Source organism: Myxocyprinus asiaticus, chromosome 8, assembly GCF_019703515.2.
Source record: "Myxocyprinus asiaticus isolate MX2 ecotype Aquarium Trade chromosome 8, UBuf_Myxa_2, whole genome shotgun sequence".
In the NCBI taxonomy this organism is placed as follows: Eukaryota; Metazoa; Chordata; class Actinopteri; order Cypriniformes; family Catostomidae; genus Myxocyprinus; species Myxocyprinus asiaticus.
Window position 1 is genome coordinate 27,444,501 of NC_059351.1, and position 72,089 is coordinate 27,516,589.

The 72,089-nt window shown below is 41.2% G+C and overlaps 1 pseudogene; it reads right to left on the minus strand.

The window, feature by feature from the left end:
• Positions 1–27,161: 27,161 nt before the first annotated feature.
• Positions 27,162–50,902, minus strand: LOC127444742 (probable ribonuclease ZC3H12C; annotated as a pseudogene).
• Between the last annotated feature and the right edge of the window lie 21,187 nt (positions 50,903–72,089).

Here is a 72,089-nt window from a genome sequence, read left to right on the forward strand (position 1 = left end):
CCCAGTGGTCCAAAGTCCTCTTTTCAGATGAGAGCAAGTTTTGTATTTCATTTGGAAACCAAGGTCCTAGAGTCTGGAGAAAGGGTGGAGAAGCTCATAGCCCAAGTTGCTTGAAGACCAGTGTTAAGTTTCCACAGTCTGTGATGATTTGGGGTGCAATGTCATCTGCTGGTGTTGGTCCATGAAAACCAAAAGTCACTGCACCCGTTTACCAAGAAATTTTGGAGCACTTCATGCTTCCTTCTGCTGACCAGCTTTTTAAAGATGCTGATTTCATTTTCCAGCAGGATTTGGCACCTACCCACACTGCCAAAAGCACCAAAAGTTGGTTAAATGACCATGGTGTTGGTGTGCTTGACTGGCCAGCAAACTCACCAGACCTGAACCCCATAGAGAATCTATGGGGTATTGTCAAGAGGAAAATGAGAAACAAGAGACCAAAAAATGCAGATGAGCTGAAGGCCACTGTCAAAGAAACCTGGGCTTCCATACCACCTCAGCAGTGCCACAAACTGATCACCTCCATGCCACGCCGAATTGAGGCAGTAATTAAAGCAAAAGGAGCCCCTACCAAGTGTTGAGTACATATACAGTAAATGAACATACTTTCCAGAAGGCCAACAATTCACTAAAAATGTTTTTTTTTATTGGTCTTATGATGTATTCTAATTTGTTGAGATAGTGAATTGGTGGGTTTTTGTTAAATGTGAGCCAAAATATCACAATTAAAAGAACCAAAGACTTAAACTACTTCAGTCTGTGTGCATTGAATTTATTTAATACATGAGTTTCACAATTTGAGTTGAATTACTGAAATAAATGAACTTTTCCATGACATTCTAATTTATTGAGATGCACCTGTATATCAGTGGTCACTGCTTTGCTAAACATGGATCATGCCGTTTAGGTGAGCATTTTATAGCATCTTTTTCAATCAAATGTATTTATATAAAACTGCTTAGTTGTGTGGCGTGCGGTCAAATCTACAGATGTAAAAATTGATAACGGCAATTGTGTCAGAAATGTTGTCAGCACATACACTATATTGCCAAAAGTATTCGCTCACCTGCCTTTAGACGCATATGAACTTAAGTGACATCCCATTCTTAATCCATAGGGTTTAATATGACGTCGGCCCACCCTTTGCAGCTATAACAGCTTCAACTCTTCTGGGAAGGCTTTCCACAAGGTTTAGGAGTGTGTTTATGGGAATTTTTGACCACTCTTCCAGAAGCGCATTTGTGAGGTCAGACACTGATGTTGGACGAGAAGGCCTGGCTCGCAGTCTTCGCTCTAATTCATCCCAAAGGTGCTCTATCGGGTTGAGGTCAGGACTCTGTGCAGGCCAGTCAAGTTCTTCCACACCAAACTCGCTCATTCATGTCTTTATGGACCTTGCTTTGTGCACTGGTGCACAGTCATGTTGGAACAGGAAGGGGACATCCCCAAACTGTTCCAACAAAGTTGGGAGCATGGAATTGTCCAAAATCTCTTGGTATGCTGAAGCATTCAGAGTTCCTTTCACTGGAACTAAGGGGCCAAGCCCAGCTCCTGAAAAACAACCCTACACCATAATCCCCCCTCCACCAAACTTCACAGTTGGCACAATGCAGTCAGACAAGTACTGTTCTCCTGGCAACCGCCAAACCCAGACTCGTCCATCAGATTGCCAGATGGAGAAGCGTGATTCGTCACTCCAGAGAACGTGTCTCCACTGCTCTAGAGTCCAGTGGCGGCGTGCTTTACACCACTGATTCCGACTCTTTGCATTGCACTTGGTGATGTATGGCTTGGATGCAGCTGCTCGGCCATGGAAACCCATTCCATGAAGCTCTCTATGCACTGTTCTAGAGCTAATCTGAAGGCCACATGAACTTTGGAGGTCTGTAGCGATTGACCCTGCAGAAAGTTGGCGACCTCTGCGCACTATGCGCCTCAGCATCCGCTGTCATTTTACGAGTTGCTGTCATTCCCAATCGCTTCCACTTTGTTGTAATACCACTGACAGTTGACTGTGGAATATTTAGTAGCGAGGAAATTTCAAGACTGGACTTGTTGCACAGGTGGCATCCTATCACAGTACCACGCTGGAATTCACTGAGCTCCTGAGAGCGGCCCATTCTTTCACAAATGTTTGTAGAAGCAGTCTGCATGCCTAGGTGCTTCATTTTATACACCTGTGGCCATGGAAGTGATTGGAACACCTGAATTCAATTATTTGGATGGGTGAGCGAATACTTTTGGCAATATAGTGTATGCTCTTTAGGCAACAAATGCAATCAATTATGAAAACTGAACGTTCAAAGAAAATGCACTGAAAAATTTGCTTTTAATCACTATTCTCTAAGTGTCAAACGATCATTTCTCGTCTGTTCAGGGTCTGTAGGGCTTGGAAAAATGTTTTCATGTGAAAGTGAATCTAATTATATTTGGTTCTGTACAGTTGTGAATCAGCCCTCTCAATCACGAACAGCATCAACTCAGCTTGTTCTTCTTTTGCCATTGATTACCTACACAAAATCTGGCTCCTCCACTGGCTATTGTGTGCAAATTCACAATATTTGCAGGACAATTTTTTTCTCACTGAATAGGATGATACTTTATATAGAAAATGGAAGAATAGACCTTTTAACGTTTTTTCCCAAAAAGAAAATGAAATTTAAACACATTCTTAAGTAAACATGAAATTTTTATATGACCATTGTTTTCATATGCAGGGCTCCAGACTGTGACTAAAATGGTCGCAAATGTGACCAAAAATAATTGATTGCGACAATAATTTAAAATCTAGTCACCACTGGCGACAGTCTGGTTGTATGCATTCATATGCGGTTTCATCAGATATCATCTTGTGAGTTATTGAATATAATTTTAGAGTGTGCACAACCAGTGTCTTGTGCCGCTTTTCACCCATTCTGTTTCTGATGAGCTCCCTGCACGGCAGGCAACAACAAACCCAGCGTGAGAGAGTCGTGAACAACTCTTTTGAACCGGATCTTTTTCATGAATCACCTGAAAAGAACTGAGGGTTTGAACTCAGGAGCTCAGGTTAGGAGTTTGAATCAGATTCACGTTCTCAGCGAATCAGCCGTCAGTGAGCTCACAACTGGGAGTGCAGAAATTTCAAAATAAGAGTCCCATGTGTATTTCAGGCTTCTTTATAATTAAAAGTCCCATATTGTGTACCACTTTTTTTCTTCTGGAAATTATTGATAGGGATTGGAGTAGCACAATAAACTGCATCTGAGATTTCATTAAATTTTCACTCTTGTACTCTCTGTGTCTGGAGCCGGTAACAGTAAAGAAAGACTAAGGCAATATTTTAAAACAATTAAAATTATATATATATATATATATATATATATATATATATATATATATATATATATATATATATATATATATATAATCAAGATTTTGACACTTGCACACAACTATTACACAAGGTGCAAACATTAATTGATGCTTAAGAAGACAACACACTACTATATGCATACTATACTTTATGTAAATATCTGTAATGTAGATTCTGAAGAGCAGTACAAAATAAAAACTTTTATCTCTTATATTTGTATAAATTATGAAAGGGGTGTGAACATTTATGAGACAAAACGCAATGCAAACTTATCTTCTCAACTATATATACTGTTTATTAAACCTTCGATTAATGGCGGTCATGTGACGCCATGCAAGAAGCAGACATTTGTAATTATTTTCATGTTAAATTCTGGTGAAATTTGATACACCCATTTGCACGTTTGCTCTTTGAAGCAAAACATGGCAAAGAAGTCAAAATCCTCGGGCTCTGGAGACATTAAAAGACACTTTCGTGTTCAGGATGAAAGCTCCGACAGGCCTACAGACCGGGGTCTCGTTTTGGATGGCACGGCGGGAGAGGAGATCCAGCGTCAGTTGTCCAACATGTCGGTGATGTTGACGAAGGTTCTTTCTGACTTGGAGGATCTCGCTGTAATACGTCGAACGATTATGGCAATGGAAATAAAATTCTCTGAGATAGTTACAAGAGTGTCAGATGTTGAGAGACAAATCGATTTTATGGAATCTTCGGAGAGGGAATTAACCGCTAATCCGCCCGCGACCAAAGTTGATTTGGAACATCTCCTTGAAAAGCTTGAAGATCTTGAGAATAGAAGCCTCAGGAATAACGTCAGAATTGTTGGAATTCCTGAGCATGAGGAGGGCAGAGATATGGTGAAATTCCTAGACGAGATTCTCCCGAGTCTGCTCGACATAACAGGCCACAAGCTGGAAATCGAGTGAGCTCAAAGAGTCCCAGCTCACAGATCTGCTGAGGGAGACAGGCCCCGACCGATTCTGGACAGATTTCTAAGATCATCCGATAAAGATTTGGTGTTGCACCAGACGAGAAGCAAAGGGAAGCTTTCTTGGAAGAACCATAATATTTTCATGTTCCTGGACTTTGCGAGTTCGACAAGAGAGAAACGCGATCGGTTCAAGGAATGTAAGAAACTCTTGCATTGGCGAAAGATCTCATTTGCTCTAATGTTTCCGGCCAAACTGAGAATAGAAATGAAGGTCGGTCACAATGTATTTACATGTCCCAATCAGGCAATGTCTTTTATTGAATCAATGAGCGAGTAAACTGCGTTGGCTCCGCTGAGCGGCTGGAGCTTGTTTTGTGAATAACACTTTTCCTTAAAGAAACTTTTGCATTGACGGAAGATTACTTTTTGCATTGAAGTTCCCGGCCAGTTTGAGAGTGGACACTATGGATGACCGCAAAATATCTACATGTTCACACAAAGGATGTCTTTTATAAAGTTGGCGGACTGTGTAAATCATGGGATATACTTTTATGCGGCCTCCGAGTGAATTGACTCGACCATCCGGGGAACCGGGATGCCGGTTTTGTTTCTTTTTGTATTGTTCCGCCTAGCGGCTGGAGCTTGTTCTATTGAATAACACTCCTTTGGAACAGCTGTGGATTAATCTGTTCATTCTTCGTGCTTATTCCTTCTGCTGGCTGGAGTTTGTTTTGTTGAGTGTTTTTACGGGACACTGGAATGATTACGTCATCTGCTGAACTCATAACAGCTGGCTCATAACAGATCATTAGTTTGTCTATCCGAGGAATCTGAACGGTTTTATATCAGCTGGAATTTGTTTTGTGGTGGAACACACCTTTGAGACAGTTCTGTGAATGAATCTACACGTCCTTTGTGTTTATTCTTCCTATTTGTTGGGGTTTATTTTACGAAGTATTTTCTGTTATGTAATTTTGCCTCACAAATTTTTGAGGCAAAATTGAGCAATCCGATGGCAAAGTTGTCGTGTGGGCTCGACCTTTTGAGTTTAAAGGGACTGTCGCTGGTTGGCGCTCTCGTGCGCGGGGTTAATGTGCACCTTTTTCTTTTTTCTGTTTGTCTTGTTTGGGGGGAAGTTCGGGGTTTGATTGTTTCACTAATGGGGAATATGGTCTGTATAATTTTGTTTTTGACACACAATTAATTTTTTTCTACTATATCAAAATGTCACGTTAATATGAGTGTACTATCTCTCTCCACATGGAATGTAAATGGTTTTGGGCACCCCATAAAAAGAAGGAAGGTTATTACTTTTCTTAAACGTAAGAAATATGATATAGTGTTTCTTCAAGAAACACATCTCTCCCCGCAGGAAGCTGAAAAATTTGGGAAGATATGGGGTGGACATGTTTTTTTTAGTGCTGGCTCAAGTAAGAGCAAGGGAGTCATTATAATGGTAAATAAACATTTACAATTCAAATGTCTCAAACAGGTTAAAGATAAATTAGGAAGAGTCATTATTGTTTTAGCTGAAATTCAAGGGCAAAGGTTGATTTTGGCTAATATTTACGCACCTAACGCTGATGATCATGGCTTTTTTATAGATCTTGAAGGGATGCTGCAAACCGCTGGCACCCCTCATGATATAATATTGGGCGGAGACTTTAATCTTTTGATGGACTCAGTCCTTGATCACAGTGAAGCAAAAGTGTGTAAACCCCCTCGAGCAACACTGACACTTCACAGGATGTGTAAAAATCTTGGTCTTACGGATATTTGGAGACTTTTGAACCCATCTGGTAGGGACTATAAATTTTTTTCATCAGTCCATAAGATTTATTCTAGAATAGATTTTTTTTTGATATCCAAATCCCTCATTTCATCTGTTGTTGATTGCTCAATTGGAAATATCTTAGTCTCAGATCATGCCCTGGTGAGTTTAGAGGTGTTGCCATATACAGAGAAAAAGAATCATACAGTTGGCGCCTTAATGTGTCCCTTTTGCAAAAACCTGATTTCCAACAAATGCTAAAGACTGAAATCAATGTTTATATGGAGACCAACTGGTCCTCAGTATCCACTGTGGGCATGGCTTGGGAGGCACTTAAGGCGGTTCTTAGGGGTCGGATAATACAGTATGCCTCATTCATTAAAAAATCCAAAGCATGAGAACTCGTGGAGTTGGAAGAGAATATTAAAAGTGCAGAGGCAGAGCTGAAGCGCCGTATGTCAGCTGATGGCCTCAGAGAATTGACCCGATTGAAATATAGATATAATACTATTTTGTCACGGAAAGTGGAGATTTGGTTATTCAGGGCAAGACAGTCATACTTTGAGTCGGGTGACAAGGTAGATATATAAAGCAGAGAGAGTCTTTTTCTACCATTCCCTCAGTGAAATCTGCTGGTGGTGAAATTTGTACCTCGGCCATTGATATTAATAATGCTTTTAAAGAATTCTACCTTGATCTCTATAGTTCCTCGTCTTCGTCTACTGATGAAGATATTAGAAACTTTGTGGAACCATTAGATCTTCCTAAACTGACGATTGAGCAAAAAAACTCTCTTGATTCTGAGATAAACTTGGAGGAGCTTGACGAGGTAATTAAGTCCCTACCTACTGGCAAGTCTCCAGGGCCAGATGGTTTTGCCGCAGAATTTTTTAGATCCTATGCTACAGAACTGGCTCCACTTTTGTTAGATGTCTATACTGAATCATTAAAGAATGGAAAGCTTCCTCCAACCATGACACAAGCCCAGATCAGTCTGATTCTTAAAAAGGACAAAGATCCAAGCGAGTGTAAAAGTTACGTCCAATCTCTCTGATCCAATTAGATGTAAAATATTGTCAAAAATTCTGGCTAATCGATTAAGTAAGGTTATGACATCTCTTATACATATAGATCAGGTGGGGTTTATTCGGGGCTGTAGCTCTTCTGATAACATCAGGCGTCTCATCAATATCATATCGTCAGTAGTGAATGATCAGTCTCCGGTGAGTGCCATCTCACTTGACACCGAAAAGGCATTTGATATGGTAGAATGGGATTATCTTTTCAAGATTTTGGAAATGTATGGGTTCAGGAGTACATTTATTGGTTGGATTAAGTTACTTTATAAACACCCTGTAGCAGCGGTACAAACAAATGGATTAATTTCAGATTATTTTACTCTGAATAGGGGCACTCGGCAGGGTTGCCCTCTTTCCCCATTATTGTTCTGTCTTGCCCTGGAACCATTAGCAGCCGCGATAAGAAAGGAGGATGATTTTCCAGTGGTGATGGCGGGAGGTGTGGCGAATGAACTTCTGCTTTACGCAGATGATATTTTATTATTCGTCTCTGACCCCACTAGATCTATGCCTTGCCTCCACAGAATTATTCATTCCTTTTCTAAGTTCTCAGGATACAAAGTCAATTGGTCTAAAACCGAAGCTTTGGCTTTGACAGCTTACTGTCCAGTAACGGCCTTCCAGCCGGGCGCCTTCCAGTGGCCCAAACAGGGCATTAAGTATTTGGGAATTTTATTCCCAGCAAATTTGTCTGATTTATTCAGAGTTAATTTTGATCCCTTAATAAAAAGGTTTTTGAATGATGTGGACAGGTGGGCTTCATTACACTTATCGATGATTGGGAAGGTTAATGTAATTAAAATGAATTGTATTCCAAAATTCAACTACCTGTTACAATCTCTCTCTGTAGATGTCCCCCTCTCTTATTTCAAGCAATTTGATAGCATAGCGAAGTCCTTCATTTGGAATGGTAAACGTGCCAGGTTAAATTTTAATAAGTTACATAGGCCGATTGACAAAGGTGGGTTAGGCCTACCCAAGATTTTGTTTTATTATTATGTATTTGGTCTTTGACATTTGGCTCATTGGTCGCTTCCACCTGAGAGAGCCCCTCCCTGGTTTTGTATCGAAAAGGAAGCTCTTGCCCCTATCTCATCTCTGCATAAACTTTTGATCAAATTAATCAGAGAAGTTGTCACATCCCGTTATTTTGCATTTACACTCGATATGGACAAGTGTCCAGAGTGTTTAATTCGGATATTTATTCAAACGTGGCCTCGAGCATATGGCAGAACCCTAAACTATGCATTAATAAGTCTCCTTTCTGTTGGTCAGATTGGATTGTGAGGGGGGTTAATACACTCGGTGACCTATATGAGAGTGGATGACCTTTTGAAAATTTGGATAAAAATTTTGGGATTCCCAGATCTCAATTTTATAAGTATTTACAGCTGCGGCGCCTACTCTGCACTGTTTTTGGGAGTGGCACGCACCACCCTAGTGCGGCAGATACTCTGGGAGTGGTGATTACTGCTTTTGGAAAAGGTCATGAGGCATCAGTGTATTACTCTCTGCTAATTCAGAGTCTGGGGGACGGAGCTTTAAATTCCCTCAAAAGATTATAGGAGGAAGATTTAAATTTGCTTTTGGAGGAGGGAGTGTGGGCTAGGATTCTTAAAAACATCAAGTCTGCATCTAGAAATGCAAGGGTGCGCCTTATGCAATTTAAGATTCTACATAGATTTAATTGGACCCCTTCTAAATTGTATAGGCTTGGTCTTAAGGACACACCCACCTGCTGGCAATGCCATTTAGAAGATGGAGACACCGCCCATGTTTTTTGGGGGTGTCGTAAGATACAGTAGTTCTGGTTGAGGGTCCAGAATTTTATGGCAGACGTATTGGGTACTTGGATCTCCTTTTGCCCCAGGCTCTGTATTTTGGGTGATGGGGCGGTCATTGATGTAGGAGATAAGTACATGAAGAATTGGATCCTGGCCAGTGTTATGGTGGGCAGACAGGTTATCCATAGAGGAAGGAAGTCAGCTGGAGCCCCCTCTTTTCATGAGTGGTGCGAGGAGATGGGCAGGGTGGCAGCTTGGGAAGAGTTGCCATATGCCTTCTGGCTAGGCAACATGGATATGTTCATAAGGAGGTGGGGCAGCTATATGGCCTTTTTGGAGGGCTCTCTGGGAGGGACAGTGGAGGGAGATGTGTTGTTTTAAATGTGTATGTTGTAGCCTTTTTGTTTTTGCACATATACTTTTTTGAAATGTATTTCTAAATATTTTCTTCTATTTTATTGTTTGTTTGTGTCTTTGTCAATTGTATTTGACCACTGGGGTATCTGTTTGTGTTGGGTGGTGGGGTGGGGTGGTTAATGTTCAGGAGGAAGGGTTGTAAATAATATAATATGATTCAAAATATTCTGTATTATATATATATATATATATATATATATATATATATATATATATATATATATATATATATATTAATATGTTATATGGAATCAATAAAAAATTTTAATAAAAAAAAAAAAAAAACCTTCGATTAATGGGTTATCAGCTGACTTCACAGCAATCTAAAACTTAAAACAGCTATTTGGCTCCTTAGTGTTTCAGTTTAGGCGCCAATGGCTCCTAAGTAATTTTTTTAGTCTGGAGCCCTGATATGTGGGTTGATATTTTGAGAGGGCTTTAGCAGGTCTTAATGTTTCTCCTCATTTGTAATAATTTGTAAACAATAGCCCTAAAATGTAAAAATGTTTTTTTTTTTTTTTCAAAGTAAAGTTGATCAAATATGATTTATTAGTTAAGAGTATGTCATGTTTGTTCTTCAGCCAGATCTAATGAAGGAATTTATGGCCAGACCTTAAAAAATTATTATTCAATATACAGTATAGTCTGTGACTATTTTAATATAAATAAATGCACTGTATTAAGGTTTTTTTTATTTTTTAAAGTAACATGTTACTTGCGATGAAAGTGTTAAAATAAATACGGAAAAGGTTTTTGCCCCCGCCAAGTTTTCATCTGGATAATCGTAAACCGGACTTCAAATTCCTCAATGCTGACCCACTGTTTACAAACACACAAGCGGAGCCCTTTGTCTGGGCAGTCCGGACGCGGAAACGCAGGAGGAAAAGGGGAAACAGAGCCGGTGTTCTCATCAGAGTAAGATGCCGCGCAAATCTTCCCCCGCTACCCAGTATTCTACTGGCAAATGTTCAGTCTCTGGATAACAATCTCTGCGAGCTGAAAGCGCGGATCTCTTTCCAATGAGAGACGAGGGACTGCTGCATTATCTGCCTTATGGAAACTTGGATGTCTGCGGAGATTCCAGACTCAGCTATTGAACCCGCAGGGTTCTCTGTGCACCGAGCGGACAGAGCGAAAGACCTCTCAGGTAAAAGCAGAGGTGGTGGTGTATGTTTTACGATCAACAAATCCTGGTGTGATCAGAGGAACGTACATTCTATCAAGTCTTTCTGCTCTCCTGATCTGGAATATCTCGTGCTTCTGTGTCGACCATTCTGGCTACCGAGGGAATTCACAGCGGTCATTATCACTGCTGTGTACATCCCGCCACAAGCCGACACAGACCGGGCACTCAAGGAACTGTATGGGAGTATAAGTGAGCAGGAAACCGCGCACCCTGAGGCCGCGTTCATTGTGACCGGGGACTTTAATAAAGCCAGTTTCAAATCAGTTGCACCAAAATACCCCCAGCACATTAGTTTCAACACCCGAGGGGACCGGGTTTTGGACCATTGCTACTCTCCCTTCCGGGATGGCTACAAATCCCTCCCCCGCCCACCATTTGGCAAATCGGACCACTCTTCCATTCTGCTTCTGCCCGCTTACAGGCAGAAACTGAAACAGGAAGCACCCACCCTCAGAACTATCCAGTGCTGGTCGGACCAATCAGACTCTACGCTACAGGACTGTTTTGATCACACGGACTGGGAGATGTTCCGGTCCGCCTCTGATGACGACATCAAGCTTTACGCTGATAGCATAATGTGTTTCATCAGAAAGTGCGTGGAGGACGTCGTTCCGACCAGAACAACACGGATCTATCTGAACCAGAAGCCATGGATAAATAGCGATGTTCGCGCGGCACTTAATGTGCGGACCTCCACTTTCAATTCCGGGAATGCGGAGGAGCATAACAAGCCAGTTATGCCCTCCGATAAACTATCAGAACAGCAAAACACCAGTACAGGAACAAGATTGAAGAACAGTTTAACACCACCAACTCTAGAAGCATGTGGCAGGGAATTAACATCATCACGGACTTTAAAGGGAATAAAAACTCTGCCATGAACACCGCTTCCTCTCTCCTGGATGAGCTAAATACTTTTTATGCTCGTTTTGAGGGAGAGAGCTCTCAGTGGCCGAAGCTACAGAGGTTAGTTCACTCTCCGTCTCTGTACCGGATGTAACCCGATCCTTCCGACGGGTGAATATCCGCAAAGCCCGGGCCGCGTCATCATAGCCTGCGCGAACCAGCTGGCTGGTGTTTTTACGGACATTTTCAACCTTTCCCTCTCTTTGTCTGTAGTCCCCACATGTTTTAAAACATCCGCCATTGTGCCTGTTCCAATGCAATCAAAAATAACTTGCTTAAATGACTGGCGTCCTGTTGCTCTGACCCCCATCATAAGCAAATGCTTTGAGAGACTAATCAGAGATTACATCTGCTCTGTGCTGCCTCTCTCTCTAGACCCATTGCAGTTTGCTTACCACAACAACCGCTCCACTGATGATGCCATTGCATCTACAATACACACTGCTCTCTCCCACCTGGAAAAAAAGAACACTTATGTGAGAATGCTGTTTGTAGACTACAGCTCAGCATTCAACACCATAGTGCCCTCCAAGCTTGATGAGAAACTCCGGGCTCTGGGCTTAAACAGCTCGCTGTGCAGCTGGATCCTGGACTTCCTGTCAAGCAGACGCCAGGTGGTTAGAATAGGCAGCAACATCTCCTCAGCACTGACCCTCAACACTGGAGCCCCACAGGGCTGTGTTCTCAGCCCACTCTTGTATTCCTTGTATACACATGACTGTGTGCTAACACATAGCTCCAGTGCCATCATTAAGTTTGCTAATGACACGACGGTGGTAGGTCTGATCACTGACAATGATGAAACAGCCTACAGAGAGGAGGTGCACACTGGTGTCAGGAGCACAACCTCTCCCTCAACATCAGTAAGACAAAGGAGCTTGTGGTGGACTTCAGAAGAAAAGACAGAGAACACAGTGGAGAGAGTCAGCAGCTTCAAGTTCCTGGGTGTCCACATCACTGAGGAACTCACATGGTCCATCCACACTGAAGTTGTTGTGAAGAAGGCTCATCAGCGCCTCTTCTTCCTGAGACAGCTGAGGAAGTTTGGAATGACTCACACGGTTCTACACCTGCACTGTGGAGAGCATCCTGACTGGCTGCATCTCCGCCTGGTACGGCAATAGCACAGCCCACAACTGCAAAGCACTGCAAAGGGTGGTGCGAACTGCCAGACACATCATCGGAGGTGAGCTTCCCTCCCTCCAGGACCAGGTGGTGTGTGAAAAAAGCTTGGAGGATCATCAGAGACTCCAGCCACCTGAGCCATGGGCTGTTCTCACTGCTACCATCAGGCAGGCGGTATCGCAGCATCAGGACCTGCACCAGCCGACTCCATGATAGCTTCTTCCCCCAAGCAATCAGACTTTTGAACTCTTTATCTCCCACGATCAAAATACATCAGCACTGCACTTTATTACACTTACTCTTATATCTCACACCGGACTGTCATAAATTATATTATATTCTCTCTTAACAACTTACTATCAACCGACAGCCTGAATGTCAATACAGTACAATACAACCTACTGTACATTCTATATATACTTTTTTTTTTTTAATAATGTGTATCTATATTGCGTGTATTTTGTACTGTACAGTGTATTTTATTATTTGTATATTGTGTTGTGTGTAATTATGTGTTTATTAGACTTTAAATTGTGCTGTGTTAATTTGATGTTATTGTAAATTGGTAAATTGACTGCTATGTTGATTGGAACTGCACCCAAGAATTTCACACACCATTGCACTTGTGTATATGGCTGTGTGACAATAAAAGTGATTTGATTTGATTTTGATCTGGCCCCCGCAAGATAGTAGTTGAAGAGCCCTGATGTACAGTAAGTGATAGCTAATAAAACTAACAAAATAAAAGGGCTTTTTTATGAGACTAGATTTTACAGGGAATTTCAGGACTATCGGTATCGGTAAGGGACAGTAATGTGTATCATATAACAGCAATCTTGTCTGTTGGGTCAACAACTTAAAGTGTTCACCCAAAAATTTTAATTCTCTCATCACTTACTGACCCTGATGTTTTTCCAAACCCATATGACTTGTCTGAGCTGTTTTTTCTGTACAATGTAAATCAATGGATATTAAAACTTTTAAGATCCTAAAAGGACATGGAGAATAAAAATAATCCAGATTCTAGTGGTATTTTCAAGTATACTGTACAGTGTAAGAAACAGACTAAAAATAAAGTCCTTATTCAGTTTAAAACTTCAAATCCACCCTAGCTCTCCTTGGCATGTTCATGAGAGAAGCTTGTTCATACATCATTGGGCTTGAACCATGAGCAAATTCATGTTCACTTGAGAACTTGCATGGTTTTTGATACAACCACAAGTGCAGCACCATTTACAACAGAAGAACGCTTTACACAAGAATTTAAGAATTCATTTTTCAGATGTTACTTTAATGCATTGTTAATATTTGTTTTAGATACTTGAATTCTGCACATAAGGCTGTCCTCTTGTGGCCTCTTTTAACTTTAAATCTATCCAGTTAAAATTATGCAGGTTTATTTAAAAGACACCATTTCTCTGCTTTGGACAAATTTCCCATCTAACCTCTACACTTGCACATGATTTACCCTAAAAAGAGCTTCTGTTTATGAGCCTCAATACTGTATGCTAATGATGCTGAGATGGAGGGAATGCTGAGATGGAGGGAATATGATGTCTTGTAATGAAAGGGCTAATATTTATTTAGTGCTTAAATACCTCCGCCACAAATGTTTTGCAGATAATTGTACATTATTAGCTGTGTCATGATATAGCATAGCATGAACAATGTGTGTGTTGATATATATTAATTCCATTTGTTAACATTTGTTAACAACATTAGTTAACATGAACTAAAAATGAACAATACTTATTAAGCATTTATTAATCTTAATGTTAATTTCAACATATAGTAATACATTTTTAAAATCAAAAGTTGCATTTGTTAACATTAGTTAATGCACTATGAACTAACATGAACTAGCAATGAACTATAGTATTTGTATTAACTAACATTAACAAAGATTAATAAATGATGTAACAAACATATTGTTAATTGTTTGTTCATGATACCTAATGCATTAACTAATGTTAATGAATAGAACCTTATTGTTGTTACCTTCTCACTTGTTCCCTCTTGTAGGCGCTGTCTGCTCAGGAGGAATTGGAGAAGACCAAAGAGGAGCTGAAGACCATGATGTCAGCTCCAGCAGTTGGTGCAATGGAAAATTAGCATGACTAGCATGATGAAAGCAGTGCAGAGGCCAGCATTGACCTCTCTAATGATGGAGTGGCTCACCATCGCAGTGAGGAGGAAAGCCTCACTGAGACTCAAAAGAACCTGTCAAAAAACAGCTGCAAGTAAGAGTAAATAATGCAACAAAGAGACATATTCTTGGAGAATACATAGGGTGCCCAACCTTGCAAAAATTCTATATTTGCAACAAAGTGGCAGTTAATATGTGGTAAATTAGCAGCAAACAAAACAATTTGCCACAAATTACTGCCAGACGTTTGCAGTTCTTCACCAGTAGTGGTGCTAACCTGCTGCAAATTTTTGGGAACAACAGACAACACTTCTATGGCAAACCTCACATTTGCATGTGAACATAATGAGTGGCAAATTTGCAGCATATTTGCCACAGGGGTTTGACAGAACTGTAGATTTTTGTAAGGGCATGGTTATGGGAAACCTGGAAATATCAGGAAAATGTATACATTGTGATTTTCAAGCCAGTAAAATTACTCCTTGGGCAGCGCTTGCAGGCTCACCACCTGATCCCTAAAAGAGGTCGTGGGAACCTTGGGCACATAGCCCGGTCGGGGTCTCAAGATCACGTGAGAGTACGCCGGACCAAACTCCAGGCAGGTGTCGCTGACAGAGAACACCTGTAGGTCCCCAACCCTTGATGGACGTGAGCGTAGTCAGGAGGGCCTTTAGCTCAACTGACTCTAGGGGCTCAAACGGGGCTCTCCGCAGGCCCAGCAGGACCACGGAGAGATCCCACAAGGGAATTAGGTGCGGCCTAGGAGCATTAAACTCTAAGGAACCTGATGATCAGTTCGTGTTTCCCTTGGGACTTACCGTCCACCACGTCGTGGTGTGCCGCTATAGCGGCCACATACACCTTCAAGGTGGAGGGGGACAGCCGCCCCTAACCTCTTCTGCAGGAAAGAAAGCACCGACCCGACTGCGCATCTCTGGGGGTCTTCACCTTGGGAAGAACACCAATTTGCAAACAAACGGCACTTCAAGGCATACAGGTGCCTCATAGAGGGAGCCCTGGCCTGAGTGATCGTGTCTACCACCGCCGCGAGCGTAAGCCACCTTGGCGGTTTAGATACGCTTCTGTCGCCATTTTGTCCATCCAGACCAACACATGCTTGCCCTGGATCAACGGCCAAATTCTCTGCAGGGCCAGCAATACCTCCAGCAACTCGAGGCAGTTGATATGCCAACACAGTCGTGGCCCTGTCCAGGATCCCGCAGCTGCATGCCTGTTGCACACGGCACCCCAGCCTAACTTGGAGGCGTCTGTCATAACAACGACATGCCTGGACACTTGCTCTAAGGGAACCCCTGCCCGCAGAAATGCAAGGTCCATCCAAGGGCTGAACATGCGGTGGCATATTGGCGTGATGGCTACGCGATGCGTGCTGCGGCGCCATGCCCATCTCAGGGCTCGAGTCTGAAGCCGGTGCTGGGGCGGTCTCATATGCATCAACCCGAGCGGCGTGACCGCTGCCGAGGATGCCATATGCCCCAGGAGCCTCTGAAACTGTTTCAGTGGGACCACTGTTCTCTGCCTGAATGACTTCAGGCAGTTCAGCACTGACTGCGCGTGCTCGTTCCTGAGGCGCGCTATCATAGAGACTGAGTCTTACTCCATCCCGAGAAAAGAGATGCTCTGAACAGGGGAGAGCTTGCTCTTTTCCCAGTTGACCCGAAGCCCCAACCAGCTGAGGTGCCGGAGCACCAGGTCCCTGTGCGCACGCAACAGGTCTTGAGAGTGAGCTTGAATCAGCCAGTCGTTGAGATAATTGAGGACGTGAACGCCAACTTCCCTTAGCGGGGCAAGGGCTGCCTCTGTGATTTTCGTAAAGACGTGAGGCGACAGGGACAGACCGAAGGGGAGGACCTTGTACTGATATGCCCAAGGTGGACATTGCCTGCCAGAGAGCCCCGAGGGCGAGATCGGTCACCGAGCGCAGCTCCTGCATCACTCCCAGCTCTTTCAGCGCCTTGGCCTTGTGCACTTGCAGGAGGGCCATGGCGTGCAGGGCAGAGGCGGCCTGTCCAGCGGCACTGTAAGCCTTGTTTGCCAAGGACAACATGGACTTACAGGCCTTGGATGGGAGTCTCGGGCGATTCTGCCAGGTGGCAGCGTTTTGCGGGCACAGGTGCACCGCAACCGCCTTGTCCACCTGGGGAATCGCCGTGTACCCGCTGGCCACCCCACCGTCGAGGGTAGTGAGAGCAGAGAAGCTCAGAGGTCAGGTCCGGGCAGTAAAAGGTGCCTGCCATGACTTTGTGAGCTCCTCGTGCACCTACGGGAAGAATGGAACCGGGGTGGGGTGCGACCGTGAGCAGCGCTCTGAGCCCAGGATCCAATCATCAAGCCACGAGGGCTCAGGGCAGGGTGGAGGGTTCCACTCAAGCCCGAAGCTCGTGGCAGCCCGGGCAAGCATGGTCGCCAGCTCCTCGTTGGCCTCAGACTGGGCGACCAGTCCCGAAGGTGGGAGACCAGTCGAGTCCTCTGCGTCCGACTGGATCAGCCCGCTCTCCGATGCTGCGATCGAGAGCTCATCCTGCTCTCGAGCCCCGAATGAGACATCAAACTCGCCCTGGGGCGAGCCGCCTGTCTCATCCCAGAACTCGACTGGGGCAAACGAGTGTACTAGGGAATGGGAGGTCCGTGGGGAATTACCCAGTTCAACCACTCCCATTGGGGTCAACAAATCGCCCCCAACGCTAACCGTCATGGCCTCGTACCCGTGGGGAGCGGCTGGAGTGGCTTTCCTCCTTAAGAAGGGGGAAAAGCGACCACAACATTGCCATGGTCATGCTCTCGCAATGAGACATGAGCCATCCACGAACGCTGTCTCAGCGTGGCTGCATCCCAGACACATGAGGCAGTGATCGTGGCTGTCAGAGGCGGAGAGGTATCAACTGCAACCAGGAACTATACACGGATGGAAAGACATCTTTAAAAAGATGCTCTCCATCAGTGCCACTCTTTTAGAGGAAAATATATTCTTTTAACAGAATATATACTCTCTTAGCTGTCGAAGCGCCCAGGGGCGTACTCTGCACTAGTCGTGCACGAGGGGGAGAAACTGCTGTAATGCGCCATATATCCAACAGCATACAAATCACAAGGTGAATGGAACGGCAGTGGAACTCGATGATTCAACACTGCTCGGCTCCGAAGAAATATCTGAATGAGTGGTTGTGAGCCAGCTCCTTTTATACCCATATGCCCAGGGGAGTGGCATGCAAATTCAATTCGCCAATTTCCATTGGCCTTTTCTCAAAGATCAGAGGTGTTTGGGGCTCCCAAGAGTGACCCCTAGTGTCATTACATCGACACAAAGTCGAGTGAGTGACAGATAGGGAACAATATTCTCTCATTCATTTTATTCACTCCCTGTTTTTGTTTCTGTTGCTATTTTAACTGGGTTAGCAAGTTGAGGCTTGGAAAGAAGCTCTTTTTCGGGGTCATATGAAGGTTGTGAGCAACTCTGAAATCAGCAGTGCTACATTCACATTATCTAAAGATCACACATTGCACATCTCCACGCCAACAACCAGACATCAAGTGCAAATTCAAAGCCCCCAAAGTCAAATAAAGCATGTCAAATTAATGGGAACCATAACCAAAACTAATGATCACCAAAGGGAAGCTATCACTTCCTGGTGAAAACCAGCCATGTGCAAAAGACTCTTAAATCCTCAAATACTGTGGCTGTAGACTGGACCATGATTTAGGAAAAAAGACAATTTTTACAGGCTTTATTTATTTCTTCAGTATAAGGAGAATTTGTTCAATATAGGTTAAATTAGATATAGCTCAACAGAGGCCCTGTGTAAATGTTATGAGCATGGAATCAGCCTGAGAATGTTATCAGGATGAGTCATATGACCACTGCAGGGGAATCCCTTCTAACAAACCTACTGGCCTACCAGCTCACAAAGGCCAGGGCTAACAGGTTGACAGACAGACAAACTGCTTCTATTAGTGCATTTGTGATTGTGGGGAATTATTTTGAATAATAGGAAAACTGTGTGTGTATACTGTTTTTTGACATTATGGTGTAAGTGTGTTAGTTGTGTGGTTGTGTTTTCCAGCACCTGTGGCCTTTCTGGCTGGGGAGCATATGAAAACATCAGTCCTGATCTCAGGACATCTTGCTACCTCATTACTGTAAAACATGGTGATGGCCAATCAAAGACTTGGTGTGTTTTTCCCATTTATGCAGTGCAAACTGGCGAAGTGGGGCCAGTGTTGCAATTAATGTTCTTTTGTGTCATCATCACCCAGATCACAATATTTTTACATTAATATATAAATGGTGGTAGATGTACATTTATGGTTTGGCTCAATAAGTTTAGCAGGATGGTATGAATTAGATATGTGGCTGACATGTTTTTATCCTACATAAACTATACTGGGGACCCCCCCCCCCCCATAAGAAGTCAAATATACACTTGGGGGGTTATTAGTAAAGATAATAATGACAAATACTATTCAATTTACACAGTTAGGATACGGAAAATTTAGTTAATTATCTACAATATTCAGTGCTCTACAGTGCGATCGTTTGACTCGCATTTGCGAGTGAAAATTACTGCTTGCGAATGCAGAAAATGATTTGGGCACACAGCACGAGTGACAGCTGATCTAATGCAAAGTTATGAACTTATTATTGCAGCCTACCATCACAATTAAAACTCCCCAATGTATCTTTCCTTAAATACCAAAAACTTTTAAAAGAGGCGCATAAGTCATTTTTGCATTAAAAGCACCTTTTTATTTTCACTCTCACATGGCTGTGAGCGCTCTCCCTCCCGCTTTCTTTCATACGCACGCAGAGACCGGAGAGATATATCACAGTATGATGGTTTAAGCAGTGTTTCTTGCTTGTTTTGTTTTTTCAAAATTATGGACAGCGTTCTGAATAATGACGGATTTATCTTGCGCTCACACGCAAGATGCTGAGGGAAAATAGCTAGTCAAATTAAAATGTGCGAATCCATAATATGCGCAATAACAGTAAACAGCATGTCAGCATCCTCGTCTAACTAAACATGATAAGCAAAATCTCAAACATAAAAAAATAAATTAAAAAAATCATGAAATGTCACTACCAATTACAGCATCTCTGCACAGCTGTGTGAGGATGACGCACCAAATTTACAGCATTCTGCTTCTAACGCAGGTGCGCTGGCTGTTGCGTGGATAAGTGCTTGTGGGTTTCTTTTTCTTGGATCTTCAATGGTCATGAAAATTCTATAACATCATAACCACGCACTGCAAGACTGTAAAAACCTCTTAAAACTGCATACCTTGTTAATGCTTTATAATGAGACCATCATGCAGCTGCTTTGGCTCTGCGTCAATGTGTAATAGACCAGTCGAAATGTCAACCGCTAGAAATGTATCAAGTATCATGTCTATCATGGTTATGCAAACCTGTAGCAATGCACTTTCCCAAAAATCATTGTATTATAATCAAAATTGTGCATTTTTCACAGCCATCAATTATAGTGCTCTCCATGGCCGTGATATACTCAGGGCTCGAGCTGAGGGGGATGCGAGGGGATGGTATCCCCCTTTTTACAAGAAATATCAAAAAGCTTCCCCCTTGTAAAACCACCATTGGTGTTACCATCCCCTTTAGATCAATTGCATCATGTATTACTTGAACTAATCATTCAAGTAAAATATTTAATATTTAATTTTAATATGTTTGATAAATAACAGACTTTAAAATAAGGGTGATTAGCCGGTAAGAATTAGATTTCGACATGTGTGAGGTTGCCAGATTTCTACAGGTGAAATCCCCCAGTCAGATCTTGACACTTGTACAGTTTGGATATATGCTGCCAGGCTTTAGTCACGCAATCTGGCAACCTTGAGCGCATGAGCTCTCTCTCCACTGTGAAAATACACTGGTTTTCTGAAAACACTGTAAAACAGGTATGTTGGAGTTTAGCATGGGTTGACATATTCTTCCTACTATTCACATGAAACTTACGTCACTGAAGGTAATGCACGATTTCAAATGTTTCGCGGACTTTCAAAAATGGCCAAGAAAACAGTTCAAGAAAATATTTTATCTTTCATTAAAAAGAAGAGAACAGAATGTTGCTATATTGCTATGACGAGTGTACAGTTAAACATGCATATGTTTTCGAGTCGCGTGGTGCCATGCGGGGGTCAGACATGTGAACGACGAGCTCTGCGCACTTTGCTAGCTTTTAATACTTTTTGTATCATAAACCGGTGAGATTCAATACACTTTGCTATATAACAGTTCTAAGAAGTCAACATGTCAAAGAATTCAAAATCCTCGGGTTCTGGAGATATTAAAAGACATTTACATGCTCAAGCTGATACCCCAGACAGGGCCGCAGACCAGCGACTCAGTTTGGACGGTGCGGCGGGAGAGATTCAACGTCAACTGTCGAGCATGTCTGTAATGCTGGCGAAAGTTGTGTCGGACTTGGAGGATCTTGTGGTAATACATCGATCGATCACATCCATGGACAGGCCCCGATCAATTCTGGCCAAATTTCTGAGATAATCCAATAAAGATCGTGTGTTACGCGAGGCGAGGAGTAAAGGAAGGCTTTCTTGGAAGAATCACAGCATTTTCTTGTTCCCAGACTTTGTGAATTCGACAAGAGAGAAACGTGATTGATTCAAGGAATGCAAGGAATGCACTTACATCAATGGAAGATCGCTTTTGCACTGATGATTCTGGCCAAATTGAGAATAGATACTAAGGATGGCTGCAAAATATTTACATGCCCATAACAAGCATTGTTTTTCATAGAGACAATGGGGTGAGTAAGCCATTTGGTGTTTCTCACGTGGCCCCCAAGTGAGCTTGACTCACTGAACATACACTTGACTGTCTGAGGAAGCTGGGCGCCATTTTGTTTCTTTTTTGTTATTTAACAAAAATTTCATATATAAAATTCTATTCATATTTTCATATATAAAAATTAATTTAGTTATGAATGTCATGAAAGTTTGATTTGAAAGATTTAAAGGTTGATTAACTAGCTGCTAATCTGTTAAGTATTAGGCCTACCTACAGTATATGTTTTTTAATGGCAAATGGAAGTATAAAATGTCATCAATATATTATTAGTTTATTAGTGGCTTAAGTAGATCCATCAGGACAGATGTAGTATGGTGCTTCCTGTAAGGTTAATTTAAGAAATAATCATTTGAAAAAGGTTTATCAGAGAAGATGTCCTTTGTCATGTATGACGTATCTTTTGTGACTGAATTCTGTAATAATTTTTAATGCATGCATGCTCTGTTGTGATACATTACCAGTTGTATCAACCTGAACACTGACTGTGCCCCTAAATACTGCTAATTGCAACACCCCCTAATTTTTACAGATACACTATTTATTGATATATATCTAAAACTGTATAAAATGAGACAAAAGTGGAAAATGTAAATAAAAATGTGTTTATCTGCAAAGACACATGGATGCTTCGATGTAAATAAGCAGTTGAAAATGCAATCCAGTTTTCATGCATGCTTTACATAATGTTCCCCAGTTTTTGGCTGCAGAGGCTGTTGAAAGATTGACTCAGTGAGTCAAATTTAACAGCACTCACTTTACCTTTATATAATTATGATCGGTCCGTGAGGGGATTATGAAAGACAGAAAGCACATTGTAAACACTGTACAGTTAAGGATGAATTTATCAGTCACTGACACACTTTGCTTTTATGTAAAAAATAAAACATTTATGACATGAAGTGAAAAAGGGTAAATATGCAAATCAGGTAAGAGTTATAAGATTTTTCAGCAGCCTTAAAAGCATAACAAACTGCAAGTTCATTTAAAAGGCAATGTGGGGAAGTATTTCATAAAAATCGCCAAAATGCTCTCTTGTTTTATTGTGGTAAAATATACATACTTGGAAACATAATGACATACAATAAAATCCATAGCATTAATGAACAAATAATTCAGACTTTTACCCCTAACATAACTCTTTGTAAAACTCAAACTCTGATTTGAACAACTAATGCGTTATTGCCAGGGGCAATATTATTGCTTCCTTTGGTCCTTAAGCATAAAGCCCACTGATACATAATTTATTACTTAGAGGCCTCAATGCACCTGCAAGAGAATCTTAATGAAGAAATGGTGCTGACTTTTATTTAGCGTGTCCTTGCTATGTGTCACAATTATCACAATCACAGACTACAGCGATTAGCCTTGTACAGCTCCACCTTGGCATTCTTAAGGCCTCGATATACTTCCTACAAAATAGAAGAACGAACAAGTGTGAATCATTTAGAACAAAATCTGGCCAAAAAGGTGTTTTTGCATTCGTTTAGGTGGTTCATAACAGCTCGCTGGGGTGAACTTTTAGGAAAAATTCTTATCAGTTGCTAAACACCTTCTTACTGTCATTGGTCTACCACGTCATCGGTAGGTGTGACCTGGAGCTCCACCTACCTTGAGGCAGATGGCTAATTTTGTTTAAGTTGTTCATTGAGTCAAAATCAGTCAACATGAACACATCAATGTGCAGAGTTATTAGCGAGCTTGTGAAAATGTACCTACAGCTGTACGATCGTTCACTTAGAGACATTTTACAAGACCAAGTGATGTGATTTTTTTTTAATTAATTTTTTTTTGTCTACTAAAGGAATCAGATCTTCTCAAATATTCAAGTGCCCATTCACTCATGTGCCATCTGCAGTAAAAGCCTTTACACATCTGTCTAAAGTAAGATATGCCTCTATCATCATTGTTTTATCTTTATTCTGCACATTAACACTTTATACACTCATCTTTGCAATGGTATCAGTGTCATGATAAATTACAATAACAGAGTGTAACCGGGCCATATTATGGCCGTGTGTAGCATGTTAGTGCATTAGCGTCATGAATTCACAATGTAAACGACAAATTAAACATTTTCTACTTAATATATATTACTTCAAATCATCATCGAGTGGTTAAAACCGCTTCTTTTACTGACTTCATGTGAACTCTACTCAGAATGAGGCATAAAGTCATTGATAACACATTTTTAAGGTTTTACATGTAGTGTACTCATATTTAAATGTACTTCTAAATGCCTCCCACATCGGTGTGGTGGAGGTGTGAATGTTCGGAAACAGTATATATCATTGCTTGGCTGTTTAGAACTTCTTTCTACCCCTGAACAAAGAATAAAGAAGAACTTCTATGGAAGTATATCAAGGCCTTAAGGTAAAGGCAAGCTTAACGGCTCACTAATACCTGAGATTTGTGTTACGCTAGCATTACAATATAACAGAAAGCCAGTGTCAGTTTGAATGCAATGGTAAAGCAAAACAAATTAAAATAAAAACTTGTCACAAACACTGTTCTGACTTTTATAAAACATCCCTAACATTATTTTCATGATAAATGCCAAAAATAAGCATGATTAATCTGTTCAACTGCATGCATAGAACATTATCCCATACTTAATCTTATTACTTTATGTAAAATACCATGTACTTTGAAGCACTAACAATCCTTCTATTCAAATACATTGATATTAAAAAACCTAAAATGACACTGAAAATGTGGAAACTTGTTAACATCTTTGAATATGATTATAAAATTGTTGGCTGAACATGGTTCAGATGATTCAGATGTGTCTTAAGCACAATGCCATGTTGAGGCAAATACTCTATTCCCACACTACAGCCAACAATGGCACAAGGCAAAAGGGAAGGCTCTTCTTTTTCCAAAATAAAGGTTCTCATTTCAAGTACATTTCAGGCAGCATTTTATCCCCAATGATCAGCACAGCTAATTTCTGGACCTCAAAGCCCAGCCCTCTTAAAAATGACTTCAAGCCATACCCTGCATCAAAAATTACATCTATCACAGTATTTCTAAATTTCGATTTCAGATTTGCAAAGGTTTCATCGACTAGGGCTGAAGCAATAGTTCCTCAAATTGTAACACTTTACAATAAGGTTCCATTTGTTAACATTATTTAATGCATTAGGTATCATGAACTAACAGGTAACAACATATTTGTTACACAATTTATTAATCTTTGTTAATGTTAGTTAATAAAAAACAATTGTTCATTGTTAGTTCATGTTAGTTCATGGTGCATTAACTAATGTTAACAAATACAACTTGTCATATAAAAATGTATTAGTATGTGTTGAAATTAACATTAAGATTAATAGATGCTTAAGTATTGTTCAATGTTAGTTCATGTTAACTAATGTTGTTAACTTATGTTAACAAATGGAACCATATTGTAAAGTGTTACCCCTCAAATCCTGTTGCAATTTACTTCTTACCGTTAATAACCCTATATCAAATTTAGGAAATAAGACTATAAATAATTTTGCTTTCAAAGAAAAAAAATAAAATAAATGTAAATTAACTAAATTACAACAGTACCCTCCTTACTTTCAGAAGATGCATTTATGCTCTTCATCTCTCTCATAAAAAAAAAAAAAAGTTTTTATTATGATCAAATGTTGCCATTATTTCTTAATTTACATATGTACTACCTTTTTGTGCATAATTGTGTGTGAATATACTTCCATAGATCAAATGTGTAAAGAAATCTCTCTGATTTTAAGTTAAAAAGATACAGTTTGTATCAACAAGGACAGGCATTTTCTGGCTAACATGGGTCACATCAAAAATAAAAACAATTCTGAAATAATTAATACTTGATAAGGAAGTTTTCAAAACAATATTTTAAAATAAATTTGCATACAATCAGAGTTGAACCTCAGTTGCTTTCAGAAGAGCAGGATATTACTGGCATATATTGCAGTAGCATGCACCCATAGGCTAAGCCAGAGACGTCCCTTGCTAAAACTAAGGTACTCAGACAGAGCTGGTGGCACCTGTCTCTAATACACTACACTTGCGGCTACATTCAGACACATTTCTCTGATCATAGCGCTGACAGAACTACAAAAACCCCAAGCCAACTTCCAAAACTACAAACACACAGACACACACACACAAGCACACACAAAACTACAAGTACTCACACACTCGCATATTCAAGAATAAGTATTTCTCTATATAAAAGAACAAACCATAAAAAATAAATACAAAACTGGAACAGAAATCAAATAGTAAATCATAATGGCAATATAAGCAGTATAATAGGTAAGTTTCTTCACTGGACTTGGCCATTATTTGCATAAGCACCATTTCAATTTAAATAGTAGGGGAGACTATTTCTGCAATAATAATAATAATAATTAAAAAATATTAAATAAAAATAGCGTGATGACACTTATTCAGCACATGGTCAGTATATTTCTCTCTCTCTCTGAGAATTTCACTTTGTGAACACTAGTTCAAACACTAGTTGTGTATACAAATTGCATGCCTGAATTTCAACATGTCTAATTTTGGTTGTCCAAAGTTTTGGTGCACTGAATTTAAATATATTTATATTATATTTTATCTATTGTTTTATCATGAGTTGTTCAGATGCTAACACTGGCAGACACCATACACAAATGTACCTTATCTGTGACATCAGGGGCATAGATTTGTAGTAGTCAATATATAAAGTAGTAGAGTTATGGAGGAAAAAGCAAAATATTACAGTTGCCCCCAGTCTCCTCTGCATGATTACAGGGAAAGTGATTAAGAAACAAATAAGCAAGGCTGCCAGATAAACTATAAATTCAAGTGAGAGTAGGCATTACATCACAAAGAGGAGGAAATGGCAATGGACTGCAGGCTGCAGGAGTATGGCTACAATTATGAACCCAGTGTACGCAAAGAATATAAATACAATTAAACTGTTTTCATGATTTCACCTCTGAATTTGTTCCCATTTCAATATATATATATATATATATATATATATATATATATATAAAATCAAAAAATTAAATGTGTAGTCAAAGAAGTTATTGTCACAATGGACTACAAAAGCAGAGAAGGTCCTGCCATTTAACTGATGCAAATCTGTGAATGCAAATTAATGCAGTCCAAGGAAAAGCCAAGTTATCCTAATCATTTTCATCGTAAACCATAAACACATACAAATACTCTGGCCTTCTATCTCATATTTGATTGCCATAAGTTACCAAACTGTATTAAATTTGATAAACAGCAATAAAAAGTGACCTGTGATTCATTATGTGCTTACTTGAACATAAACATTAACATAAAGTAAATCATTTAAGAAAATAAATAGAAGAAAATAAATATCACATGCACCACAACATTCACACCTCTGGTATTTAAATAGCTTTTACGGCTGTATTCTCCCAGTAGATCATAATTTTTATCATATCACTTCCAGGAAAAATGAGGGTTTGATGTACATGTGAGTTATAACTTTCTCAAAACAGAGAATTAAAATCTTGAACATGGTACTTTTATGCTATGCTTACTCTACATGAATGTACACTGGGTCATTTTATCAGGGTGCAAGAAGCAGGCAGAGAGAATCAAAGTTTACAGAAAGGGGAACACTGTGGACTTAATTTCCCGCATGGATCTTTTCTTCAAAGATGGCTGCTGCCAATTGCTGGGCGTCTGTCACATGAGGGTACTGACCCATGACCAAACTGTACAAGCTCAGATGGGAAAATGTTACACAGATTGGTAAATGCTTTCTCTCGTACTTCCTAGTAACAATTCAAGGTTGGCGGCTCCTGGTGCTTGTGTGCTAAAATGTGGTGTCGATGCGAAGGGTGGGAAGGTAGAGGAGGAGCAGGAGAGCCCCTGGGTATCCACCACACCTGCTCATGGTTGTTTGAAAGGTCCTGGAAGCTAAAGGGCTCATAGCAAAGTTGTGGTTGCAGTCGGTAAGATGAATCCCAGTTGCTCATTCGTTCATGAGATAGGTAGACTTTATGGGCAGTAACAGAGAGTGTTCATAAAGCCTGGAGTCTGACACGCTGTCCACATGTGTGGAAGCAAGACCACAACCCAGTGGAGAATTCTGTGAACAGGTGCTTCCCTGGGAGAGAGGAGGGAAGTCTCCAGGAGAGATAGAATGGGATCCTACCACTTGATGCTGTAGGTGTGGAGTCATGTAGGAGACAGAGTGCTTGAAGTGAGGGTCCTGCTGGTCTTCTAGAGCAAAGCTATGAACAAGCAGCATGCCGTGGTGAAATCCTGGCTGGTTAAGTGTAGCAGGGGAGAACATGTGTGCTGGAGAAATGACAGGGGGTAATTGCTTATGTCTGTAGTGATGATGTTGATGATGGCACTTGACTCCATTATCCAGTAACAAATCAGGAGAGCTCATGCAAGAACGCTCGCTGTGGGTTGCTTTACCATAAGAATCTGAGTTTACGCTTCTGTCACTGCTGCAGTCTGACACCACTGAGCTGGTCCGAGGATTAACATCAGACAAGAAGTGGTGCTCTGGACTCCTCTGAGAAAGTATATGTCAGAATATGTCCTAACCATAGAGTAATAAAGATCTGGAGACTCACAGGTTGGGTATAGTTCTGCTTGAGACAATGGTGGTGCTTCTGGATTCTTTACAGAACAAATATTATGATCCTTCTGGTCCTGGGTATGCCTATGACAGAAAGATGGACCCCCCGGAGCCGGAGGCAGAGCAAGGCTGCTCTTATACTGGTCTGCTTTGGTTTTTGAACATAGTTTGTCCTCCACATCACTGAAAGAGTGGGCACAAATGCTAGGGTCAGATTGCCTCATTGGATGAAATCGCTTACCGTCAATGGCTTTGTCATTGTGGGAGCCTCCAGGCAAACTGTGAGTTTTCACAAGACCTGACTCACCCATTTTTGTAACTGTGGGGCTCTTGGAACTGGTGCGGAGCTCATCTGCCACTGCACGCTGTGGCTGTGTGCCACGCTCTGGATGATAAAACTATTTCTTGTGTCCATAGGTGCATTTCTTTCCTAATGGAAATAAGGAATTAACAAATGTTTTTATTTGCAAAACATACATTTATCTATAAAAAAAACTAAATTTCAGGTGACTGGCTAAAGGTTAAAGGATACTTCAGTTATTCTCATGCTAGCTCTTATGCACAGGTACATTTTGTCATCAGCATGGTCCACGTGCACCCCAATGTGCCTGTGCCTGGAGTACTACTAAAGGGTATCACAAAGCAATCGTCGTGCACATGCATCGAATACAGCCATGTGGGCTCGTATTCAAAGGAGTATACTTTTAAGGGCTAGAGTGCTTGACTGTGCGTGTAACGGCACACAAAAAAGTAAACCCTAGCCTTAACACTGTCAAAAACAGGGTTGGGACTTACCATATGGACAGGGCTGTTTCTTATGCTCTGGAATGATGTGTCTTTTTCTGAGAACATTCTCCAGACTTGGACCATGACAACCCAGAGGATCATCAGGAGGCATGAACCTGAGAGATTTCTTCTTAAATTAGTATTCACATTGTCATAAAGGGCAAAAATAGCTAATTGAAGTAAACATCATTGATATTAAGATTTCCATTCTATAAATATCTATACTCCACATACTCACTTATCAATGACAATGGAGTACATTAGAAGCCGTTCATAAATAAACTTCTTCCAATCTGGTTTCTCAACAGCCAAGTCTCTGTAGTTGTCATTGGAGACAATGATGCCATCTGATTCATAAGCCAGCTTTACAATAAAACTGTCATCATAGCAAACCACTCTGCGGCCCTGGACACAACGGGAGGGTGTGAAAACCAAAATGTTATCCTTTTCCAGACATCTTAAAATCTCCTGATCTGTAGGGAAAAAAAATTACAAATTTCAGTTTGATTTGTTGATTTGGTTACAACTTACAGACTTCTGCTAACATTGACAAGATATTATCTACTTTAAGCCTCCGTCAAGCTAGTGTTATTATTGTTAAAGAAAAGGAAAAGGAAAACAAAATGAAAACATTTTCGTTGACTGAAGTAAAAATAAAATGATTGTAAAAAACTGAAACAAAACTAAAAATGTTTTTGTAACTCCAAAACGAATTAAAATACAATAAAAATGACCCTGAATTAATTTGAGATTTTATAATTTTAAATACTGAGTCTGGGGCAGAATAAGATTTGAGTGTTCAGCACATCACATACAAAACTTTACACCTTCAACTAAAATTCTTGGAACTTACGACACCCCCAAAAAACATGGGTTGTGTCTCCATCTTCTGAATGGCATCGCCAGCAGGTGGGTGTGTCCTTAAGACCAAGGCTATACAATTTAGAAGGGGTCCAATAAAATCTATGCAAAATCTTAAATTGCATAAGGGGCACCCTTGCATCTCTAGATGCACACTTGATGTTTTTTAGAATCCTAGCCCATAACAAATTTAAATCTTCCTCCCATAATCTTTTGAGAGAATTTAAAGCTCCATCCCCCAGACTCTGAATTAGCAGGGAGTAATACACTGATGCCTCATGACCCTTCCCAAAAGCAGTAATCACCACTCCCAGAGCATCTGCTGCTGTAGGTGGGTGTGTGCTACCCCCCAAAACAGTGCAGAGCAGGTGGCGCAGCTGTAAATACTTATATAATTGAGATCTGGGAATCCCAAAATGTTGAATCAAATTTTCAAAAGATCTCAATAATCCACTCTCATACAGGTCACCAAGTATATTAACCCTCCTCACAATTCAATCTGACCAACATAAAGGGGACTTATTAATACACAATTTAGGGTTCAGCCACATGCTCAAGGCTACGTTTAAATAAATATCCGAGTTAAACACTCTGGATACTTTTGTCCATATCGAGTGTAAATGTGAGATAATGGGGTGTGACTTATCTTCTCCAGTTAGTTTGAAAGAAGGGCTTTGCAGTGGCGAGATAGGGGCAAGAACTTCCTTTTCAAAACAAAACCAGGGAGGGGCTCTCTCAGGTGGAAGCGACCAATGAGCCAAATGTCTGAGACCGAATGCATAATAATAAAACAAAATCTTGGGTAGGCCTAACCCACCTTTGTCAATCGGTCTTTGTAACTTATTGAAATTTAACCTGGCACGCTTACCATTCCAAATGAAGGACTTTCGCTATGCTATCAAATTGCTTGAAATAAGAGAGGGGGACATTTACAGGGAGAGATTGTAACAGGTAGTTGAATTTTGGAATACAATTCATTTTAATTACATTAACCTTCCCAATCATAGATAAATGTAATGAAGCCCACCTGCCCACATCGTTCAAAAATCTATTTATTAAGGGATCAAAATTAACTCTGACTAAATCAGACAAATTTGCTGGGAATAAAATGCCCAAATACTTAATGCCCTGTTTGGGCCACTGGAAGGCGCCCGGCAGTCAGGGCCGTTACTGGACAGTACGCTGTCAGAGCCAAAGCTTCGGATTTAGACCAATTGACTTTCTATCCTGAGAACTTGGAAAAGGAATGAATAATTCTGTGGAGGCAAGGCATAAATCTAATAGGGTCAGAGACAAATAATAAAATATAATCTGCATAAAGCTGAAGCTTATGCGCCATCACCCCTGGAAAATCATCCTCCTTTTTTATCGTGGCTGCTAATAGTTGCAGGGCAAGACAGAGCAATAATCGGGAAAGAGGGCAACCCTGCCGAGTGCCCCTATTCAGAGTAAAATAATCTGAAATTAATCCATTTGTTTGTACCGCTGCTACAGGGTGACTATAAAGTAACTTAATCCAACCAATAAATGTACTTCCGAACCCGTATATTTCCAAAATCTTAAAAAGATAATCCTATTCTACCATATCAAATGCCTTTTTGGTGTCAAGTGAGATGGCAGCGACCGGAGACTGATCATTCGCTACTGACCACATAATATTGATGAAACGTCTAATGTTATCAGAAGAGCTACAGCACCGAATAAACCCCACCTGATCTATATGTATGAGATGTCATAACTTTACTTAAGTTGTTAGCCAAAATTTTTGCTAAAATTTTTACTTCTAGCTGGATCAGGGAAATTGGACAGTAACTTCTACACTCACTTGGATCTTTGTCCTTTTTAAGAATCAGACTGATCCGGGCTTGCGTCATGGTTGGGGGAAGCTTTCCATTCTTTAATGATTGTATAAAGTTCTAACAAAAGTGAAGCCAATTCTGTAGCATAAGACTAAAAAATTCAGTGGCAAAACCATCTGGCCGGAGCATTGCCTGTAGGTAAGTTCTTAATTACCTCGTCAAGTTCCTCCAAGGTTATCTCAGAATCAAGAGAATTTTTTTGCTCAGTCGTCAATTTAGGGAGTTCTAATGGTTCCACAAATTGTCTAATATCCTCATCAGTAGACAAAGATGTGGAACTATAAAGATCAAGATAGAACTCTTTAAAGGCATTATAATATAAATGGCCGAGGTAAAAATTTCACCACCAGCAGATTTCACTGAGGGAATGGTAGAAAAAGATTCTCTATGCTTTATATATCTAACCAAAAGCTTCCCTGCTTTGTCCCCCAACTCAAAGTATGACTGTCTTGCCCTGAATAACCAAAACTCCACTTTCCGCGACAAAATAGTATTATATCTGTATTTCAATTAGGTCAATTCTCTGAGGCCATCAGACGACATTCGGCACTTCAGCTCTGCCTCGGCACTTTTAATGTTCCCTTCCAACTCCACGAGTTCTCGTGCTTTGGATTTTTTGATAAATGAGGCATACTGTATGATCTGACCCCTAAGAACCGCCTTAAGTGCCTCCCAAGCCACGCCCTACTGAGGACCAGTTGGTCTCCATATAAACATTGATTTCAGTCTTTAACATTTGTTGGAAATCAGGATTTTGCAAAAGGGATACATTAAAGTGGCAACTATATGATTTCTTTTTCTCCGTATATGGCAACACATCTAAACTCACCAGGGCGTGATCTGAGACTAAGATGTTTCCAGTTGAGCAGCCCACAACAAATGAAATGAGAGACTTAGATATGAAAAAAAAAATCTATTCTAGAATAAATCTTATGGACTGATGAACAACATGTATAGTCCCTACCAGATGGGTTCAAAAGTCGCCAAATATCTACAAGACCAAGATTTTTACACATCCTGTGAAGCATCAATGTTGCTCTAGGGGGCTTACACACTTTTGCTTCGCTATGATCAAGGACTGAGTCCATCAAAAGATTAAAGTCTCCTCCCAATATCATATAATGAGGGGTGCCAGCGGTTTGCAACATACCTTCAAGATCAATAAAAAAGCCCTGATCATCAACGTTAGGTGCATAAATATTAGCCAAAACCAACCTTTGCCCCAGAATTTCTGCTAAAACTATAATGATTCTCCCTAATTTATATTTAATCTGTTTGAGAGATTTGAATTGTAGATGCTTACTTATCAATAAGTAATACGTAGACTCCCCTGCTCTTACTTGAGCCAGCACTAAAGAAAATATGTCCACCCCATATCTTCCCAAATTTTTCAGCTTCCTGCGAGAAAAAAATGTGTTTCTTGAAGAAACACTATATCACATTTCTTATGCTTAAGAAAATAAATAACCTTCCTTATTTTTATGGGTGCCCCAACCCATTCACATTTCATGTGGAGAAAGATAACCCACTCATATTAACATTTAACATTTTGATATAATAGACAAAATAAATTGTGTCAAAAACAAGATTATACAGACCACATGCCAACATTAGTGCAACAATCAAACCTCGAACTCCCCCCAAACCAAACAAACAGAAAAAAGAAAAACATGTGCGTTAACTCCGCGCACGACAGTGCCAACCGGCGTCCATCTCTCTAAACTCAAAAGGTCCATGTACACCTACGAGAGCCCACGCGACAACTTTGCCATCGGATTGCTCAAATCAAGTGCTTCTGCACAAATTTTGTAAGGCAAAACTACATAACAGAAAATACTTTGTAAAACAAACCCCAGCCAACAGGCAGAATAAACACAAAGAATGTGTTGATTCATTCACAGAACTACCTCGAAGGTGTGTTCCTCCACAGAACAAATTCCAACCGATATAAAGCCATTCAGTTTCCTCAGACAGACATACAAGTGTTCAGTGAGCCGGCTGTTTTTGAGTGCAGCAGATGCCGTAATCATTCCAATGTCCTGCAAAAATACTCCACAAAACAAACTCCACCCAACAGGAGGCATAAGCACAAGGAACAAACAGATTCATCCACAATTGTCCCGAAGCAGTGTTATTCCACAAAACAAACTCCAGCCGCTAGGCGGAATCATCACAAAAAGAAACAAAACATGCATCCCGGTTCCTCGGATGGTCAAGAGTCAAATTCACTCGGAGGCCGCATACATTTTTTTTTACCATAACTTACTCAGTCCGTCAACTTTATAAAAGACATCCTTTGTGTGGGCATGTAGATATTGTGCGGCCATCCCCAGCATCCACTCTCAATCTGGCCAGGAACCCCAGTGCAAAAGCAATCCTCCATCAATGCAAAAGTTTCTTAAAGGAGTGTTATTCCACAAAACAAACTACAGCCGCTAGGCGGAACCAACACAAACAGAAACAAAAATGGCGCCCAGCTTCCTCAGACAGTCGAGTGTATGTTCAGCAAGTCAATCCACTCACAAGAGAAACACCAAATGGCTTACTGACTCCAATGTATTTAAGGACAGTGCTTGCTTGGAACACGTAAATACCCTGCAGCCATCCTTCGTTTCTGTTCTCAGTTTGGCCGGAAACATCAGTGCAAAAGCGATCTTCCATTGATGCAAGAGTTTCTTACACTCCTTGAATCGATCGCGTTTATTTCTTGTCGAATTCGCAAAGTCCGGGAACAAGAAAATATTGCGATTCTTCCAAGAAAGCTTTCCTTTGCACTTCGACTCGCGAAACATGAGATCTTTATAGGATGATCTCAAAAATTTGGCCAGTTTCGGGGCCTGTTTCCCTCAGCAGATCTGCAAGCCGGGACTCTGTGAGCTCGCTCGATTTCCAGCTTATGGCCTGTTATGTCGAGCAGACTCGGGAAGAGCTCTTCTAGGAATTTCACCATATCTCTGCCTTCTTCATGCTCAGGAATTCCAACAACCGTACATTGTTTCTTCGGCTCCAATTTCCGAGATCTTCCAGTTTTTCCTAAACATTTTCCACGTTATTTTGGTCACGAGCGGATTAGCGTATAATTCCCTTTCTGATGACTCCAGATAATCGATCCATTTCTAAACATCTGCCACTCTTGTAACCAACTCAGAGAATTTTGTTTCCATCGCCGTAATCGATCGACGTATTACAGCGAGATCCTCCAAGTCAGCAACAACCTTCGTCAGCATCACCGACATGTTGGACAGTTGACGCTGAATTTCCACGGCCGTGCCATCCAAATCGAGTCCCCGGTCTGCAGGCCCGTCAGAGGTTTCAGCTTGAGCATGTAAATGTCTTTTTATATCTCCAGAGCCCGAGGATTTTGACTTCTTTGCCATGTTTACCTCAAAGAACAAATATGTAACTGGGTGTATCGAATCTCACCGGATTATACATGAAAATAATAAAAAAAACTAGCAAAGTGCGCAGAGCTCATTGCTCACACGTCTGCTCCTCGCATGGCGTCACGTGATCCAGTTTAATAATGATTATTAATCATTTAAAGAAATACATATGGATGCAATGGGGTCAAGCCAGTGTTAATATTGTCAACTAAATCTCTGTTAGTTGATGACTTTTTTTTTATTTCGTCAACTATAACCAATATGAGATGAAAAAGACGCATCATGACAATAATTAAATGATTTTTTTTAAAGCACACTGTTGACGAAAATATGATGAGTAAAAAATAATACTGCAAGATATTAACAGTACAAGATATAAACAGAAGAAACAATTCTAGAGATACATCTGTTCATAGAAAAAGATTCTAGATATGGACTCATCTAACGCAATAATCCAGCACAGGCCCTTTCCCATTGGTGGTACTAAAGCCCGTTTTAGGTACTTTTCCCTGGGACTTTTTGTTGCTTTTTGTTGCTTTCGCACCTGAGGAACTATAGTTCCTCAAAGCCTTTTTAGCTCATACTCTGGAGTATGGCGATGCCATTTAGAATTCACTCTAAATGGCACTGCCAGCAGGTGGGTGTGTCCTCAAGACCAAGTCTATACAATTTAGAAGGGGTCCAATAAAATCTATGTAGAATCTTAAATTGCATAAGGCGCACCCTTGCATCTCTAGATGCAGACTTGACGTTTTTGGTGGGGCAGCTATTTGGCCTTTTTGGAGGGCTCTCGGGGAGGGACAGTGGAGGGAGACGTGTTGTTTTAAATGTGTATGTTGTAGCCTTTTTGTTTTTGAACATATACTTTTTTTAAATGTATTTCTAAATATTTTCTTCTGTTTTATTGTTTGTTTGTGTGTCTTTTTCAATTGTATTTGACCACTGGGGTATCTGTTAGTGTTGGGTGGTGGGGTGGTTAATGTTCGGGAGGAAGGGTTGTAAACAATATAATGTGATTCCAAATATTCTGTTATTTTATATATATATATATATATATATATATATATATATATATATATATATATATATATATATATATATTTGTCTATGTTATATGGAATCAATAAAAACTTTTAATAACAAAAAAAAAAAAAGAAAAGAAAAGAAAAAGGAAACTGGTATCATTTTCAAATGCTTTGCTATGAAAGGTTTAATTAAGTGTCTGAAGATGATCCAAATGCTATTAAACAGTTCACCAGCACACTCATCTCCATAGCAAATGAGACCATTCCAAAAACATCATCAAGCGCAAAATGCAAACGGATGCCATGATTTGATGATAAATGCAAGACAGCTATAAAAGAACGGAAGAAAGCGGAAAGATTATTCTTCAGAAGGCCAACAAATGAAAATTTGTTAAGGTTAAAATAAGTAGGGCACAAGCTCGAAGAATAATAAATGAAGCTAAAAGGAAAAGTTGGAGATAATTTGTATCTGGTCTGACATCAAGTACCTCAGCAAGAAAGGTCTGGAATCTAATTCAAAGAATGAAGGGCAGGAATGATGGAGCTCAAATTCAGCACATCAAATATCAAGACTGTATTCTAACTTCAAAACAAGAGATTGCAAATACCCTAGCAGAAAATTTTGAAAAGAACTCCTCCATTGAGAATTGCCTTAATGCCTTCCAAGTTTTTTGAGCACAGGATGAAAAGAAAGGTATCAATTTTTCATCTAACAATAAGGAACCCTTTAATCAACTGTTCACAATGGAAGAATTGACACAAGCTATAAACAGAGCACATGATACGGCAGTTGGACCAGATATACACTATCAGTTTAAAAAAATTTTGCCTCACATTATCCTGTCTCTACTTTTAAAACTTTTTAACTCTATTTGGATATCAGGGAATATTCCACTCTCTTGGAAAGAAGTGATAATCATTCCCATCCCCAAAACAGGAAAAGATCATAATGACCCAACAATTACCGCCCAATAGCCCTGAGAAGTTGCTTATGCAAAACCATGGAGAGAATGGTTAATGAACGTCTAGTATGGATCCTGGAATCGCAACATCTCATAAGTAAAGTTTAGTGTGGCTTCAGAAAAGGGAGAAGTACTGTAGATCACCTCATCAGCCTTGAAATCTACATACGAGATGCTTTCATCAGAAAAGAACATGCAGTGGCTGTCTTTTTCGAATTGGAGAAAGCTTATGACACCACTTGGAAGTTCGGTATTTTAAAGAATTTATATCAACTTAGTTTTAGAGGACCATTTTTATTGCTAATTTTCTATCAAACAGACATTTTAAAGTCAGAGTAGGTAATACCCTATCTGACCCTCATAAACAAGAGCTAGGAGTACCACAAGGAAGCATTCTATCAGTTAGCCTTTTCAGTATCAAAATCAACGGCACTGCAAAAGCCATCGGGTCAGGTATCCATTGCTGTCTTTATGTTGATGACATGGACTGTTTGAGTTTGGAAGGATGGACGCTGGTTGGCACTGTCGTGCACGGGGATAGTGTGCACATTTTTTTTCTTTTTTCTGTTTGTTTGGTGCTGGCACCCCTCATGATATAATATTGGGAGGAGACTTTAATCTTTTGATGGACTCAGTCCTTGATCATAGTGAAGCAAAAGTGTGTAAGCCCCCTAGAGCAACACTGATGCTTCACAGGATGTGTAAATATCTTGGTCTTACAGATATTTGGAGACTTTTGAACCCATCTGGTAGGGACTATATATTTTTTTCTTCTGTCCATAAGATTTATTCAAGAATAGATTTTTTTTTATTATTTCTAAGTCCCTCATTTCATTTGTTGTGGATTGCTCAGTTGGAAACATCTTAGTCTCAGATCACGCCCTGGTGAGTTTAGAGGTGTTGCCACATATGGAGAAAAAGAAATCATATAGTTGGTGCTTTAATCTATCCCTTTTGCAAAATCCTGAATTCCAACAAATGTTAAAGGCTTGAAATCAATGTTTATATGGTGTTGGGCCTCATGTATTCAGATAGAAGACAAAGGCAGGCCTAACAGTCATAAAAACATTCCTCAAGCCCCCACCTTCTTAGTCGTAAATTTTACTGATAAAAATCGCGCCAAAATCAAACAAAGGGAGTCCAAAACAAACTACAGATCCATGAAGCCTTGCCCTCTAAAGGATCGAGCTCTCAACTCCTATTGGATGAGGCACACCACAGAACGTCCCTCAAACATGACATCATCAGGACTTCAAATAATTCTGAAATGCTTCCAAAGTTGCTTCCAGTGACTTAGTTCACCGAATACGGACGTAGCTTTTTGCTGCTCTCCGGTGCAACCTCGTGGCTTAAGGAAGTAATGTCCGACTTGAAACTGTGGCCGTACAATCTCCATCTCGCTGGACGAGTTGAGATTACTCTGTGTTCAACCGAACACTCTAACAGATCCGGAGACCGCTGAGCAATTCGCATCTTCATCCGTTGGCCTACAGAAGTGAAGAGATTAAAGATTTCTCTTCCATCTTCAATCAAGTCGACATTTCTGAGTTCTCCGCCAGCCCGCCGAGAATCAACAGCCGTACCACCCGCTGACAGCGCGAGGAAACGGCCCCCGTCATCACCCGAGCCTCAAGGAACCGGGTCAAAGTTAAAGGACGGAGGAAAACACATTCTACCTGTGTCCTCATGCGATTCAAGTAAGAGGTTACGTCTGGGCAGAGATAGAATATTATAGCGTGTTATTCTTGTGTTTCAAGGTTTTTGCTTGTACAGTTTACGGACCGCCATGTCCGCTCATTATTAATACTCAGGGTATTAATTATCACGAATTTGTTTTGCTGTATTGTGGTCCAACCAAATTGGACTGTTGTGCATTTTCGCCATCGCGGGTGAGACAGCAACTGAGTTCATCCATTAAAGAGTCAAATAACAAGGGACTTTTACGAGCCCCGCTCGTAAAACCGCGTCTCTGAGTGATGAACACGGCTGCTTTATCTCCAGCTATCGCGAAATCAGCTTTCGGGCTGTCACTTAATCATCTCTCTCTCTCTCTCTCTCACTAACCACACTGACACACACACACACACACACACACACTGTCACACACACACCTTGTGTTATAGAATTATTTTTATTTCCATATCTAATCATATCACTGTTTAGTTTGTAGTTGTAAGTCAGAAGTTTATTAACTGCATTGTATTAATTATTAATTGATATTACTGCATAAATAAACTTTGTTATATTACAAAGAGAAGTGTTTTGGTTTGTTTCGCATACGCCTGTGTCATGCTGACGGGATGTCAGTGCTCGGATTCAAACCTTCATTCATTGTTTTTTCCCGAAAATCGATATTCTTCGGATGTCGATTTTCCTAAGAAAACAATCTAATATTGAGACTGTTTTAATATTCGGTTATTAGTCCCTGATTTCAGGGTGGTGCCCCGTCATTCTATTGATTTTTGATAATTGATAATTATCTTTGATTGAATTTGAATGATCAATAAGCTAGTGTTAATTTTAATTAATGTTTCATCGACGTTAACAATTAACGATTATCTTTGATAACTGTTGATTTAAAGGATTAAAAAAAGCTAACATTGATTCTCATCAATGTTCTATTGATTTTAATAATTAATAATTATCTTTGATAATTATTAATTATTGCTAATAACCAAACTTGCTCCTAAACGTAGCACACTACATTTACTGGAGTCCCATATGAGGTTTTAATGAGTTAGATACAATTAATTAATTTAAATATTGATTAATAACTACAGAAATAATTATTAATTATTTCTGATAGTAACGCTGATCTAAACAACCAGTAAAGCCCTACGTAATAATTGGTGCCCCGTGTGAGGCATCCTACGTGCCAGTTCTGTCACAGTATGTATGCATAAGAATCCAAAGTAATAACTTGAAATCCTTACTTCAAAGTTTGGTTCTGTTTGACAATTTACTTCTCACAACTTGCCAAACATAAGCCAGTGTGGTGTGAAAGTGCTCTTAAGAGTGAATTAGGGGTTGGTAAATTTACTGTAGTCTGCTTAAAACCTGCTGTTGTTGTTATTTAACTCCTAACGCTTTCATCTAAATGTTACAGAGAGGTGCCAAGTCACTTCATTGACGTCCACCAAAGAGAGAACACAGTGAAATTTGCACATTACATAACAGTAGACCGTAAGCCACAGGTTGAAGCCTCTCAACTGTGCTTTTGTGCTAGCATTATGTCAACTGTAAAACAACAAGCTGTCAGAGCCACTATCACAAGAATTTTTACGGCCCCAATAAAATGAGTCACCAATCGCCCTGCGTGACTGGAGCTAAAGCTCCACAGAGGTTAGTCGACCCAGCACTGCAAGATGTAGTTGCTGCTGTCCTTCGTCTCTCCATAAAGGAGAGAGATAACCTTAACAGCTACAATATTAGTCGTTGTGATGAAGAATTGCAGGAACTAGTTGATTATGTCAACAATCCGGTCGGGAAGCCAATGCGCACAATCCTGGACCTTGTGGGTCAAATGTTCCTTCTTCATCACCGCAAAACCCAACTGCAAACCGCCGAGCACCAGGCCCAGCTCGCACAGCTGCAGAGCAGCTATCATGCGGTGCAGAGGGAAAATCTCAGCCTGCACCAAGAAATTAGGTGCACTCAAGCTGAGAAAGTCCAGGCACAGAAAGATAATGCCTGGATGCAGGAGGAAAACGAAGCCCTGCGCAGGCAGCTTCAAGCTGCCCAGCTAAAAGTAGAGTCAGATCAGGTAAGTGCAGCTGAAATGCACCGCACGACATCTGACATAGAAGAGGGCTCCCTTTGTAGCGCTACACGTAGAAATGTGCCCCTGAGAAACCCAGGAACACACGCTAGGAGCCGAGCTGCCCCTAGTGGTACAGTCTCTGACTTCGTCCTCCAAGACACCTTTCAAAATCCTCCAGCAGCCCGCTGGTTGGATGCAGGTGCCCCTCCTTATAGTTGCCCTCCTCAGTCAGTTTTCAGTCACGCCACCTTGCGTTTCAAACCGACCGATTCCACACCACGAAGGGGGGACAATTATTTTCAAGCCCAGAGTGGTGTAAGTGGCTCAAAGATCCCATTAGCCAGGGAGCTGTACGCAACCCGGGGTCCACCCCCATGCGTCGACTGGACTCCTTCCCCATCACGAAGGGGAGGAAGTCGTCCTCATCACTATAGCGATCCGAGTGACTATGATGTTTCGGATGACTCGGACGACCCGTGGTCATACCAACACCAACGCTTGTGCATCCGACAACTCGAGTCCCTTGCAGGGGACATAGAACGCTTTGACCCAAATAATCGAGATTCAAACATCGACAATTATCTTAGGGAAATTGAGCATTGCCTGATTGATTTGCCTTACGCTTCCTCGCGCGAAAAACTCAAGCTCATATGGAAGACCACGGTAAGGAGTGTCCATGCGTTCATGGAAACGCTACCGACTGGTACACGAAACCGCTACTCAGCTCTGTGTAAAGCCCTACGCGAGGAGTATTCGCTGTATATCGACGAAGCCTCCGCTACCATAGCTGCTTTCACCATCACCCAGAAGAGGCACGAGCCTCCGCGTGAGTATTATAGACGCCTGAGAACCACGTACTTCCAAGGAAGTAATGCACCAGGTCTGGAGGAGGAACGAGCTTTCAAGTCTCTTTTCCTTCACAACCTCCACGAGTGCGTGCGATATGACGTCACAATGCACTGCAGAATGGGCAACCCCACCATGCAGGAAATCAGAAAGTACGCGCAACTGGCATGGGAGACACGCGTGCGCCCTGCCCGAGGGCACGAAGGCGACACCAGAGCCCTGGGGATCCAAGCCTCATATGCAGACCTAGCGCTTGAAGGCAACGAAATGCCTCGCGTTAAGGTGAATGCTAGAACCGGACCCCAGAGGCGCCGATCACCCCGCCAGCAGGGTAGACAACAGAACCAGGGGGGTGGTGACCAGACACACCCCCAGGGTCATGGCAGGCCTAAACAACAAAACGTTCGCCGGCCGAAAAGAAATGCGCGTTTCAAACGAAAACCCAAACAAGAAGGTGAGTGGGTAGGCAAGGTTTCAAATCCCCTCAGAGAACAAGATTTGAGAGAGGAAATGGAGGATATTAGGAGACGCTTGACTGAGTTAGTAACTAAGCTTGACGTGCTTCGTTGTTCACCAGGTCCGTCGACCTCCTCAAAGGAACACGGCGCTGAAACCTCGTCAGTATGACTAGACGATGTACCCCCTCCCGTTAACGCCAAAGTTTACTTTGTAGGTCGGGAAAAGGGGAACAGTGTCCAAGTTGCTCCCCAAAACAGTCACTCCTAACATGCCACACCCTCCTTTTCTGACCTTCTTGGGCGATCTGTACCATAAGGGCAATGCCTGACACATGGGTCATTCAACTCCCACACACTACTCAACACCGGTTCCGAAATAGTCTAATGGGTTCCAACACCTTCGCAGAGGTGGCTAGAGCAAAGCTCTCCCTTGGCAAACTGTTATAGACAGAGACCTGCAATGTAAGCATCACAAGCTACACGCAAGATAGGTCGTCTATCACAAAACGGGCCTGGATTGACACCTTTCAAGGGATGATGCTAACAGACCCTGTTTACATATGTCCCATTAATACGGAACCACTGTTAGTTGGCCAGGACCTACTGAACCGATTGGCTCCGCTCACTGACTGCCGTCGTGGACACGTGGGCTCAGGTTGACATACCGAGACCACTTGGTCCAGAAAACAGTTCGCCAGCTTCAGATACACACGTCGCCATCGTCCAAAAATCCAGCAGAGACGACGACTCCAATAAGAACAATTACAGGGCCTGGGTAAAACCCTTCAGGGTACTATAGTCACTGTAAATTTGCACTCTGTCCTTATCAATAACACTTTGCACGCTCTAGAGACTTTGTCAGAGAAAACAATTTATGCGTGTATCGTTAGAGATCTAATGCAGGACCTCCTCAGGGAAATTAGTTCCTCAGTCAACAGTCTGAGTGGTGGAAGGATTCCAGCTTACCTGGTCTCCCTAGACCTTGTCGAACAAATCCTTAGATCTGCTACTATCTCTGTTGTGCAACCTTCACAGATACACATGGCATATAGTTTTGGCATTGAAATTCCAAACAATGTAAATCCTCAGAACCTCAAAATAGGATTTTTCCTCAATCTACCGTCATAGGCAGAATATATATAGACTAAAATCTGTATTTAATGTTGGTTTTCAGAGAGGTAATGTACACATTCACCTCAAAACACCACCAACACTCGCCTACCATGATGAGGACCCCTCGCTCTACTTTATCTCTAACCTAAACATGTGTACCAAGACAAAGTACATTCATTGGGTTTGTCAAAACGCAACCCCTTTGTTAGAGAGGTGACTAACTACCTCTGCGGCCAAAGAGCCGAATTCCATGAACAAGTGTCATGATAGCATGTCCATCAAAGATGAAGGAACAGAGACAAAGGTAGAGTGAGCAGGCAGTCGCTGGCTCGTTAACACCAGCAACCGAAGTCATACGACTGCCATGATACAGCCACTAAGCTAAGGCCACTAAACAAAGGCTACCAAACCAAACGGTGTTCTTAACGGTTCCCCAAAAAGCCATCGTGCACACTGATGATATTGTCCTCCATCATCTCAACGTCAACAATCATGACGCAGAAATTGAGATCATGGACGCATTTAGAGGTCATAGCCTCACCGTTGATGACACCCTTCAACAGCAGCTTCAGGCTGAAGGGATGGAATTAGTGAAGTTCAGTCTCAAACCGACTGGCTTAACCACTATGTTTCATAGTCACATAAGCAGATCGTCATCTTACCAAGAACACACTATCAGTTTGGTTGCCCTCTGGCTCCTCCTTAGTGGTTGGATCATCGCAATTATTGCACACGCCATGTACAGGTACATTCAACACCTACAGGCCAGACTGGACTCACTTCTCATACAGCCGCGTTTTACACACCAGTCTGAGCCCATCACACAGGTTAACCCCAATCATTTCCAAGGATAAGCCTTTTAACCTTTAACCCTCCTTTCCTCTAACATTTTGTTCCTAGTAACCAATGTCAGGTTCTACTTTGATTTTGTGTTATGACCAAAGAACAACAAAGGATTGTGTTATGGTTAATGCTGTGCCTTCCAATAACTTGAAATGTTTATGTGTGATGAATGTAGTTTTAGAATTAGCTAGAAGTTCTATGCCCAGATGTGCCTCAATCTCTGTCCAGACGATAAAACCTCTGTGAACTCTAATTAACTGTATGGACTGTGCAACCATTTCTCTATCCTATCAGGAATACATGGATGGCGTAACCCACAGTTTACTGTGAACCGACAAGAACTGTTCGGCCCTTCAGTTGCTCTAAAGATGCTGGACAACAACCAACTCTTCAGAACAAAGGGGGGAGTGTTGGGCCTCATGTATTCAGATAGAAGACAAAGGCAGGCCTAACAGTCATAAAAACATTCCTCAAGCCCCCACCTTCTTAGTCGTAAATGTTACTGATAAATATCACGCCAAAATCAAACAAAGGGAGTCCAAAACAGACTACAGATCCATGGAGCCTTGCCCTCTAAAGGATCGAGCTCTCAACTCCTATTGGATGAGGCACACCACAGAACGTCCCTCAAACATGACATCATCAGGACTTCAAATAATTCTGAAATGCTTCCAAAGTTGCTTCCAGTGACTTAGTTCACCGAATACGGACGTAGCTTTTTGCTGCTCTCCGGTGCAACCTCGTGGCTTAAGGAAGTAATGTCCGACTTGAAACTGTGGCCATACAATCTCCATCTCGCTGGACGAGTTGAGATTACTCTGTGTTCAACCGAACACTCTAACAGATCCGGAGACCGCTGAGCAATTCGCATCTTCATCCGTTGGCCTACAGAAGTGAAGAGATTAAAGATTTCTCTTCCATCTTCAATCAAGTCGACATTTCTGAGTTCTCTGCCAGCCCGCCGAGAATCAACAGCCGTACCACCCGCTGACAGCGCGAGGAAACGGCCCCCGTCATCACCCGAGCCTCAAGGAACCGGGTCAAAGTTAAAGGACGGAGGAAAACACATTCTACTTGTGTCCTCATGCGATTCAAGTAAGAGGTTACGTCTGGGCAGAGATAGAATATTATAGCGTGTTATTCTTGTGTTTCAAGGTTTTTGCTTGTACAGTTTACGGACTGCCATGTCCGCTCATTATTAATACTCAGGGTATTAATTATCACGAATTTGTTTTGCTGTATTGTGGTCCAACCAAATTGGACTGTTGTGCATTTTCGCCATCGCGGGTGAGACAGCAACTGAGTTCATCCATTAAAGAGTCAAATAACAAGGGCCTTTTACGAGCCCCGCTTGTAAAACCGTGTCTCTGAGTGATGAACACGGCTGCTTTATCTCCAGCTATCGCGAAATCAGCTTTTGGGCTGTCACTTAATCATCTCTCTCTCTCTCTCTCTCACTAACCACACTGACACACACACACACACACACACACTGTCACACACACACCTTGTGTTATAGAATTATTTTTATTTCCATATCTAATCATATCACTGTTTAGTTTGTAGTTGTAAGTCAGAAGTTTATTAACTGCATTGTATTAATTATTAATTGATATTACTGCATAAATAAACTTTGTTATATTACAAAGAGAAGTGTTTTGGTTTGTTTCGCATACGCCTGTGTCATGCTGACGGGATGTCAGTGCTCGGATTCAAACCTTCATTCATTGTTTTTTTCCCGAAAATCGATATTCTTCGGATGTCGATTTTCCTAAGAAAACAATCTAATATTGAGACTGTTTTAATATTCGGTTATTAGTCCCTGATTTCAGGGTGGTGCCCCGTCATTCTATTGATTTTTGATAATTGATAATTATCTTTGATTGAATTTGAATGATCAATAAGCTAGTGTTAATTTTAATTAATGTTTCATCGACGTTAACAATTAACGATTATCTTTGATAACTGTTGATTTAAAGGATTAAAAAAAGCTAACATTGATTCTCATCAATGTTCTATTGATTTTAATAATTAATAATTATCTTTGATAATTATTAATTATTGCTAATAACCAAACTTGCTCCTAAACGTAGCACACTACATTTACTGGAGTCCCATATGAGGTTTTAATGAGTTAGATACAATTAATTAATTTAAATATTGATTAATAACTACAGAAATAATTATTAATTATTTCTGATAGTAACACTGATCTAAACAACCAGTAAAGCCCTACAATGGAGACCAACTGGTTCTCGTTATCCTCTGTGGGCATGGCTTGGGAGGCACTTAAAGCAGTTCTTAGGGGTCTGATCATACAGTATTCATTCATCAAATAGTCCAAAGCACGAGAACTCATGGAGTTGGAAGGGAATATTAAAAGTGGCCTCAGAGAATTGACCCAACTGAAATACAGACATAATGCTATTTTGTCATGGAAGGTGGAGTTTTGGCTATTCAGGGCAAGACAATCATACTTTGAGTCGGGGGATAAAGCAGGGCTTTGTCTTTTTCTACCATTCCCGCAGTGAAATCTGCTGGTGGTGACATTTTTACCTCTGCAATTGATATTAATAATGCTTTTAAAGAATTCTATCTTGATCTTTATAGTTCCACTGATGAAGACATTAGAAACTTGTGGAACCATTAGAACTCCCTTAACTGACAACTGAGCAAAAAAATTCTCTTGATTCTGATATAACCTTGGAGGAGCTTGGTGAGGTAATTTAGGCAAGGGTCCGGGGCCAGATGGATTTGCCGCTGAATATTTTAGATCTTATGCTACAGAACTGGCTACACATTTGCTAGAAGTTTATATGGAATCATTAAAGAATGGAAAGCTTCCTCCAACCATGACACAATCCGGATCAGTCTGATACTTAAAAAGGACAAAGATCCAAGCGAGTGTAAGAGTTACCGTCCAATTTCCTTGATCCACCTAGACGTTAAAATATTAGAATTGTCCAAAATTCTGGCTAACCGATTAAGTAAAGTAATGACATCTCTTATACATATAGATCAGGTGAAGTTTATTCAGGGCCACAGCTCTTCTGATAACATTAGGCGTTTCATCAATATCATGTGGTCAGTGGCGAATGATTAGACTCCGGTTGCTGCCATCTCACTTAATGCTGAAAAGGCATTCGATGTGGTAGAATGGGCTTATCTTTTTAAGATTTTGGAAATATATGGGTTCGGAATGCTTTTATTGGATGGATTAAGTTACTTTATAGACACCCGGTAGCGGCGATACAAACAAATGGATTCATTTCAGATTATTTTACTCTGGACACCCGGCAGGGTTGCCCTCTTTCCCCATTATTGTTCTGTCTTGCCCTGGAACCATTAGCAGCCGCGATAAGAAAGGAAGATAATTTTCCAGGGGTGGTGGCGGGAGGTATGGCGCATAAGCTTTTTTTTCCATAAGCTTTTTTTTTTCATAAGCTATTATTCGTCTCAGACCCCACTAGATCTATGCCTTGCCTCCACAGAATTATTCATTCCTTTTCTAAGTTCTCAGGATACAGAGTCAGTTGGTCTAAATCCAAAGATTTGGCTCTGACAACGTACTGCCCAATAACGGCTTTTCAGCCGGGTGCATTCCAGTGGCCCAAACAGGGCATTAAGTATTTGGGCATTTTATTCCCAGCAAATTTGGGTGATTAGTTAGAGTTAATTTTGACCCCTTAATAAAAAGGTTTTCCAGCGATGTGGGCAGGTGGGCTTCATTAAATGTATTTATAATTGGGAAGGTTAATGTTATTAAAATTAATTGTATTCCAAAATTTAACTACCTGCTGCAGTCTCTCCCTGTAGATGACCCCCTCTCTTATTTCAAGCAATTTGATAGCATAGCGAAGTCCTTCATTTGGAATGGTAAGCATCCCAGATTACATTTCAATGTTACATAGGCCGATTGACAAAGGTGGGCTAGGCCTACCTAGGATTTTGTTTTATTATTATGCATTCGGTCTCAGACATTTGGCTCAGTGGTCACTTACACCTGAGAGAGCCCTTCCCTGGTTTTGTTTTGAACAGGAAGTTATTGCCCCTATTTCACCATTGCAAAGCCTTTCTATCAAACTAATCAGAGAAGTTAAGTTACAGCCCGTTATCTTGCATTTGCACTCGGTATGGACAAAAGTGCCCAGAGTGTTTAATTCGGGCATATGAGCATATGGCTGAACCCTAAATTATGTATTAATAAGTACCTTTTTTGCTGGTCCTAGTGGATCATGAGGGGTGTTACTACACTCAGTGACCTATATGAGAGTGGACTGTTGAGATCCTTTGAAAATTTGATTCAACATTTTGGGATTCCCAGATCTCAGTTCTATAAGTATTTACAGATGCACCACCTTGCTCTGTACTGTTTTTGGGAGTAGTTTATACCCCTCTAAAGCGAAGGATACTCTGGGAGATGTGATTACTGCTTTTGGAAAAGGTCATGAGGTGTCAGTGTATTACTCCCTGCTAATTCAGAGTCTGGGTGATGGAGCTTTAACTTCTATTAAGAGAGTATGGGAGAAAGATTCTAGGATTCTAAAAAACATAAAGTCTGCATCTAGAGATGCAAGGGTCTGCCTTATGCAATTCAAGATTTTACATAGATTCTACTGGACCCCCTCTAGATTGTATAGGCTTCCCACATGCTGGCAATGTCAATCAGAAGATGGAGACACAACCCATGTCTTTTGGGGGTGTGTTAAGATCTAAAACTTTTGGTTGAAGATTCAGAGTTTTACGTGTGAGGTATTGGGCACTCAAATTTTATTTTGTCCCAGACTCTGTATTTTAGGCATTGTGGCGGTTATCAAAATAGAGAATAAGCACATAAAAAAATTGGGTCCTAACAAGCATTATGATCCCCAGACAGATAGTTTTAATGGGATGGAAGTCGGCTGGAGTGCCCCCATTTCAGGAGTGGTGCTCGGAGATGGGCAGGGTGGAAGCTTTTGAAGAGGGGTCATCCAGAAGACTGGGAATTTAGACTTGTTTGTGGGGAAATGGGGCAAATATCTGGCATTTTTGCAGGGTTCTCGGGGAGGGACACTGGAGAGAGAGGTGTAGTGGTTAATGTGTGTGATTAATATATATATATATATATATATATATATATATATATATATATATATATATATATATATAGTTTGGTTTGGTTTGGTTTGGTTTTTTTTTGTTTGTGTATCTATAATCATGTGACCACTGGGGTGTTGTTGGGTATAAAACTGTATTGATTCTGTTTGTATATGTTTTGCTTTTCTTTGTTTAACAGATGAATCAATAATAAAAAAAGAAAAAATGTAATCATAAAAAACAATTAATTTTAATTGGAAAATACATTTTTATTTTTTTTTTTAAATACACCTTAACTCAGTCTGGGGTTGAGTTCTTGCTTAAGGGCACAATGGTATTACAGTTCTCCCCAGTTCATGGACTGTCTGCAACATTTCATTTATTAAACCAGACAGTTGCAAATAAATGTATTCTGTCTGATATTCTGTGATAACCAGAATAAATAAAAAGCTTCAGTTTAAATTCGAGAGAATGCTGGCAAGCATTTTCACCTGTTATGAGAGCGTCAGGGCGGGACTGTTCTTTCCTCCAAGCAGGCACAAATACTGTAATGTCTCAATGGCCACGTTCAAGAAACCAATCAACTGCAATCTGAATGCCATGACAGGAGAACACCACCTTAGTGCCATGGCTTTAAAAGTGAGAAAAGAAAGTGGTGCCATTTTAAGTGTCTACAGATATACAGTATCTTCATTATGCTGTTTCAAAGCCCTCTTGCGAAATCTAACATACAATAAATAAAATAAATAAATAAAATCATGGAATTTGCATAGGTCATACTTGCTTGCAGAGAAATGCAAACTAGAGTGGTGGTGGCATAGTGGACTAAAGCACTGAACTACTAAGCAAAAAGTTGTTGGTTCAATCCCCACAGCCACCACCATTGTGTCCTTGAGCAAGGCACTTAACTCCAGGTTGCTTCAGGGGGATTGTCCCTGAAATAAGGGCACTGTAAGTTGCTTTGGATAAAAGCATCTGCCAAATGCATAAATGTAACTGCAATAAAATACTACTACTCCTACTACTAAATAATAATAATAGATTTCAGAACTATGGTCAACCATGTGGCAGAAATTTGCATTGTCCAGTTAATCTGGCAAGTAAACTTGATTTATAACATTTTCTCACACAATTAGCAGTTCTAAAAAGATCTAAAGACTACTAACTTGCTAAAATGCACAGAAATGCTAACAGGTTTAAGGTAATGATCATCAGCTAAATATCTAAAATCTGAATCTGGTTTTTCCTATTGTCATTTTTAAAATATTAGAACAATTTAACAAATCTCTGATTACATGAACATCACAAGCCAAACCACAGAGTATGTCATGGTCAAGATTGCTTAAATGGAACCCTTAATGTTGAATGAATATTAAGCCAACACAACTTTACATAATGATTCATAATTTGAACAGAAACTTTTCTGGATTCTCACCTCATGGCCACATTGCTTCCATCAATAACAATGGGGTGGAGGTTATCCTTATCATCCACAGGTGTCAGTGAGGGTGATTCTGACTGGCGGCAGAAAAATGAGTCTGAGAAACTTCAAGAGGAAGAAGAACAAGAGGATGATGATGTGGAAGTTGACTGGGAGGAAGACTGCATTGCACCCTCATTCTCCGACTTACTCCTCAGTTTCACCAGCTCGCTAAGAATGTCGTTAATCAGTGCGTCTGACCCTAGCTTGTACAGAACCAGCCGGACAATGTTTTCTGTATAGCCGAGCTTAAGAGCAAACTCCATCTTTGTCTGGTATTCCCTAAGTGTATCAATAGGGCCTGGCTGTCCTGATACCATGTCCGGAACCAGTGAATCCAAATTCAGACATGGGGACCGACAGAGAGGTGGGTGGACTGCATGGATAGACTCATCGCAGAGCATATGATTACGACTCTGCTCAGATTTTCATTCTGACCCTGCACTTTCATCAGAATCTCCTTTTTGGGAAGAACTGCGGTTCCTGGTGCAGGGGGCAGCATTTTCGACAATGTCTGACGAACCCCTGTCCATGATAGGTCTGGCGTCAGTGTCTATGCCAGCCTGCCGGTCTGTTGCTTTCACATGGTGGCAGATGAGATCCAGCTCAAGTTCAAGGATGTGGCCTGTTCCATCATCCAGATGGTCCTTCAGGCCCATGAAGCTTCCACAGACATCCAGCGCTGTGCTGACTGTCAGCCCTGCTGACCCCAGCCAACTGTTATGGAGGCCTCAGCTCGCCCTGCTCATGTGAACCTGGACAACAACAGAGGGAGAATTTTACAGAATTCGATTTACTCTTCAAATTGTACCCTGTTATCCCTTGTCCGTGTCAGGTGTACAGTTTCATGGCTAAAGTGTGCCTGAAGCAGACAGGCTTAAGAACTCTGCTACATGACAGCAGTAGTCAGTAGAATGAGAGACAGAGGATAGGGCCTTTGACATAACCAGAAAATATAAGATCACAAATATCATATTAATCATTACAAATTTAAATTGAGATTAAAATTTTTTACATTTGACAGTATTATTGTGCTACCTTAACATCACTTCCTTTAAATACAGATATACAAAATCTACCAGTCAAATGTTTGTACACCTACTCATTTTTTATTATGACTATTTTCCATAGTTTAGAATAACAGTAAACTCATCAAAACTATGAAGCAACACAAATAAAAGTAAGGGGAAATACTATTCATTTCTTTCTGTTTAAAAGTGTAGCAACTGAACCTTTGCTAAGCACTAAAAGCACTTTTGACCAATCCTGTCTTAGCAACCGTTGCCCAGCCGACATTACTCTGACACGCATTTGCTATTTTCCAATGACAGCCTATGGAAATAATGTGTGTTTGAGCACTTTTATATGGGATTTTATTAAAATAATCCAAAAAATTTAAAGAACGTTGTTCTTTAAATTTGTAATATTGACACGAGATACCCAGAGAGGGTGCACTCAGTGTTTTTCTGTTTAAAAAATATATTTTTGCCAAAAACCACGTTGTCCATGGCAGTCTCCCATTCATTCCTATGGGACGTTCTGCAGAGCTTGTCAGAGTGAGCAACAGTAACCAAGGGGAGCGGAGCTTAGCGAAGGGTCAATTAGCCAAAAAAAATTGACCTCTTAAGGGATGTTCTCACAGGTATTGTTCTTGCGTCTGTCTGCGCTATTTTTTTATTGGTCCATGTACACAGAGCATAGGTTTTTAGAGTTTTGCACATAAATGCTGCAATTTTAGGACACTGACCTCTAATTTTGTGACCATGTGGGTGGGAGTACTTGTGCTTGCACTATCTCGTTGTGCATGACACTGTGGAGACTCCCAGCATGTGGACGCTCATGCTACTCTCCGCGATCCACACATAACTTACCACGCGCCCCATTGAGAGCGAGAAGCACTAATCGCGACCATGAGGAGGTTATCTCATGTGACTCTACCCTCCCTAGCAACCGGGCCAATTTGGTTGCTTAGGACACCTGGCTGGAGTCACTCAGCACGCCCTGGATTCGAACTCGTGACTCCAGGGGTGGTAGTCAGCATCAATACTCGCTGAGCTACCCAGGCCCCTACCAAGTAAGTGGTAATTAAGTTAATGTCCAAACTTTGAAAATACAGTGGAACATCACATTATATCCCTGATAATCACAGTTAATACTAGCCATTTGTGTGTCAATAGATTTAAAGCAGTATTTCTAGATTATTTTTAATCAGAGTTACAAATGACTTGCTGTTATCATCTGACAATGGCTTTATCTGTCTTCTAGTGCTTTTCGATCTTAATTCTGCCTTTGACACCATAGATCACGTCATTCTCTTGGATAGGCTTGAGAATTCTGTTGCCATTTGTGGTCAGGTATTATCAAGGTTTAGGTCCTATTTATCCAAACATTACCACTTTGTTCGAGTAAACAAGAGATTTTCAGAAGTAGAAGTAAAGTATAGAGTGCCGCAGGGCTCAGTATTATGTCCTCTGCTTTTCTCCTTGTATATGCATCCCCTAAGAGACATTATCAGGAACCATGAAATTAGTTTTCACTTTTATGCCAACTATGCATAGCTTTATATTCCTTTTAGACCTGGTGAAATTTCCCAATATGATAGCAAAGTGATAGCAAAGACTGGATGGCTAGAAATTTCCTTCTACTCAATTCTGACAAGACAGAGGTATTAATTATTGGACCAAAAACCTTTGAAAATAAGATGCTAGAATAAAATTATCTGTTCTCTAGGTGGATCGCCTCTTAAATTGTCTTCTACAGTTAAGAACTTGGGTGCTGTTTGATAGTTTCCAAAGTTTGAAAATCACATTTCCAAAGTTTGTAGAACAGCATTCTTCCACCTCAGAAATACTGCTGTTATGACACATGCTCTCTATGTCTGATGCCAAAAAGCTAATTCATGCATTCATAACCTCAAGACTAGATCATTGTAATGCATTACTGGGAGGATATCTTGCAGGTTCAATAATTAAGATTCAGTTGGTTCAAAATGCAGCAGCTAGAGTGCTGACTAGACCAAGAAATATGATTATATCAGCAAAATTGTATTTTTTGCATTAATTTTTAAAATTCTGCTAATTACAGTACTTACAAAGCTTTGAATTGTCTATCTCATCAGTACTTAAGTGACCTTCTATCATACTAAAATCCATCATGTTCATTATGGTCACAAAATTCTGGCCTGTTTATAGTAACCAGAATATCAAGATCCACAAAAGGAGGTAGTACAACCTTTTCCTACATGGCTCCTAAACTATGGAATAGACTTTCAAGCATCGTTCGGGACTCATTCACACTCTCTCAGTTTAAGTCTAGACTAAAGACTCATCTCTTCAGCCAGGCATACTTAATTTATCCCTCAACCTTTAGTTATGCTCTATTAATCAGGTCTGCCGGAACCAGAAACATTTCTCATATTCTATAACTCTGCTTTAAATTGAATGGAAATCTATATTATTCTATTTGGTTCCCTGTCTTATCATTGGGCTATGTTACCAGAGCCTGCTACATAAAGCTCCAGTCCAGCCCGATGTCCCACTCCCATCACTATGTGTCACAAAGCGATGACTACTTTGCAGACTAATTGCAGTCTGTGCCTATTAGACAGCAAGGGGCACTCTGTTATACCGAGTTGTGAATGTCCATTTGCAGTCTGAATTGAATGTTTGTGAGATAAAAAGACTATACCACAAAATAATGGCGAGTATGTCCTCATGGGACAGAAAACAACAACATCCAGCATGTGCATTCCAATTCACAAACAAATTACTCCTATGAACCAATTCTTTTGAGTGAATCAAGACAGACAAAGCAACCAGTGTAGTCCGACAAACAATTGACTCGTATTAACCGATTCTTTTTAGTGAATCAAAACATCCTGGTTACTTTCGTAACCTCCGTTCCCTGATGGAGGGAATGAGACGTTGTGTCAATGTAGTGACACTAGGAGTCACTCTTGGGAGCCCCAAACACCTCTGCTTTTTTTGAAAAGAGGCCAATGAGAATTGGCGAGTGGAATTTGCATGCCACTCCCCCAGACATACGGGTATAAAAGTAGCTGGTATGCAACCACTCATTCAGGTTTTGTGCTGAGGACCCGAGACCAGGTCCCAGCCATTTCAGCGGGTAGTTCAGCATTGTGGCAAGAGGGACACAACGTCTTGTTCCCTCCATCAGGGAACGGAGGTTACGAAAGTAACCAGGACGTTCCCTATCTGTCACTCACTCGATGTTGTGTCAATGTAGTGACACTAGGGGTCCCTATACAAAAGGCCACAACTAGCTGAACTGTGTTGCGTGAACTGGCGGTGTGTGATGGGCAGACTGCTGTGTGCCTTGTAGCCAGCGCACCAGGCCGTCACGTAACCTCCCCCAATGCTCTTATGAGCGTCGAATGGTCCATCAGGAACAAGTCGACTGCCCTATTATAGGGACAGGCTAGCCCAGCCGAGGCCTCTTTTCCCTCTCATTTCTCCCCAAAAAGAGTGGAATTTGTTAACTGACTAGGAGCCATAAATGTCTGCGTTGGGGGGTGTCCCTCCCAAGGGGAAGACACCGTGGAGACCACACCCTGCCCAAAAAGAGGGGGGGGGGGGGTATTTTGAGTAGAATACGTCACATGGTCTTACCAAGTCTTGTCAGAAGTATGTCATGTGAGAGGTCCTAAGGTAGGTCCTACCCGAAGGGGGAGGAGTTTCTACAGAGCATGGCGACCGGGGGCAAAGGGGCCTCTGCCCAAGGAAGACACAGTTTGCCATCAAAACAATTTTGCGGAAGATATCACATTGGGTCGCCTTCGGGGAACCAGCACATGTGGAGCACCTACCTCAGTACAGGGGCTCATTAGCGCACGTACTGGGCTGGTCAGTGAGTTTCTCCACAAACTCAGCTGTCAGAGGGCTAAGGAGGAAAGTCATCCAGGGATCACAGTCTGTGAACACGACTGGGAGTCAAGCGCGCACGTCTTCATCTCGAGGGAGGGGAAAAGTGCTATGCGCAAGCGGTACACCCGGCCAGTTGTCCCGGAACTTACCTGCTCATGCCTGCCAATACACGGGACGAGACTGGCTCAACCCGAAGATTGTAGAACCTAGCAAAGGTGTTGGGTGTTGCCCAGCCTGCTGCTCTGCAGATGTCTGCCAAAGAGGCGTCACTGGAGGCGTCACACTTCTGGTGAAGTGGGCTCGTAACCCCGCAGAGGATGGCACGTCCTGAGCCTGATATGCCATCATGATGGCGTCGATGACCCAGTGGGCGATCCTCTGTTTGGAGACAGCGCTGCCTTTCTGCTGTCCACCAAAGCAAACAAAGAGCTGCTCGGAGCTTCTAAGGCTCTGCGTATGATCCAAATAGATGCGTAAATCTCGTACCGGACACAGCAACACCAAGGCTGAGTCTGCCTCCTCCTTGGGCAGCGCTTTCAGGTTCACCACCTGATCCCTAAACGGTGTCGTGGGAACCTTGGGCACATAGCCCGGTCGGGGTCTCAGGATCACGTGAGAGTAACCCGGACCGAAATCCAGGCACGATTCGCTGACAGAGAACACCTGCAGGTCCCCTACCCTTTTTGATGGAAGTGAGTGCAGTCAGGAAGGCAGTCTTGAAAGAGAGTGCCTTAAGCTCAGCTGACTCCAAGGGCTCAAAGGGAGCTCCCTGTAGACCCCGAAGGGCTATGGTGAGGTCCCATTGGGGGACGAGGTGCAGTCTGGAGAGATTCAACCTCCTAGTGCCTCTCAGGAACCTGATGATCAAGTCGTGCTTCCCCAAATACTTACCACCTACTGCATTGTGATGCGCCGAAATAGCAGGACATCTGCCCCTCCAGCCTCTCCTGCAGGAAGGAAAGCACTGATCTGACTGCACATCTCTGGGGGTCTTCACGTCGGGAAGAATACCACTTAGCAAACAGATGCCACTTCAAGGCATACAGGTGCCTCGTAGAGAGAGCCCTAGCCTGAGTGATCGTGTCTACCACCACGGGTGGTAGGCCACTTATGTCTTCCGGGTCCCGTCCAGGGGCCAGTCGTGAAAATTCCAGAGGTCTGGTTGCGGGTGCCAGATGGTGCCCCATGCCTGAGAAAGAACGTCCTTCTTCAGGGGAATTCGCCGGGGGGGGGGGGGGTTCTGTCGCAAGGAGGGTGAGATCTGAGAACCACATCTGGGTGGGCCAGTAGGGTGCTACTAGGATTATCTGCTCCTCATCCTCCCTGACCTTACACAGGGTCTGTGCAAGTAAGCTCACTGGGGGAAACGCGTATTTCCGTAGTCCAGGGGGCCAGCTGGGTGCCAGCGAATCTATACCAAGGGGTGCCTCGGTCAGGGCGTACCAAAGCAGGCAGTGGGAGGATTCCCGGGAAGCAAACAGGTCTACCTGTGCTCGACCAAATCGAATCCAAATCAGCTGGACCACCTGAGGGTGGAGTATCCACTCTCCCCTGAGGGTAACCTGATGTGACAGCGCATCCGCTGCGGTGTTGAGGTCGCCCGGGATGTGAGAGGCTCGAAGCGACTTGAGGCACTGCTGACTCCAGAGGAGGAGACGGTGGGTGAGTTGTGACATGCATTTGGAGTGTAGACCGCCTTGGCAGTTGATGTATGCTACCGATGCTGTGTTGTCCATCCGGACCAACATGTGCTTGCCCTGGATCAACGGCCGAAACCTCCGCAGAGCGAGCAGTACTGCCAACAACTCTAGGCAGTTGATGTGCCAACGCAGCTGCGGGCCAGTCCAGGAGCCGGCGGCTATGTGCCCATTGCATACGGTGCCCCAGCCCGTCTTGGAGGCATCTGTTGTAACCACGACGCACCTGGAGACCTGCTCTAGGGGAACCCCTGCCCATAGAAATGCAAGGTCGGTCCAAGGGCTGAAGAGGCAGAGACAGATCGGCATGATGGCCATGCGATGTGTCCCGTGGCGCCATGCCCATCTCAGGACTCGAGTTTGAAGCCAGTGCTGAAGCGGTCTCATATGCATCAACCTGAGCGGTGTGGCCGCCACTGAAGATGCCATATGCCCCAGGAGCCTCTGAAAAATTTTCAGTGGAACCGCTGTTCTCCGTCTGAACGCCTTCAGACAGTTCAGCACCGACTGTGCGCGCTCGTTCATGAGGCGTGCTGTCAGAGACTGAGTCCAACTCTACTAGTCCCAATCGACTGAGGTGCCGGAGCACGAGGTCCCTGTATGCGCACAGCAACTCTCTAGAGTGAGCTAGGATTAGCCAGTCGTCGAGATAGTTGAGGATGCGGCCACTTCTCTTAGCGGGGCAAGGGCTGCCTCTGCGACCTTCGTGAAGACGCAAGGGGACAGGGACAGGCCGAAGGGGAGGACCTTGTACTGGTACACCTGGCCTTCGAAGGCAAAATCCGCCATCGAGGGTAGCGAGAGAGGGGGAGCTGAAAGACCGGGACCGGGCAGTAAAAGGTGCCTCCCACGATCTTGTCAGCTGCTCATGCACTTCCGGGAAGAAAGGAATGGGGGTGGGGCGTGGGCGTGGGCGGTGCCCTGAGCCCAGGAACCAATCGTCAAACCGTGAGGGTTCAGGGGAAAGCGGAGGGTTCCACTGTAGCCCGACGCTCGCGGCCACCCGGGAAAGCATGTCCGTCATTTCTGTGTTGGCCTGGGACTGGGTGACCACTCCCGAAGGAGGAAGCCCAGTCAAAGCCTCTGCGTCCGACTGGATGAGCCCGCTCTCCAACGCTGCGCTCGATAACTCGTCTTCTTCCCGGGCTCCGAACGAGATGTCGATCTCGCCCTGAGACGAGCCGGCGATCTTGTCCGAGCGCCCAACCGGAGCAAGCGAGCGTGCAGGGGAATGGGAGGTCCGTGGGGGGATACCCGGTGGAGGTGGTCCCATTGAGGTCCCCAAATTGCCCCCAGTGCTAACCGGCATGGCTTCATACCCGTAGGTAGAAGGACCGAGGCGGAGAGCCGCTGGGGTGGCTTGCTTTCTTACGAATGCAAGACGTGACCGCAACGTTGCCATGGTCATGTTCTCGCAGTGAGGACAAAACCCATCCACGAACGATGTCTCCGTGTGGGCAGTGCCCAGACACGTAAGACAGTGATCGTGGCTGTCAGAAGCGGAGAGATATCGACCGCAACCAGGAATAACACACAGTTTTTAAAGGCATCTTTAAAAAGACGTTCCGTGATTGCCTCTCTTTTTAGAAAGAAAATATACTTTTTTTTTTTTTTTTTTTTTTTTAGAATATACTCTTTTAGTTGTTTCTGCCGAAGTACCCAGGGGCATTCTCTGCACTCCACGGGTGCAGAGGGGGAGAAGCCGTTGAAATGCAGAGAATCCAGCAGATGAGGTGAATGAACTTCGCGGATGAATTCAGCTTCAATGAATAGAACCGCTAGGCTCCGAAGAGAAAATCTGAATGAGTGGTTGCATACCAGCTCTTTTTATACCCTTATGTCCGGGGGAGTGGCATGCAAATTCCACTGGTAATTCTCATTTCCCTCTTTTTTCAAAAAAGCAGAGGTGTTTGGGGCTCCCAAGAGTGACCCCTAGTGTCACTACATCGACACAACTTCGAGTGAGTAACAGATAGGGAACAGACAGAGCATCCAATGTATTCGAAAATTACTCTTATGAATCGGTTCTTTTACTAAATCGTTCAAAAAGACTCACAAACTGATTGACTAATTTCCCCTTATGCCAAGCTGTATTTAAAGATACATATTTGCAACAAGATGTTTTTTGTAATAAATATTATTTTTTTAAAAAGCATTAAAACATCACATTTATCAGCGAATAATCAGAGTATTGGCAAGTGTCATGTAAACAGGATTAAGGAGGTTTGCCCAAATCATGTAAACATCTTAATCTAATTATTCCTTATACTCTGATTATTGCAATAATCAGAGTATTGATGTACATGTAAATGTAGCCATTGTCTGATTTATTCAGGATTATCAAAAATCTGACAAGAGTTGAGGAAAAAGTGAGGACACATCTTTGATAGGCAGTTTATATATATATATATATATATATATATATATATATATATATATATATATATATATATATATATATATATACAGGTGCATCTCAATAAATTAGAATGTCATGGAAAAGTTCATTTATTTCAGTAATTCAACTCAAATTGTGAAACTCGTGTATTAAATAAATTCAATGCACACAGACTGAAGTAGTTTAAGTCTTTGGTTCTTTTAATTGTGATGATTTTGGTGAACTTCACAAGGAATGGACTGAGGCTGGGGTCAAGGCAACAAGAGCCACCACACACAGACGTGTCAAGGAATTTGGCTACAGTTGTTGTATTCCTCTTGTTAAGCCACTCCTGAACCACACAACGTCAGAGGCATCTTACCTGGGCTAAGGAGAAGAAGAACTGGACTGTTGCCCAGTGGTCCAAAGTCCTCTTTTCAGATGAGAGCAAGTTTTGTATTTCATTTGGAAACCAAGGTCCTAGAGTCTGGAGGAAGGGTGGAGAAGCTCATAGCCCAAGTTGCTTGAAGTCCAGTGTTAAGTTTCCACAGTCTGTGATGATTTGGGGTGCAATGTCATCTGCTGGTGTTGGTCCATTATGTTTTTTGAAAACCAAAGTCACTGCACCCGTTTACCAAGAAATTTTGGAGCACTTCATGCTTCCTTCTGCTGACCAGCTTTTTAAAGATGCTGATTTCATTTTCCAGCAGGATTTGGCACCTGCCCACACTGCCAAAAGCACCAAAAGTTGGTTAAATGACCATGGTGTTGGTGTGCTTGACTGGCCAGCAAACTCACCAGACCTGAACCCCATAGAGAATCTATGGGGTATTGTCAAGAGGAAAATGAGAAACAAGAGACCAAAAAATGCAGATGAGCTGAAGGCCACTATCAAAGAAACCTGGGCTTCCATACCACCTCGGCAGTGCCACAAACTGATCACCTCCATGCCATGCCGAATTGAGGCAGTAATTAAAGCAAAAGGAGCCCCTACCAAGTATTGAGTACATATACAGTAAATGAACATACTTTCCAGAAGGCCAACAATTCACTAAAAATGTTTTTTTTTATTGGTCTTATGATGTATTCTAATTTTTTGAGATGGTGAATTGGTGGGTTTTTGTTAAATGTGAGCCAAAATCATCACAATTAAAAGAAACAAAGACTTAAACTACTTCAGTCTGTGTGCATTGAATTTATTTAATACATGAGTTTCACAATTTGAGTTGAATTACTGAAATAAATGAACTTTTCCACGACATTCTAATTTATTGAGCTGCACCTGTATATATATATATATATATATATATATATATATATATAGAAAATATTATTTAAAGTTTCCTTTATGTATTGTTTGATATCTTTCAGATCTTTTATTTTATATTTATTTTATTATTTTTTTTTTTTAAACACTTTGTTAGGTAGTTTAACATTGTGACTTCTTGCTGAGGACAGGTTAAGTTACATGTGGTTCCAAGTCTAGAGCATGCATTTTAAAACATTCAAATGAAATTATTTAAATATTAAGTAATAAATGCCCTAAGAATACAAAGCGTTGCTTTATGCATATGAAGAACGGAAAACACCGTCAGACAATCACTATCATTAAATGATAATAGTTTCTGCTGGATTCAGTGCTTTAATCACATCATCATGTATATTTCTGACTTCAAACGGTTTTCAAATGATGATTACACACATTTTTTTGTGGGAATACTGAGGCTGGGTAAGCACGTGTATTAAATCAACACTCTTTATATAGCAGACATCTCTCCAACTGTTATCGATTACATATTAAAATGACATTTTTGCTTGTGTACTGAAAACAATGACAGATGACACACACACTGGCTTTGCATATTACAAACACGTCCCAAAAACGGTAGCGGTCTAACGTGTTTAGCGGCTTTTTATCCATGCCAGTTGAAACTATGGTAATGTCTGGTTTATACTCGACTCAGCCACTTGAGCGCAAGCTTGTGTGCAGCAAAAATTACGTCATGGCGGCGCTGGCGGAAGTGCGCATTGGCGTCGCAAGCCCTCATTTTGCGCGCCGGTGCACACTCCAATTTTTGTGACTTGGGCTAACAGTGTGCGCGGCGCTGCATTTGAAAATGAACGCATTTCAATATAAATGCATTTAAATGTAAATTTTATATAAAAATATAGGAACAGTGCCTTCAATCCCTTGAATGTTGCAGAGACAGACTGTAACATTGCTCTTCAGAGTTCAGTTCTTTTGTACATTTATGTGGAAAACTTTATGAGTATAAAGTCAAGAAATATTCTATAAGGATTTAATTTTTTTATTATTATTATTATTATTTTTATTTATTTATTTATTTTATTTTATTTATTTTTTTTACGTTTTGAGGCATAATTACAAGAATTTGTCCTAAACTTTTATAACAAAAAATTAGCCTAACACAGGTTAAAGGAATAGTTCACCCAAAAATGAAAATTCTCTCATTATTCACTTACCCTGATTCCATCCCAGATGTATATGACTGTCTTTCTTCAGCAGAACATAAATTAAGATTTTTTTTAAAAAAAATGGGTCCCATCAGGCTGCTGGCTATTTGATGTTCCAAAAGACATATTTAGGCAGCATAAAAGTAATCCACATGACTCCAGTCGATCAATTAATGTTTTCTGAAGCAAATCGCTAGGTTGGTGTAAGAAACAAATCGATAATTAAAACGTTTTAATTTAAATCGGTGCTTCCTCCCAGCACTGTATTTCTGTTTGAAATTAACGAACTCTCGCCGTGACGTTCGTTCCTCTGTTGTATAAAAAGCGAGCACTTCCGACTTCTTGCTTGAACACGCCATAGCACTTACGTCACTGATACATCGACTGCTGGCAATTTTTTTAAGTTAATAAAGTTTTAATTATCGATTTGTTTCTTACACCAACCTATCAATTTGCTTCAGAAGGCATTAATTGATCAGCTGGAGTCATGTGGATTACTTTTATGTAATCGAGATTCATCAGACCAGGCAATGTTTTTCCAATCGTCTTCTGTCCAGTTTTGGTGAGCCTGTGCCCACTGCAGCTTCAGTTTCCTGTTCTTAGTTGACAGTAGTGGTACCCGGAGGGGTCTCCTGCTGGTAGCCCATCCGCCTCAATGTTCAACATTTGTATGTTCAGAAATGCTTTTCTGCATAGCACTGTTGCAGCGTGTGTTTATTTGGGTTACTTCCTATCAGCTTGCACCAGTCTGGCCTTTCTCCTCTGACCTCTGTCACTAACAAGCCATTTGCACCCACAGAACTGCCGCTCGCTGAATGTTTTTTTGTCTTTCACACCATTCTGAGTAAACTCTAGAGACTGTTGTGCGTGAAAATCACAGAAGATCAGCAGTTACAGAAAAACTCAATCAAACACCTGGCACCTACAATCATGCCATGGCCAAAATGACTGAGATCACATTTTTACCCATTCTGATGGATAATGTGAACATTAACTGAAGCTCCTGACCCGTATCTGAGTGATTTTATGCACTGCACTGCTGCCACACGATTGGCTAATTAGATAATTGCTTGAATAAGAAGGTGTACAGGTATACCTAATAAAGTGGTCGGTGAGTGTATATTTAGGGCCCAAGCACTGAAAGTGCAGAGGCCCTATTGTTCTTATGAGCTGACAGTCATAAGCTCCGCCCAACAGGAAGTCGGCCATATTGGATTGTTTGAAAAATGCATGTTCTGGAATTTGAAATACTCCTGGGTATTTCATGTTACAGTTACCAAATGTGGACGACATCATGCCAAGACATTGATGATGCTAAATTGCGAACTGATTTTTGATATATCGAATGGTGTTGCCATTGCCAAGGTCAAAAATGGGAAAAAGGAAGTGTCTCATATCTTCTGCGTGCATCATGTGATTTACATCAAAATTGAGCCAAATATTGGCTCTTGCGGGCTGATCACATTGATGTGGCTATTGTGGGGTTCACGTTCATAGCGCCACCAACTGGCGGAAGGAAGTGTGGCATGTTTAACAGACTTTGAAATATCCCTCTTATGTTTACTTGAATTGCTTCAAAATTCTTTAGAATAATGTCAAGACACTGCTGAAGTAAAATGGCAAAGGGATATTTGATGTCTTAAATACTGTTGCCATTGCAATGTATTGTGAAAGTGAAAGCAGTTTTTAAATTGAAATTAAAAAGCTATAGAATTCTACGTTTATTGTAATGAAAATGTACTGAACAAACTATTAATTTTTTATATAAATAAACTATAATAAAAATATCAACTGAAATGTAAAAGTACTAGAAATTCAAAGCCATATGTCTAACCCAGTTCTGAGTGGCAATTAACTTGTTCAGATGCAGTACCAGAAATTTCCAATAGAGGACAACCAAGCTCCATTGTTGTATGATTCCCAAAATACCACTTCTCAGTCCCTCCAGTATTTTATGGGTCATGTCTAGAAGGGATCCCTCTTTCGTACATTATGTAGTCTAAGTATGTGTAACTACGTTCATCAGTTAACTATGTTTATCAAAAGAACGACATATAAAGTTAAAGATCCATTTAAGATGGCTAGCAAAATAACAAGGGCATGCTAATGAACTGCTTTTAATTTTAACATCATAAGCGTTAATTATGCAGTATGAAGAAGATAGCAACATATGTGCTGTAGTGATGTACTTGAGGAATCGAGAAAGGGAGGCGAGCGCTCCTCGTTGAGTTTGTGCTCTTTCCAGTTGAATCCCATAGAAAAATGCAAACAAATGTGTCCCAACTCAAGATATACATACACTGAGGTGCGTATGCAATCTTTGTTAATTAAAATATAAAATTTCATATGGGCGGATTAGAACCCTTTAACCTCTTATGCAATGGGTGAATTAATTACCACTAGACCACCCAGTCAGACTCCTTTTACCAGCGCTGATTGATGTACTTCTTCGCTGATTACAATATCTCATGACCGACAATAGCACACATAAAAATAAAAATTATCAAATTTATTATGTTAAATATTTATTTTAGAACTTGAATTGATCAACAAAAATAACTTTTTATCAAAGCAGACCATTTAAAATAATCTTTTACATATGCTCATCGTTGCTGAGCAACTTCTAATGCTGTGTATCATGAGCATGCCGTTGTTATTTTGCTAACCATCTTAAACTGATCTTCAGCTTTATATGTCATTATTTTGATAAACACAGTTAACTGATGAACAGTTACACATACTTAGACTATACATAACAGACGGCGCATGTGCGAGAAGTTGACGCAAGAGGGATCCCTTCTAGACATGACCGATTTTGCCAACTTGCACATACAACAAATCTCCGCATTATTTGCGTTATCTTGCCATTTTTTATTATTCCTGCAAATTTTCTGCCAAAAAAAAAAAAAAAAAAGTAAATCTGAGGGAATCCCATCACTTTCCTTCATGTTTGACAGCAGCAAAACAAATGCTTGAAAAGCCTGGAGCAGTTGCAACATATCCAGATGCACAACTGCTGTTGTATCACAGCATACATCATACATTACAGCTAGCGTTTAGTCTTCACCCTGCGTGCTGCAAATGAGACACAAAAACCCGTGTTTATACAAAGAATCCCTAATATTCACTTAAAATCCCCATTAGCTGTGTAATAAAATGTGATTAGAATTTGAAGTGCTATTAATACAGTAGTCTACAAATCTGAAAATTGCAATATCAATCTATTTATTTTTATATAGCACATTTAAAAACAACTTTGTTGACCAAAATGCTTCACAATCAAGAATCTAGAAACAGTTAAGTGATTAACACACATAACATACATATAAACAATATAAATTCAACAGGAAAAACTATATATTAAAAATTACAATGTATGTGCATATAACTCCAGTTTAAGATTCCCTAGATTCAAAAGCAAGAGAAAAGAGATACGTTTTCAAGTGAGACTAGAAGACCTCAACAGATGGGGCTAAACGAATATGAAACGGAAGATTATTCCATAGTTTAGGGGCAACTACTGAAAAAGCTAGATCTCCCTTAGATTTTTGCTTGGACCGAGGGATAGCCAACAACATTTGGTTTGAAGATCTCAGTAGCCTAGAAGATTTGTGGTGGCTTAGGAGATCACTAATGTACTGAGGAGACAGATTGTGTAGTGCTTTAAAAACCAATAATAAAATCTTAAAACCAATTATGTAGCACACCGGAAGCCAGTGAAGAGAGGATAGCACAGGAATAATATGCTCCCTTTTTTTGGTGCCAGTCAGTAGCCTGGCTGCAGCATTCTGCATGAGTTGCAGATGGGACAGTTGCCGCTGACAGACCCCTGCGTAGAGAGAGTTACAATAGTCTAGTCTCCAGGTAATAAAAGTATGAACAACTGTCTCTAAATCTTTGAAACTGAGCAAGGGTTTTAGCCTAGAAATCATTATGAGCTGGTAAAAGCTGTTTTTAACAACAGAATTTATCTGATTCTCAAAAGCTAAGTGCTGAATCAATTATGACACCGAGATTTCTCACCTTATCTTTCACAGTTATCACCAAGGGAGCAAGAATACTGGCTATTCTCTCAGTATATTTAGGAGGCCCAAATATAATAATCTCTGACTTGTTTTCATTTAGCTGGAGAAAATTATTAGACAACCAGCTTTCAACCTCTTCCAGACAGACAACCAGGGACTTAAGGGACTGATCATTCCCAATTTTCAGAGGTAGATACAGCTGTGTGACGTCTGCATAAATATGATAAGAAATGGCATGTCGGCAGCAAATAGATCCTAGAGGTCGTATGTATAATGAAAACAGAATTGGGTCCTAGATAGAGCCTTGAGGGAGGCCATATTTCAGGGTAACAGAGCATGAATAGTTTCCAATGTTCACAGAAAATGACCTATCATGTGCAAGTGAGTCTCTTTTTTGTAATTAACATTTTATTGATTCATGTGCTATGACAGTGAAAAAAACTCAACACATATATAATGAATCAACATTTTACATTTAAACCCTACTAATACAATCCCACCCTGACCCCTAACGAACACCCCTGTGGTCCCACATAACACACACACAATCCAAAAAGAAAATAAATATATATATACATATATATATACACATATACACATATATACACACACACACGTACATATACATACATACACAGATACATATACATACACTTATATAAAAGAAAAAAAAATATATATATATATATATATATATATATATATATATATATATATATATATATATACATACACAAATAAATAAAATAATAAACATACATGATTAAACTACACTCTCCACATCCCCTCCCTGAGATTCCCCCCAAAAAACTAAATATTTGCCCCATTTTTTAGCAAATAAGTCCCTCAACCCCAGCCTTCTACTTACCGCCTCTTCAAATGCAGCTACCCTCCCCATTTCCACACACCACTCCGAAAAAAAGGGTGCTCCATTTGACTTCCAACCCCTTAAAATTACTTGCCTGCCGATCATGAGACTGGTCATAACCCAGTTTTTTATATGATTGTCCCCTAAATGCATGACCGCTCCATCACCCAAAATAGTCTGGGACGAAGCAAAACCTGAGTGTTTAAAACGTCGCACAAATACCTCTGAACCCTCAACCAAAACTCCTGGATCTTAACACACCCCCAAAAGACATGGGTAGTGTCTCCAACTTCTGACTGGCATCGCCAGCAAGTGGGTGTGTCTTTAAGACCAAGCCTATATAATCTAGAGGGGGTCCAATAAAATCTATGTAAAATCTTAAATTGCATAAAGCGAACCCTTGCATCTCTAGATACAGACTTGATATTTTTAAGGATCTTAATCCACACTCCATCCTCCAATACCAAATTCAAATCTTTTTCCCATACTCTCTTGAGAGAAGTCAAGGCTCCATCCCCCAGACTCTGAATTAGTAGGGAGTAATGCACTGATGCTTCATGGCCTTTTCCAAAAGCAGCAATCACCTCTCCCAAAGCACCTGCCGCCTTAGGGGGGTGCGTGCCACTCCCAAAAATAGTGCAGAGTAGGTGGCGAAGCTGTAAATGCTTATAAAACTGAGATCTGGGAATGCCAAAATGTTGAACCAAATTTTCAAAAGATCTCAGTACTCCACCCTCATATAGGTCACCAAGTGCATTAACCCCCCTCACAATCCAATCTGACCAACAAAAAGGGGACTTATTAACACATAGTTTAGGGTTCTGCCATATGCTCGAGGCAACATTTAAATAAATATCAGAATTAAACACTCTGGACACTTTTGTCCATATCGAGTGCAAATGCAAAATAACGGGATGCGACTTAACCTCTCGGGCTAGTTTAATCGAAAGGCTATGCAGTGGCGAGACAGGGGCAAGAACTTCCTTTTCAATACAAAACCAGGGAGGGGCCCTCTCAGGTGGAAGCGACCAATGAGCCAAATTTCTAAGACCGAACGCATAATAATAAAACAAAATCCTGGGAAGGCCTAGCCCTCCTCTGTCAATTGGCCTATGTAACTTATTGAAATTTAACCTGGGGCGCTTACCATTCCAAATAAAGGACTTCGCTATGCTATCAAATTGCTTGAAATAAGAGAGGGGGACATCTACAGGGAGAGACTGAAGCAGGTAGTTGAATTTTGGAATACAATTCATTTTAATAACATTAACCTTCCCAATCATCGATAAATGTAATGAAGCCCACCTGCTGACATCGCTCGAAAACCTTTTTATTAAAGGGTCAAAATTAACTCTAACTAAATCAGACAAATTTGCTGGGAATAAAATACTCAAATACTTAATGCCCTGTTTGGGCCACTGGAAGGCACCCGGCTGGAAAGCCGTTTCTGGGCAGTATGCTGTCAGCGCCAAAGCTTCGGATTTAGACCAATTGACTTTGTATCCTGAGAACTTGGAAAAGGAATGAATAATTCTGTGGAGGCAAGGCATAGATCTAGTAGGTTCAGAGACAAATAATAAAATATCATCTGCGTAAAGCAGAAGCTTATGCGCCGCACCTCCCGCTGTCACCCCTGGAAAATCATCCTCCTTTCTTATCGCAGCTGCTAATGGTTCCAGGGCAAGACAGAACAATAATGGGGAAAGAGGGCAACCCTGTCGATTGCCCCTATCTAGAGTAAAATAATCTGAAATTAATCCATTTGTTTGTACCGCTGCTACAGGGTGTTTATAAAGTAACTTAATCCAATCAATAAATGTACTCCCGAACCCATACATTTCCAAAATCTTAAAAAGATAATCCCATTTTACCATATCAAACGTCTTTTCAGAGTCAAGTGAGATGGCAGCGACTGGAGATTGTTCATTCGCCACTGACCACATGATATTGATGAGACGCCTGATGTTATCAGAAGAGCTACGGCCCTGAATAAATCCCACCTGATCTATATGTATAAGAGGTGTCATAACCTTACTTAATCGGTTAGCTAAACTTTTTGACAATATTTTTACATCTAGTTGGATCAGGAAGATTGGACGGTAACTTTTACACTCGCTTGGATCTTTGTCCTTTTTAAGAATCAGACTGATCCGGGCTTGTGTCATGGTTGGAGGAAGTTTTCCCTTCTTTAATGATTCAGTATAAACTTCTAACAAAAGTGGGGCCAATTCTGTAGCATAGGATCTAAAAAATTCTGCGGCAAAACCATCTGGCCCCGGAGCCTTGCCAGTAGGTAGGGACTTAATTAACTCGTTAAGCTCCTCCAAGGTTATCTCAGAATCAAGAGAGTTTTTTTGCTCAGTCGTCAGTTTAGGAAGATCTAATGGTTCCACAAAGTTTCTAATATCTTCATCAGTAGATGAACACGTGGAACTATAAAGATCAATATAGAAATCTTTAAAGGCATTATTAATATCAATGGCTGAGGTAAATATTTCACCACCAGCAGATTTCACTGAGGGAATGATAGAAAGAGACTCTCTCTGCTTTATATATCTAGCCAAAAGCTTCCCTGCTTTGTCCCCTGACTCAAAGTATGACTGTCTTGCCCTGAATAACCAAAACTCCACTTTCCGCAACAAAATAGTATTATATCTATATTTCAATCGGGTTAATTCTTTGAGGCCATCAGATGACATTCGGCGCTTCAGCTCTGCCTCGGCACTTTTAATATTTCCTTCCAACTCCACAAGTTCTCGTGCTTTGGATTTTTTGATGAATGAGGCATACTGAATGATCCGGCCCCTAAGAACCGCCTTAAGTGCCTCCCAAGCCACGCCCACAGAGGATACTGAGGACCAGTTGGTCTCCATATAAACATTGATTTCAGTCTTTAACATTTGTTGGAAATCAGGATTTTGTAAAAGGGATACATTAAGGCGCCAACTATATGATTTCTTTTTCTCTATATGTGGCATCACCTCTAAACTCACCAGGGTGTGATCTGAGACTAAAATGTTTCCAATTGAGCAATCAACAACAGATGAAATGAGGGATTTGGATATAAAAAAAAAATATATATTCTAGAATAAATCTTATGGACTGATGAAAAAAATGTATAGTCCCTACCGGATGGGTTCAAAAGTCTCCAAATATCCGAAAGCCCAAGATTTTTACACATCCTGTGAAGCGTCAATGTTGCTCTAGGGGGCTTACGCACTTTTGCTTCACTGTGATCAAGGACTGAGTCCATCAAAAGATTAAAGTCTCCTCCCAATATTATATCATGAGGGGTGCCAGCGGTTTGCAACATCCCTTCAAGATCTATAAAAAAGCCTTTTTTGCCCTTGAATTTCAGCTAAAACAATAATTACTCTTCCTAATTTATCTTTAATCTGTTTGAGAAATTTGAATTGTATTTGTTTATTTACCAGTATAATGACTCCCTTGCTCTTACTTGAGCCAACACTAAAGAAAACATGTCCACCCCATATCTTCCCAAATTTTTCAGCTTCCTGCGGGGAGAGATGTGTTTCTTGAAGAAACACTATATCATATTTCTTACGTTTAAGAAAAGTAATAACCTTCCTTCTTTTTATGGGGTGCCCCAACCCATTCACATTCCATGTGGAGAGAGACAACTTATTCATATTAACATTTGACATATTGATATAATAAAAAAAAAAAATTGTGTGTGAAAAACAAAATTATGAAGACCACATTCCCCATTAGTGAAACAATCAACCCCCGAACATCCCCCCAAACAAAACAAAGAGAAAAAAGAAAAAAGTGCGCATTAACCCCGCGCACGACAGCGCCAACCAGCAACAATCCCTTTAAACTCAAAAGGTCCGTGAACGCACACGAGTCCCCACGGCAACTTTGCCATCGGATTGCTCAATTTTGCCTCACAAATTTGTGAGGCAAAATTACATAACAGAAAATACTTTGTGAAATAAACCCAGTTAATAGGAAGAATGAGCACAAAAAATGTGTAGATTCATTCACAGAACTGTCTCAAGGATGTGATCTTCCACAAAACAAATTCCAGCTGATATAAAATCGTTCAGATTCCTCGGACAGACGAACAAATGTTCTGTGAGCTGGCTGTTATGAGTTCAGCGGATGACGTAATCATTCAAATGTCCCGTAAAAAAAAAAAAAAAACTCAAAACAAACTCCAGCCAGCAGGAGGAATAAGCACGAAGAATGAACAGATTAATCCACAGCTGTTCCAAAGGAGTGTTATTCAACAGAACATGCTCCAGCTGCTAGGCGGAACCAATACAAAAAGAAACAAAACCGGCATCCTGGTTCCCCGGATGGTCGAGTCAATTCACTCGGAGGCTGCATAAAAGTATATACCATGACTTACATAATCTGTCAGCTTTATAAAAGACATCCTTTGTGTGAGCATGTAAATATTTTACGGTCATCCGTAGTGTCCACTCTCAAACTAGCCGGGAACTTCAATGCAAATGTAATCTTCCATCAATGCAAAAGTTTCTTTAAGGAAAAGTGTTATTCATAAAACAAGCTCCAGCCGCACGGCGGAGCCAACGCAAAAAACCCAAAATTTCACCCAGCTTCCTCAAGAGTTAGGTATAGCGAGTCAGGCCCACTCACATGAGAAACATCCAATGGTTTACTCAGCCATTGATTCTATAAAAGACATTGCCATATTTGGACATGTGAATACTTTGTGACCGTTTTTCGTTTCTATTCTCAGTTTGGCAGGAAACATCAGAGCAAACGAGATCTTTTTCTGATGTAAGAGTTTCTTACATTCCTTGAACCGATCGCATTTCTCTCTTGTCGAACTCGCAAAGTCTGGGAACAAGAAAACATTATGGTTCTTCCAAGAAAGCTTCCCTTTGCTCCTCGCCTGGTGCAACACAAGATCTTTATCGGATGATCTCAGAAATCTGGCCAGAATCGATCTGGGCCTATCTCCCTCAGCAGATCTGTGAGCTGGCACTCTGTGAGCTCGCTCGATTTCCAGCTTGTGGCCTGTTATGTCGAGCAGACTTGGGAAGAGCTCATCCAGGAATTTCACCATATCTCTGCCCTCCTCATGCTCAGGAATTCCAACAATTCGAACGTTATTCCTGCGGTTTCTATTTTCAAGATCTTCAAGCTTTTCAAGGAGATGTTCCAAATCAACTTTGGTCGCGGGTGGATT